Below are 71,551 nucleotides of genomic sequence, written 5' to 3'. Positions count from 1 at the left end.
GAATTTGTTATAATGGTTTTTTAAAGTTTGAGGGTTTTCTAGTTGGCAGTGCAGGGGACAAATACAATTAAAAATACTGAATATTCACTTTCCCACTACTTAGAATTCCTCACTGGTGACATTTTGGTCTCTCCTTTTGGATATTTCTCATATATTTTACTTGGTTACTGTAACACAGCACATACTGTTAATGGCCTGCCTTTTTTCCCCATGGAAAGACTTTCCCCATCTCTTTCCATATTTTCATAAAGCATAATTCAAACCTGGCTCCGTAGTTAGGCTATCATGTAAATGCACAGAACAGGTTTCTGAACCATTTCCAAACGCAGGATGATCTCATTTTTTTCCAATTTTACCCCATTCTACATAATGCTCTGCTGACACCTTTACCCATCAATCTGCCCTTATTTCTACCAGTTCGGGACAAATTTCTAAACAGAAGAGAACTGCAGGGGAGAATAAAAAGAGTATTTTAGGGCTCTTGATTCGACAACTTTTTTTTTTTTGTAGAAAACAGCCGCACCGATGTACACTCCCACCGCCAGGGAGGGGGAGCCTGTCTGCAAGAGTGTCAGCACCCAAAACTCGGTCACAAACTCGAGAGCGGACAGTCTCATCTCAGTGCTATGAAAACATTCACGTCTTGGGTATTAAAGTGTGTCGAATGTTTTATCACACTTGTTATTTGTAATTCCTCTTCATAAAAAGTTGAGTTCATTTCTCTGCCTTATCTACTGAGATTTTATTTTTCTTATTAATCTGAACCTTTATTAAAAAAATTCTTTGCCTTTATGACTGAATTTTTGTCATCTTAAATAATTTCATTTTTACTAGTCTTTCATATTCGAACTCTGTATCTTTGTAATTCTTTAGAAAGATCATTTCCACCCATTAAAACTTGATACCTTAAAACTAAGCATGAATATTTAAGTAATTATAAATGTGTCATAAGGTCACACTGAATACAGTTACTTAGTAAAGAGCTTCTTTAAAACTGGTTTATCAATAGGTCATAAATCCAATCTTATAAAAACTCAGAACTATTACGTGTGAATACCACCGACAGGCGGTAATCATGCTTACCTGGGAGAGGCAGGCAGTGATTCCAAAAAAAATCTGACATGACTCTGGAGAAAAACCATTTACTCTGTTTGATAGTTATTAAGATTCCAATTAAATGAGATTAGTGCACCTGCATTTCCCTAAGACATCCTATCTGCCCGTTTGAACATGACCCACCCCTGCCCTCCCACTGGATCCATGTAGGAAAAAGACAGGCTGACCGAAGAGTGAGACAGGCAGACTGGAGAAAGGAGCAGCTGACAGCACAGAAAGAACAGAGAGGTCGTGTGAAGCACACTTTCAGACCCAGCATCTCCACTGACTTCATCAATGAAGTGGGCACAGCACTCTCACAGGGAAAACCTCTGAGACCTAGCTCGCTGCACACACACACACACACACACACTTACATACACACACGGCACAGCCGTTAGTTTAAAAGCAGGTGAAAAGCCTCAGGTGTATTTCAGAAGCAAACATTAAGGGAACTTCTGTGGTATGGCAGAGAATCTTCCACAGAAGAACCCAAGTTCTAGTCTTATCACCACCACCAACTCTATGAACTTGGGCAAGACCAACTCTGAGCTTCAGTTTTCCCTTTGTGAAAACAAGAGTCAGAAAACATAATTACCAACACCCCCCCAGCTCTAAAGCTCTGATCTGTAAAATTCACTCAGAAGAGCTTACTGTGTGCCGGACACAGGGCCTATGGCTGCAGCAAGCGGACACGGCCTCTGGGTGCCTGCACTCTACAGTCTACTCAAAGCAAACGTGACTTTTTGAAGAATTTGGAGTGTCTACAGTTCAAAATGAGTTAAAGTATGACTTTGCTCTTCCTACAGGATACCCACGGATACGTGAATTGAGAGAAACAGACCGGACTGAAAATCCCGCTGCCTTCTGGAAGCCTCTCGCACAGCCCTGCGGAGAAACCTGAGAGAGAGCCGAGCCTGCATGACTGCGCTGTGCTCTACAGCCCCCAACGTCACGCCCTCAGCCCCACCCTCCACCACCGGTTTCCATCCTCCTACCTGCCCCTTAAGGATTTCCTCCGTCCAAAGACTTGGGGCCACCTGAACAAAGGCAAGTCCGGCGCTGTCCGCCCGTGAGCGGGCTGCTCTGGGACAGGCAACTAAGGACTCCGGGGCAACGGCAGCTTCTTAAGGGATCTTGTGGGAGAATAAATGACCTAGCGCAGGAAGACCCAACCTCTCGTCCTCAAAACCACCCCTCTCTCTCCCCGGCTTCTCCCCCTGTGCTTATAAAGACTACAACAACTCCCAAGAAACCAAAAGAACGAAAACTAAAACAAAACAGGAACGGATTTCCTTTAACTCTTTAGATTATGAGGAATCTTGGAACTTCTGAGTTGGAGAGGCTGAAGTTCTGCACATCCTCCAAGAACTGCTTACAAAGGGATGTCTTCTGTTTATTTGAGGCCACCTATCAATATTTAATATAAAAAGATTCCCTCCATCTGCATCAGTTCAGTAAGTAAAAATGCATTCACAGGAACTGCCTGGCACAGCTGCAAAACAAAACAGGGGAAGGACATCATCCCTGCCGGAGTCTGCAATGTTACCATCATGGTGGGACCGGGTACCCCTAAGAGAAGGGATCCCCACAAGCAGGCTACACGTGAAGTGACTGTCCAGTGAAGCTCCACACTGCCAGCTGGAAACAGAAGCCGGGAGGCTCAGGACACTGAGCAGCAGCCGGACATCTCCCAAAGGTGGGGGGGACTGTGCTCTGGAGCCACGCTCAAAACCGAGGCGAGGGACACCGGCGGCACGGGACACCGGCACGGGACGGAGCTCCGCGACGGCAGCGACGAGATCTTCGTGACCCCTCTGGTTTTAGTACCCAGCCCACAGCAGGTGTCAACACCTGTGTTAAATACACCTTCTACCCAACCTATCAACAACAACAGTGCACGAAACTAAAGACGGTCTGCTGTTCTCTTCCCCGTCTACTCCTCAGATAACTCATCATTTGGCTCAGGTACACTTACAATTTCAGAAATAGTCCACCTAACTGGACATCACAAAAATGGTCTGTTCCAGAGACAAGAAAACTGAGGTCCAGAGAAGCAGACTGCCCAAGATCATAAAGCCCAGGCCCAGAACTGAGCTCGTGCCCCAGGTTCCAGCCCAGAGATGCTGCCCCACAGCTGCTGCCCCTCGCACCAGGGGTGATGACAAGGAGCAGGTGCGTGAAGTCTGACGCAGAATGGAAAACAGGAGAGACAGAGAATGCACACACATGAACTGCCCTAACTAACGAATCCACTGGTTACCGCGTCAGCCTTAAACCCAGATTCCCTCCTCCCTTCCCCAAAAAGGATACGGCAGAAGAGCTCCACACTGAACGGACAAAATCACCCAAGATGGCTGAAAAAGAAAATAAGAACTCAAATCAAAAAATATTTTCAAACTTTATAATCAAAATGACATTATTTCATCAGCATTGCTCCTAGAAATTATAATCTGTTTTAATGGGTTACAAAGCACCCAGATCATGAGTACTCAAGTAGTAAAAAAAAAAAAATACCACAGTTATTAATACTCAAGGTGAAAAGCTGAATTATAGAATGAAGCACTACCAGATATTTTTAAAAATTATTACATACAGAAATTTAAATTCTAGGTGTACACACTTACTACTGCTTAAGCGTCTAGGCCAGCTGGAGACTATCCTAAGGACAGGGACCTAACAGCCATCCCCACTCCCTCCCCATCTCAGGTACATCAGCAGCTCCCTGGTTCCTGTCTTCAATCTTGAAATCCAACCAAGTGTAAATTCATGAGTGTTTTCAGTAAACCCCAACAGACAGAACATTTGCAAACCATGAAAAGTATCTCTGGTAATTTTTTACAAGTTCCAAAATTCAGATTCATTATAAAATCGTAGCTTAATTATTACCTTTTGGAGTAATTTATATTTTTAAAAAATTATCTTAAATTTCTACATTTAATTTTTAAAGTTACATTCAACTACATATTACCCCATTTAGCCAACTGAAAAGTCCAGAAACTTTAACCCACTGAAAGGTACATACATACTTATTATTCATGCATCAATTTATTCATCAAGTATTTATCGAGAATCTACTTTGTGCCAGAGATGGTGCAAGGACTGCAAATAGACGCATGAAGGGGAGAAATGTGGTCTCTGCTCTCTTACCCCTCATGCTGCAGCCTTGTGACCCTCACCAATCTTCCGGTCTTGTCAGCCAGCCTTAAAATGACTCTAGAAAACCAAACCCCCTCATCATTTTCCAGGTGACACCAACAATGTTTCAGCCTCAGTTTATAACAATGCGTCTTCTGTGGACAGGATGTAGGAATACTGGGTATTTAAAAAAAACTGCAAGACTAGCCGTACTTGGGATCATCATTTCACCACAATCGGGCGACTTTGCCGAGCGCGCTAACTTGCTGCACGAAGTGCCCTGCGCTGCAAGACGGCACTTCACACTTCTATCCATGCCTTCCAGCCAACGCGCCTTCACATTTCTTTGATAACCCTGGGCAAACTTCGGTTAAATCAAGGGGGCTGGCCAGCATCACGAACTGCTACTGGCCCTGACTCTTCCACAATCAACATCATCCCGTGGGCCGAGCTTTATTCTCCACAGTGACACCTGGAGCCCTGCGGAGATCCTTGGCTGCATGGCTTAGCGCCAGGCTGCTTTCCAGAAACCAGCATTTATACTTATCCCTTCCTCTAGAGTGCAGGACGATTTTTGGAGCCTGGGGCAATGCACTGTGACAGCATTCGGGCAGGTGAAAGTGCGACTTTTCTCGAGACACTGGGAGAGGTGCCTCTGAGCAGGAGTGTGACCACGGAAGGAAGCTGACACTCTGGAAAGGTACCCCTTCCAACTATCATGCAGCACACACCCTGGGAAGTGTCCCTTTGCGAACCTGGGGGTGAGGGCAAGCATAGGTATCCCTGTTTAAGGATTTAGGGCTAGTCATAATATCCACGCAGAGTAGACCCACCCTCAGACCCTCATTCAGAGGGGTGTAGAAAAAATAATGCCAAGTCAGTAGGACACACCAATAACAATAAAGCAGAAATGGAGAACTAGAAAAGCATAGTAACAAGGAATTATTTATCCCAAAGGCCAATAACAATATATAAAAATAAGCCCACTGTAAGTCAGCATAATTAACATTTCCAACGATGCCCTAAGGCCACCAAGAAAAATATTTCCATTAAAAAAATTATTCTGTAAGTTTTGGTGCCTAAAGATGCAAGTTTCAAACATCTATACAATCCAAATACATAAATGATAAACTGTCACCATGCATTCAGATGACTTATTTTTAAAATGCAGTTGTCAAATTTAGTAAGCTAAAGGCCAAGGGATCTGCGCTTATGGAACCAGGCCTCTGCCTCCATCAGCTGAGCTCAGACTAAAAACTTGAGGGCAGGGGCGCCTGGGTGGCACAGCGGTTAAGCGCCTGCCTTCGGGTCAGGGCGTGATCCCGGTGTTACGGGATCGAGCCCCACATCAGGCTCCTTCGCTATAAGCCTGCTTCTTCCTCTCCCACTCCCCCTGCTTGTGTTCCCTCTCTCGCTGGCTGTCTCTATCTCTGTCAAATAAATAAATAAAATCTTTAAAAAAATAAAAAAAAAATAAAAACTTGAGGGCCTAGCAGCATCATCTTGGGGTGCACACAAACTGCTGGGTCAGCTCTGACAAATTCCATCATCCTGTCATGTGGCACTGTAGTCCCTGGACAGGACAGGCACTGCCACAAATCACAAGCAGCCTGGAGCTGTGAAGTAGATGAAAGATGAGTGCGCCTGGGGCCTCGTTTCAAGCTAACACAGCCAAAGGGGAAGAGCAGGACGGGGGGTCTATTAAGCTAGATTGGCAAAATGGTGATAATTATAGAAGCTACATAATGGGTATTTTATGCAGCCTTATTACAGCCTGACTTTTCCAGAAATACAACATGTAAGATGAAGACGACTGTTTTTTTAGCTCACAACTCTAGCAAGGACTGATCACCATTCTGAAATGTTACCGCCCAGTGGCGACCGTGCCCGTGAGCTTAGGGGACCAGTCCACATCTGCGGCACTCACTTTACATCGGACCAGTCCCAGAGGCTCACCTCCCTACCCCATCCTCCATGGACTGGTGCCCAAGGATTTACACACTGAAATACACATTACTGGGTTTTTTTTTCCTCTTTTACATTTCACTTTGGGCAATTTATACATAAGTATATGTGTACATATAGGTTTTAAATTACGTAATGTTCTCTTACATATAAATAAAGGAATAGTAAAGGCGGTATTACAAAGTGCTTGCTGAGAAATGGGATTTGAGCATCATGAGATTTAAGAACCACTGCTCTAAATGGTCTGGCAACAATGACCTTAGTCCCCAACATTTGTTACTAAGGCTGCCCTTTTCAGGTTCACTCTGCAACCTGCATAATCTAGGGGAAGTCACTGTCTTGAGACAAGGGGTCCCAGGCAGCTGAGGGGGGCAGAGATACTGTCCCCACAGCCAAGGAAGAATGGAAGCAAACCAGAGACAAAAGCAGGGTCCCAGGGAGGTAAGTGCGTGAGCCCACAGTCCAGCGCCTGTCACAAGCCTCTCTCTCTCACCAGTGGGGTCAGGTGAAGCGAGCAGGGACCTGTTCATGGTCGGGCTTCATGAGGGAGCTGGCCGTGCCGAAACAAGAGGTCCAGGGTAGCAATATGGCCACCGCATGGCATCGCTGCAAATTAAAGTCACTCTGACTGACATGGCCTTCTCTGCAGAGTCTGGTTTTTGAGAACCTTCCCATGAGACAGATCTGCTTTCAGGTTTATTTTCAAAAACCAGGTTCCTAAGCCTGCAAGGCAATTTCAGACCTGGGTACTGATGAGGTACAGATTTCCCAGCGGCCAGCCAGCTTCTCGGCACCCCAAACTTACCGGCAATCTTTCCTAACTCCTAGCCTCTCTTGTTATTAAACCATAGTAATTTTCGTACTGATTTTCAGGCAAAGTATTTGATAGCACGCGCGCGCGCACGCACACACACACACAAAAGCAGTAGTGGAATGAACTATTTTAAAACAAACATATAACACCTATGATTAGAAAAAAATTGAAGGACCAAAACTAGAAAATTACATTTCAAAACATGCATTTAACATCAGTCAACTCAACTACGAGCAATGAGGGAACAGCCCAGTGTGCAGATCAACAAACTGTGAACAGGTCACCCACCAGCTGAGGCCCCCACTTTCTAGAACAAACCACCCAGCGTCAGCTGGTACCAATAATGGCCACCGGGTGGACAGTGGGACAGTCACCATGACCACTGTCGGAGAGCAGTTAAACAGCACAGCAAATGGGGGACAGGACTCCCTCCAACATGTCTAGCTGGAAATTAAGACCCCACTTGCCACAGTGGGGATGGAAAGTAGACCCTCCAGGAGTCACGTCCTGACAGGACTCCGCCTGCCCGGGGTGAGCATACTTCCTAAGGAGTCCCCAGCGCCCATCGCTGTACGTGGACACACCCATTTCCAGGACACGTCCCTGGCTCTCTACAGGGCCAGACGGGGAGGGGCAGAGAGGAACCAGGCCATGCCACAGCAGGTGCCTGAGTGACCGATCAGTACCTGCAATGTACAGAAACCTGGCCACAGCATGACTTACCGCAACAGGCCTCGCGCTGTGGTAGGCTGGTGACGTGTCAGAAGAGCTCTGTTCACCTAGCAGCTTCCCATACAAAACAGTACTTGGGCAAACACTGAGTTACAGTAAGACTTTACACTGATTTCAAGACACATGATCAAGTGTATAAAATTAATGAGACTTACTACTGACCTTAACTACAGGTAAATCAAAGACTTCCCGAGCTTCTCCAACCTCAGGATTGTCCCCGTCCTCTGAAATTATGTGTGAGGCTAGAGCGTTGTAGGACACTTCCTTGGCTTTCCCAGCTTTGAGAAGCTGGATAACCTTCAAAAAACCACACAAATTAAAATGAAAAACACTGCATTTCATTCTTGATTTACACAAAGTGTTGTGAACAATAAAATTTCTAATAAAAACACACCATGTTCGCAACACAGATTTAATAACCTTTTACTCTGACTCATATGCCATCAAACATTTGAGGACAGTAGGAAGCAGATCCTGATCCACTGACCGAGAAAGCATGGAGGCTGTGAGCCAGGTTCCAGGCAATGTCTCTGCCTGGAAAACAGAAGGTCTGACAGACGACACTCCAGTGCTGAGACGGGGGCCCAGGCTCAAACTTCAAGGCTTAGAGACAGGTAGTTTCACCACAAATGGGAAAGTTTCTAAAAGAGGAGCTAGATGAGCAGAATCTTGATGAACTTATGGAGTTAGACAAAAATACATGCACTGTTGAGGGGAGAGCAGCATTCGACACTGGACAGGTGACAGGGTCAGACTGTCACGTGCTATGCAAAAGTGTTTGTATTTTAATCTCATACAGAAGTGTCTTCTGGAGCGATGCAAGGGTTTTAAGCAGGGAAATGGCATGACCAGATTTTGCCAAAAGATTATGGTCAGTGCAAGAAGAACGGACTAAGCTTGAGACAACTGCAGCAGTCCCGGGGAAAGCAGCAAATAACTGACCCAAGGACTGTCACTAGGGACAGGAAGAAGAAAGAAGTGAGAACGCACAGGACTCAGTGCCTGGGAGGGGCAGGAGTGCAAGAGAGAGTGCTGGGGCCACAACAGTAGCATGCACGGAGGAGCAGGTTACAAGTGCAGAGGTGGGGAAGCAAGAAAAGTACTTTGGTTTGGGGCACATCCTCCCAATGCCAGGTGGAAAGTCTAGGAAAAGACATCAATGGTATCTGGAAGACGTGGGCCCCAACCAGATGGGGAGTCAATGGTGGCCGAAGTTCTGAGAGTGAGGCCCCCAGGTGCACAGTGGTAAGTGAATCGGAGGCTACTCACCTGCCAGACTTCAGGGACAGGTGGAGGTGAGCGCAGAGCCCGAAGAGCCCAGGGATGCACCACATATGAAGGTGACCTGACACCCACGTAGCTCAATTTACCCACAAGTTGGGTAAATTTTTTCAGAATGTTTTATTGACCAACGAGAGATGGCAACTGGAGCCAATGCTAAGTATTTAATAAGTGAAAAAACAGTGGTTGTAGCCAGGTCACCTCCACTTTCCTCCCTTCACCTCCAAGCACCTTTAGTTTCCACATCCACTCAACCTGACCCACAGAATATGGCGCCCTCCTCCTATCTATCCTCCAGCCTGCATTTCCAACCCTACTGCCTGTTTTAGGAGTCTTGAGACTTCAATCTCTCCCCTTCCACCCACGAACAATGACGTTCCCACTGATCCTCACACGCGTGCACACAGGCACACGTGCTCACACACCCAGGCCCCTTCTCCGCCTCCTCTTGCTGAAAAATCGCTTGGAACAACAGACCAACCTATCTTCACTTTCTCACCTCCTGCTCAATCTTCACCCACCGTCGCCTGCCTTTTCTACTTTACTTCATGGACCGAAAGATGCCCACCATGGGCTTCTTTCCAGTCTCCATACGACTGAATCTGTCTTACTAGATTTAGCTCACGTCACTCTGCACCAGGTGTACTGGTCATCCTGGTGTACCCCAAATATATCAACGCCTCCATTCCTCAGCACACGCGTTCCACCTCACCCTCTTACCTTCTGCGTACAGCTCAAGAAGTTCAGTGCTGCCTCTTCCTATGCACCCCAGCAGAAAAGTCTGTCCTTGCTGCACCTACCACCCTACACTGTAATGTCTTCAGGTATGCTCCCCAACCCTCAGCAATGATGGGACCTCAGGGAGGGGTATCAGGTTCCATTCATCTTCAGATTACATCTGCCATCTAGGCCACCGCCTAAACAGGTACTAGATGTTCAATATACGTGAACTTTCTGAATCCGTATTTGTAAGATTCAGGGAATCAATGTTCTGGCTCTAAATCGTTTAGAAAATATACTGTTTCACATCAAAGTGGTTTGCCAAGGACATTTTTAAGCACTTAGATTTGACTCATAGTTGAGCAAATATGGTTCCAATTCAGCTTGTTCCAGGTTTTAAGTAACATTTGGTTCAAGTCCCTCATAAGAGCCAAAGTCCTAAAATGAAATAAAGAGAGTAGGAAGGAGGTGGGGGAGAAGGATGGAGAGTGAAAGACAGGAAAATTATCAATACTGGAAAAAGCTGCCTGTTAACAGGCGCTCGTCATGATCACTCTGGGCTCAACACCTGTGTATCTTTAGATTCAAGGCTCAGTCTCTTCACCCTGTAATTACAGTAAAAAAGGATCCACCTTGGGGGTCATGCAAGGGACTTAGTTTAGTTTACTAAGATATCAAGAGATCAGCCTCTAGAAGGCCAAGACCAATCAGCCTTCCACAATTCCTTCCATGCCAAACAATATTACTGGTGGAACACCTGTCTCCACTCTGGAGGACTGAGGTCTAATCACCTGGCTCTGCATTCCCTCCCCTCCACGCTTAGCACTCACAGCAAATGAGACACCCCAGGTAACTTGAACTGCACAAACTTTAATAAAGGGAATCCTGTGAGGATTCACCTGAAAAAGATATTCAACTAAGATTCGCTTCCACAGTGGAAGAGTAACACTCTGACGTTTAAACAGAAGTATAAACTTAGGGGAAAAACAAGATCCTTTGGCATGAACCTGTTAAATGTTTACAGTGATGGTGCTACCCGGGTATCTTCCACATTTACTGTTTAATCCCCCCAGTTAGGAAAATCAAAGAATGGGAATTCGCGGATGGCAAACAGCGCCTTGCACACGACTGAGGCTGCACAACCCCGACGTGTGAGCTCCGGTGGCTGTCCACAGCAGGGGCAGTTCTCTAAGCCCTCAGCAGCCTGGACCTGGGGTTCCTAGTTGAGCTTCATCCGCTTCGCCCTGTCCACTCTCGGAACCCAAACCCACGGGGTGGGCGGCAAGAAGGATGCTCCCAGTCCGAATTTGCCCCAGAAAGGGGCAAAGTGGCAGTTGGCTGAAGTGGCAGGCTTGGGGGACTTACCACATGAGGCAGAACGCCGGACCCTCACCAGGCGGAGGTCGGTGACAATCCGTGCTAGGCCCGAGGCATGGTCCCCCACCCCCACGCTCTCTCCTCCTCTCTGGTCAGAAAGTAGCCCCGTCTCCACGTCTTCCCCTCCCTGAGCTCACCCTCCAGGTGCCGTCCCCGCTGATGGTCCCAGTAGAGCACGACCCAGATTCACGCTCCCCCTAATCGTGGGTCCTGAAGACTTCCCCGCTCCAGCCGCCCGGCCACGGGTTTCCCCGACCACCCCCACGTGCCCTCCCTCTCCTCTGCTCCCCGCCGGTCGCAAGTCCCGCAGAACCCCCACCCCCAGGTCCCCTGCCTCCCCTCCAGAAGATCCCGCAGACCACCCCCCAGGTCCCCACTCCAGGTCCCCTCCCCTAGGTCCTCTGCCTCTGGTGCCACGGGACCCGCATCCCCCGCCCCCCGTCCCCTCCGGCCCCAGGCCTGCTCGGCGCCAGGTGGCCCAGCGTCCGCGCAGCCAGGGCGGCGGGCCCAGCGGGGCCCGGCCGGAGGTGCCCCGACGTTTTGCGCCCGGGCGCGCGCCCGCGGCGGGAGCGGGGACGGGCCGGGGACGCGGAGAGCGGCGGACGGGGGCGGCGCGGTACCTGCGGGTCGATGTCGCCCACCGCGTAGTACTTGACCTCTCGGAACATCTCCTCGGGAACTTTGGGCGCCGGCTCCGACATGGTCGCGGCGGCCAGAAGGCTCCGCGGCGGCTCGCGCCCCGCCCCGCGGGGCCCGCTCCCCAACGGCGCGGCCGGGGCCCGGTCCTGCGAGTCGGGCCCGCTCCCCCGCCCTCTGCGCCCCCGCCCGCTCCGAGCGGCCCAAGCGCGGGAGCCGCGCGCGCCCTGCGGGACGCACCATCCCGCCGGCCGCTGAGGGGGAGCGCCGAGGAGCTGGCTGGTAGCCGGCACCGCCCCGCGCTTCCGCCGCGGCCCGCGGCCCCGAGGGCAGGGGCACCGCGCAGCCCGCTCCGCAGACCCGGAGCCCGTGGCCGCCGCTTCCTCGCGAGGGGGGCCCCGGGGACGCTGAGAAACGCGCCCCCCCCTTGTTGCGGCCCGAGTGGGCCGGTCCCGGGAAAGAAGGGAACGCGGGGGCCCCTCCCGTCAACTCTGGCGGCCGCTCGCGGCGCAGGCGCGCGGCGGAGGGGGCGGGGTTTGCAGCCGGCCGGCTGAGGCGATGGCGGCGCGCGCCGGCCTCCAGCTGTGGAGGGGCTCACGCCGCCGGCGGCTGCCCAACGGAACCCGAGGTAACGCCTCAGCGCCCGCAGCCGAGAGAGGCCGGGTCCCGGGCGCCGGGTCTTAGCTGAGGGGCGGACGCTGAACTGCGTCCGGGACCGAGAGCGCCACGGGCTGGCCGAGGGCTCCAGGCCTCGCCCTTGGGCTTCTCCCCGTCGCACCCGCACCTCACTCCTGCCAACGGAGGCCTTACTCCCCTCCCCCTATAGTCCCAGGCGGCGGCCCGCCGTGACGTACACTCTCTGACGTCACCCTGGCGGCGCCTCTCTGACGTGTCCTCGCCCTGACGTCACCTGGCGGCGCCGCGGAGCCCCGGGCGCCAGTGGACGCCGGCACGGTGGGCGGGGGAGTGCGGCCGGGAACTGGAGATGGAGGACACCGGGGCCGAGGTGGCCGCCCGCCGCTGCTATCAGCTGCGGAGTGAAAGGCGTTCTCAAGTCAGTGTTAGTGCTCTTGGTCCTTTAAAGACCCGGGAACATCCGGAGTTCCCTTCTGAGGCCTGCCTGAGCTGGCCTCTGACCCCAGGTGCGGTGACAGGCGCTCGGGCCCGGGAGGACGGCGTGGCGGGACTGGGAGAACAGGGCGGCCGGGGAGGATGGGGTGGGAGGACGGAGAAGACTGGGAGGCTGGGGAGGACGAGGAGGACGGGGTGGCGGGACTGGGTGGCCAGGGAGGACGGTGCGGGACGGGGGAGGATGGGGAGGACGAGGGGGTGGCGGAACTGGGTGGCCGGGGAGAACGAGGCAGCCATGGAGGAGGGGGGAGTGTGGTGTGCGTGCGGGCTCGTCGCTTCCGTGTGTGCTTAGCAGCCAGCACATTCCTGTGATGAAAAATAAAGACACGAGTGCTTTTCTGAATAAGAATCGCTCTCCTTCCTCTGAGTACCGGACAATGTATCTGATGTTGATCGCTACAGCATTTTATGTTCGATGTTAGGAAAATGTCGGTGTAATAAATCCCTTTTAAAGACCGAACCAAAATTAGCTTGCCCTGTTACTGTGTGACAGAACTTGTTTAGCTCTTATCTTCTCTGGTTAAACACTACATAATTTTAAAAGACAGAAACCATACCACACAGGTATTCTGTTCTGTAGGCTAGAAAAGAAGAACTCGTAGCGTTTGACAGAACAAACTTATCCTGCTGGGACTTAACATGATTCAATAAGGCCGACTAGGGAACTAACGTGTGTAGTTTAAATCTGCGCTATGTAAAGTACCAGCCTGTCATCCCCGGGGAGCTGCGCAGGCCAGCGGTGGTGCACACGTGCACCCTGCAGCAGCGCCAGGAAGGCTGACGTCCGCACAAGAGGAAACACTCAGTACACTGAAGACGCTGCTTTGCCAGGGACGAAAACTAAAAACCTTTAGACAAGTTCTAATTTCCTGTGGGTGGTGGATGCTCTGAGGAAGTCTACAAGACTGACATCCTGAAGTCATGAAGAATAACCCATCTCCCAAAGGACTAGAGATGACAGTTCCATTTTTTAAAATTAGCACTAAGACCCATAAAAATGATTTTCACAAAATGTTCATTTCTATAATATGTCCATATGCAAAGTTATGGAAGAAAAATACCACGTTCAGACTGCTCTATTTTTTTCCACAAATAGATATTTCTCGATTTTTGTAGCACTTTAGAAGATGTCCCAGTTTAGGGGTAATAACAGTATCTGTTCATTAAACAGAAGCTTTGTATTTCTTTAACTTTGATGCATGTACTATCCTCAGGACACTGAGCATTAATATTTTTCACTTCCCCCAACTAAGTTCAAAGCATGGTCATTTTGTTGATAATCTTCAGAGAATAAACAGACTGCTTGATGCTAATTTGGTAAATAAGGTCATCCATTTCTCATTTTCTGTTTTGCAAGTTAGGTAACCCGGGGCTACAAAAAAGTGAAGTGTAAAATTGAAAAAGCAAAAGTAGAGTTGGGAATACTTAAATTGTACCTACTGGTGGGAACTTGAGGCATTATTTAGAAAAGTATTTCCAAGTGGCTTTTTAAAATACATCTCTGTATATTGTATACAACACTGTCAGTCTTGTTCTCATATTTTGTTCCATTCAACTGGTCACACGCCCCTTAAAGTTAGATATTAGCAATGTTTAGTAAACCTTTCATTTGGATTTATAGACTACAACATTTAACCTTTCTCATGAAAGGGGATACTTAAGTTAGACACACAAGCCAGAGTTTTATCTCAAGAGAACCAGGGAACCTAAAGGGTGTTGTTTATGGGAAAGGTTCATTCAACTGACACTGAGCACAGTTGCCTCCAATAATCATCTAGCTATTCAATGTAAAAAAACTAGTAAACGGGCACCTGGGTGGCTCAGTCAGTTAAGCATCTGCCTTGGGCTCAAGTCATGATCCTGGAGTTCCAGGATGGAGTCCCGCATTGGGCTCCCTGCTCAGTGGGGAGTCTGCTTCTCCCTCTGACCCTCCCTCCTCTCGTGCTTCCTCTCTCAAATAAATAAAATCTTAAAAAAAAAAAAAAAACACAAGGAAAATAGTAAATTACCCCAAATCCCTTCCCCAGAAGCAGCACTTGAACTCCTTCCAGACATTGTCCCATATAAATACATTTTCTCCTGAAAAAAATTACACCACATATACTGCTCTGTTGCCACTTAAAAAAGAATTGTCCTTCCTGTGGCGCCTGGGTGGCTCAGTCGTTAAGCGTCTGCCTTTGGTTCAGGGCGTGATCCCGGCGTTCTGGGATCGAGCCTCACGTCAGGCTCCTCCACTGGGAGCCTGCTTCTTCCTCTCCCACTCCCCCTGCTTGTGTTCCCTCTCTCGCTGGCTGTCTCTGTCAAATAAATAAATAAAATCTTAAAAAAGAATTGTCCGTCCTTGTCAAATGTGCATTATTTAATGCATATGCCATATAGTTTTTTAATGTACCTGAATTTAATATACCTCTTGCACACTTGTTTCCTACATGTAACAATTACAGTGCTGCAATGAAGCAGTCATCATAAAGTACACAGTGGTTCTGTACTCTGTCACACTGACAAAGATTTTAACACCCCGACTAACTTCCTGAGCTGTTCCCTTCTCTTTAGATCTATTTCCATCTCCAAGATACTATGAGTCAATCTCACTTTTTTAATAGGAAGGATACTTTGAGGATGAGAAACCCAAGACCCAGAGATGTTAAGTAACTCACCCATGATCACAGTTAGTAGGGCTAAATCCATCTTTTTGGATTTACTTTAATTCATTCTTTAGAAGAATTAAAAGGAACAAGTTTAATCTCACATAGAAAAATGGTTATCTCTAAAAATAATATTTATGGTATGGAAAATTTAGCTTTGTATCAGTTAAAAATAGTCCACTCATACATATTTTTGTGGTTAATGTCTAGTCCTCCTTTGGAATTGGCTGAAGAAGAGATGATCGTTACATTTAAGTTCAAAACTTCCCGATTTTAATGTCTTGTGTCAGTTTTAATTTTCTGATTTAATTAGTTTCCTAATTAGAAGGGGTTAAATTAATTAACCTCATTATTTACTATATATTTAATGATTTCTTCTCTATTGGGAGTTACTTAATTTTCAATAATTGGAAAGCTTATGACAGGAGGGAATATTGCCAAGTCTTACACTTTCTGCTTGACGACCAGTGGCAGGAACAGGACAAGCTGAAGGGGATTTTAGGTGAGGTATCAGGTACGTGCAAAGGCCCTTTCCCCCTTGTTTTGAAACATGGTACATGTAAAAACAGGTTGGGATTCCATAATTTCTATCAAATTAGAACTCAATGGATATATCCTTTATTTAAGGTTAAAAGATATCCTAGGACATAGGATTTTATAAGAAATAACCCTACCACATGACCTTAGTTATAGACAATAAACTAATCATGAAGCTTTGAATAATGTTAGATAATTATAATGGAAAGGAGGCTTTCTGAAGTTTTCACCCCTATAAATGTGACACACCAAAATATTCAGATTTTCCTCAGCCTTGTTAACGGACTACATCAATGGCATTTGGGACAACACAGTAAAACCATGGCCTGCTATCCATGCCCTGTGGAAACCAAACAGGCCTGTTCTTTTGTGTTTATATGTGTATAGGTTTAAGCAATTTGTGGATAACTAGGTTTTAAAGAAGTGATATATAAAAAATTTCAATAGTTACTTTTTAAAGAGCAAAACTGAGGCTGTATGTTTCCTTTCGCCACTTCCCAATACATCCTCATGTAGATGGATCAGTCCTCTGCTGCGCAGAGACTAACAGAGACAGCACACAGCTGCTCACCTACCCAGGCCTCTTCATCGCCACCTGTCCATGGCACCGCACTACCTGCGGAGGCCCAGGGCTGCCGCAGGTTACATGAGGGAAGCTTGGGTGGTGGTACAGGTTTAAACACAAACCTAACCTATTTGGTAAAATGAAGTGTCTGGTTATAGGAAATGCACTTCCGTTAAACAAGCATTTGTTGAGCATGCAGGAGCATGGCGAATAGGCCTTGCTTAGCCGTCAAGATGCACCCTCACAATGACTGAGAGTCATTTTTTTTTTGAAAGAGGGGGAGGGGCAGAACAGAGGGAGAGGGACAAGCAGACTGGGCTAAGCCAAGAGCCTGACGCGGGGCTCGATCCCACGACTCCAAGATCACGACCTGAGCTGAAATCAAGAGTCAGATGCCCAACCAACAGCCACCCAGGTGCCCCTGACTGAGAGCTGTTCTCTAAGCAGCATTTTAAATGTCAGCATGAGTAGCATAGGGTCCTGGGGTTCAAAGCAAGGAGATGCCATGGGGACAAGGATGATTAGGGATAATAGGAAGAGGAGGAAGACACCCATTCCTGTTGGGAGCAGCAGCCTTAGCAGAGGCCCGGCCCAGAACCACCACGGCAAGACAGCAACTCTGACCCGAGGAGGCGGCTGTGGGCAGGGCTCTGGAAGACCCCAACCGAGAAGTGGATTGAAGACCTTCAGGGAGGAGCTGTGTAGAAAGTAACAGTGATCGTCCGGGTTCTCATAGATCAGACTCTGCCATGGATCAGGGCTAAAACTGTGACAGTAGAAGGTGGTCTTCTGTTGGGTCCCATTTGGAAAATATCCGCCCTGTTCAGTGTGGAGCAGGCGTAGTACCACTGTGAGAAGTGCTAGCTGCACAGTGCTCCCTGCTCTGGCCCCACACTTCCTGGAGCTTCTCACTGCCTGTGGAGCAAAGTTCAATCCTGTTAGCCTGCCATCAGTGAGCTCCATGACCTCCTATTACTCTGACATACGCCCCATCCTTATTCTCCAGAACTGAGCACCCCCGGCTTATCTCTGCTACTCCCCTTCATTCACGCTCTCTTACTGCCAAGCTGGGCTATTAGACGTTCGTGAAGCACGGCCAGAACTCCATGGCTTTCTACAGACTGTCGAACTCTCCATCTGGAATGACCCTCTCCACTTAACACACCTATGCAGATCTTACCTCTTCTTCCTATGGCCAAGATCAAACACCCATTTCTTGAAACATCTCTCATGCCTGGAGATAGAATTTTTGGGGTCCCTTCTATTTATGATTACAAATAAATTATGTTAGCGGAGGCTCTTCAGCAGGGATCCAGGGTGGCTAAGCCAATCAAATATGAGAGAGCTTATCTCAACCCAATGTAATGGCTGGTGTGATGCGTCTGTGAATCATTTTCAGGGCAAGTAGAACAGAGCTTGCCTTCATCCCAATACTTAATATTTAAAATACCAAAAAGACTTTATTTTGAAATACTTCTTCATCTCACACCCCATCCCCACCGACCCCCACATAAGCTCTCCACAACTAGCTAAAACAAGTCTTATTTCCGTTAACATGTGTTTCCCCCACTGTTTAAAGTGGTGCCTGATGTTTCCCCCACTGTTTAAAGAGTAGACGGATGCATTTTGAATGAATTAATATCATTGCTAAGGATTCTTCACCCTGGTCTTGAGGCACCGTGAAGGAGTCATCATTGTGCAAATTTGAAACTCCGCTCTTCTCATGAAGTTGCCATGTTATTGGCTACTGGGTTTTATTTTACAGATGGGGAAACGTTCAGAGAGGTTAGGTCTTGGGTCAGCCGAGTTTTTGTGTGAAAGGCCAGGTAGACAAGATTTCAGGCATCATGGTCCATAGAGTCTGTTTTGATTTCTTACCTTGGCTGTTGCAGCAAAAGCAGCCATAGGCAATATGCTTGCCCGTGTTCCAATAGAACTTGACTTGCAAAAACAGGCAGTGGGCCAGATTTAGCCTTTGGGTCTAGGTTTGCCGACTTGGGGTGGGGGATGGGGGCCGAGGGTTACAGATTTGAAAGTGGAAGAAACAAAGACTGACACCCAACAGGTGTGAGCTAAGCCACCGGCCTCCTGGCCCCGGTCGGCACACTTTCTGCTTCACTCTGATATCTCTGCGCTCTCGGGAGGTCTGTCTGAATGCTTGACCATCAGGAAAACAGGGGGATTAGGGCTAATTAATTAGTCCAGACTTTGAAATCCAGAGAGAAAAGGGCCTCATATTAAGTGCAAATCATCGTCCTAAGTAATATATTTGTGGCACTTTCATTAAATTTTCTCTCAAATCTTGAAAAATATGTATCTCCTGGCTGCCAACATTTTCATCTTAGCATAATTATGAAGCCTCCCCAAATAATCATTTTTCAGTTTGTGATACTCAGTGGGGCACAGTGCCAGCTGCTGAGACCTGACCGAGCTGTTTGAGACTTATTAGCACAGCACAGGTGAAAATGAGTAAAGTCGTAGTGAAATTTGTTCATAGTATATTGAATATAAAAGCCTATTGTGTAGTGATGTTCATGGAAAAACAGAAAAGCACTAAAATCTAAAAGAAGTTAAAATAATTCAGTGTCTCTCAAGGTAAATATAGGAATTTTAGGGGCCCTTTCACAAGATATTAATGAAAACCATTTCCATTACCAGAAAAAAAGCCAGACATTTCAACATGTAACAATGTTTTCATGAATAACATGCTCAAAAGAGAAAATGGTGGCAAAATTAGGTATGTGGCTCCTTTAAATGAGTTAAAGTACCTTTTTCTTTCCTTTTTTTTTCATTTCCTAACATGAACAAGTATTTTGGACCTTAAGCTTAGAACAAATCTAGGGACTATGAATCTGAAAAAAAAAACAAACACTCTTTGTTTATGGACATTCTATTCCTAGTCAATTCTAAAGACACATTTTCTAAGAGATTCAAAACCAATTACATCAAAGTTCTATTACTGTCCTCTGTTTTCTGAGTAGGATTTACAAGTAACTCTTGACTCAGTTTAAATCAGTTCATCTTCTGAGGCGCCTGGGTGGCTCAGTCGGTTAAGTTTCCGATTCTTGATTTCAGCTCAGGTCATGATCTCAGGGTTGTGAGATCGACTCCCAAGTTGGGAGTCTGCTTCTCTCTCTCCCTTTGCCCTCCACCCCCGCTCATTTTCTCTCTCCCTCTCTCTCTCTCTGTCTCTCTCTAAAATAAATAACTCTAAAAAAAACCAGTTCATCTTCTTCCCTCAAGTACACGCTGCTCCTTCAGAGACAGAGACCGCAGGAAGTGTCTTACCAGCTGGGAGTATGGAGGCTATAGGATGAATCAGAAGGAAAGTCACAGGAAGGAAACAGCTGGTGTGCTTCGATTGGGTGCTATTCCGACTCTCTGCTATTTCCTTTGAAACGTAAGAAAACTCACTGGGGTCAGTGTTGAGGGTCTCGGTATTCATCTTGTGCCTGCGCTGCTCACATACTCAGAAGAGTCTGCTCCACACCCATAGAGAGAAAAGAAAGTAAGCTTATGAAAAACAGAGAGCAACCTTGATGAACCCGTTGCCCAGGCAACCAGTTTCAATGATTAATTGATTGAAGAGTGTTCTGGATAATCGTAACATGTTCTAAGTGGGAGAATTTACTTAGTCTATTTGCCTATGTGTGGGAGCTCCAAGAACATTCACAGAAGTATCAAAACTAGTGTTGAGTTCCATGTTCCAGTGCTACAGAAAATATTCAGTGTATTGGAGGATAGGCATCATAACATCATAAACACTGAATTTCTACATTTTAAGCTTTGTGATTCGTGTATTTCATTCCATTTACCTACTGCCCATTAGAATCAGAGAAAGAAGTTTCATTTATACCTTCTTTAGCGGTGATATTTACAAAAAGATTCATCAGAGATTAGCACACCTGAAACTCAACCCATCGATGTTTGCCAGTTTGCCACAGTGCATTCTTCCAGGCAGTCCCTTCTTGAAACCCATCCTAGGAATAGTTGCTTATATCCTGAATCAGATATTTTCAGGTATAAAAGTATTAATTCCAGTCTTCTTGGTGCTGAATGAAGATCCAAAAACACAAATAAAAATGAGAGGCTTTGCTGGGACTTGAGCGGGACCACATCAAGATTTCCCTTTCCTCCCTCCTCTGTACTTTCTTCTCGGTTTTTTTCCTTGGTGTTCACTGATCCTCTCTTCTGTCTTGCTTGATGTAGTGTCATTCCTCCTCTCCATTTCTTTAGTGCTCAGATGGGAGGCTCGGAGAATTTGGAGTTGGTAAGGTAAAACATGCCAGAGGAAGGTTAAAATCAGGGGAAACTTTCACCTTGTATCTTGTAATAATAATTTTGTTCATAATAATTAAATATTTGTTCAGATGTTCATTCTTATTGGCAAAAAAGAAAAAAAAAGCTTACTTACTCACACTGCCACTTCATGTCCTTGATGGGCCTCTGTTACCTTGCATCAAGTTCTCAGACCTGTTTTCCTCTTATTCCATCCCCATAACAATTTGGGGCTACCTACTGCTGCCTTCCAGCTGACTTGTCTATCCCTGTTCTTACAACTTAGGACTCCACGTCTACCTGGAGTGCAGGGGACTCTTAGTTCTCCTGTGCCCCGTGATTAGAGCCAGTGGGGAGCTGTGACAAGCCAAGACTAGCCCAGGTGCTTGCAAAGGGCAAAGGAATCACAGAATGGATAGCGGGAGAAGGTAGTTGTAAAGTCCAGCTGTGGTCACATGACCATGTGCAAAACAACAGCCTCACCCAGACTGTTCCATCAGCTCCGCCACTGTGTAAGGTCCAGTCACTATAATAAATTCCTTGTCTATCTCGTGGTTGCTCCGCTTCTCTGAGTACACCCTGATTCAGGGTAGATGATATACAAATTCATGTGCATACGCAACTTCCTGTCCTCTTCCCAGGTTAGAACAAAGAAACTGTCCTTCTGACTCTAAAGCTTTAGATCTTGTCCCACGTGTTTACATCCTGAGTCGCCTCGCAATTATTCTTTCTCTCCCTCTCAATCTCTCTTTATTGGGTCTTCCAAAAGGCTTTTATTTTTTTAAAGATTTATTTATTTGAGAGAGAGAGTGAGTGAGAGAGAGCGCACGTGCACAAGTCAGGGGAGGGGCAGAGGGAGAGGAAGAGAATCTTTAAGCAGACTCCATGCTGAGCTTGCAGCCCAATGCTGGGCTCGATCCTATGACCCTGAAACCATGACCTGAGCTGAAACCAAGAGTCCGCCGCTTAACCGACTGAACCACCCAGGTGCCCCCAAAAAGCTTTTAAATAAGATCGTGCTGGTGGTTCAGTTGGTTAAGTGGCCGACTCTTGGTTTCAACTCAGGTCATGATCTCAGGGTCATAGGATTGAGGCCCAGGTTGCGCTCCTTGCTCAGCAGGGAGTCTGCTTCTCCCTCTCCCTCTGCCTGCCACTCCCCCTGCTTGTGCTCTCTCTCTCTCTGACACATAAATAAAGTCTTTTAAAAAATGAAATAAATAAGTCCATGCTTTTACACATGACCACTTTATGAAGTCCAACCTCTCTCTTACCCCGGATCCCTGAGCCACTGCAAGAGCAGTTCATAGTGGAATTGGCATGTGAGTTAGAAAAGATTGTAGGCCATGGAGATTTCAAACACTGCTGCAGGAGAATCTAGCCATAAAATACAAGACCAGAGGCGCAAGTGTGAAAATGGACAGGCACGAAGTCCGCTCTCAGGGGGCAAGGGAAAGTAGTGGGAGAGGTCCTGCTAGCATGCAAGCAGTCCCCAAGCACTGGGATAAATAAAAGACAACCATTTCTTCCATACTTGTACCCTTCTCTCAAGATTCAAAGTCAATGGAGGGAGCAACGAATCTGTCAACCCCGCGTTGATTCCTCTCCTCCCTTTACACCGTGGCGGAACAGAGGCTTGGAGTCTTTCAGTACCTCCGATATTTTCAGTACCTCTCGATTTCTTGTTCCTCTAACATCTGTCCGCGGCGGCGGATGGCAATTACCCTCTATAACTGAAGTTTTGTCTTAGGAAAAGTATTTGTGGCAGCAATAACAGCAAACAAATTAGTGTATTTTTTCTACTTCCTCTACTTATACAGATAAGCAAAACATACTTGTGAATCCTTCTGTCCCTTTTTATTTAAAAAATGTAATTGTACAGCTAGTTTGCACTTACTATGTCGTGGCATGCCTCCAAGTTAATATGGATGCTTCTAACTTTAAAAAAAAAGTTGCATAGTTCATTTCACGGTTCTACCATGATTAATTGAACCTTAACCTGAATGCCCACTTAAAGAGATACCTCTGGGTTTTTGCCACCACAAACCACACAGCAATAAACAGCTTTGAACTACAGTTAAGAACTGGTGCTTTCGTTTCTGTAAAATTGAATTTCAACTCTTGGAGAAGGATTCCTGGATCACAGAATATACACATTGTTAATTTTAATGGATCCTCCTTTTCTATTGGGGATTATTTCTTCCCCAAATTATATTTCCCTCAGCAATTTTCATTACTATCAGCAACGTGTAGGATAGCTCCTTTCCCTACACTCTCACCAACTTTGGATGACACGCTATTTTTCTGCCCATCAAATTAGAAAAATGAAAAAGACTTCAAAAAGTAAACTACGGCATTTCCCTGTCTGCAAGTAAGATTGAGCACTTTTTCATGTCTTAATTTGCTTTTAGCACAGCCGTAACACTCATTTTTAATTCATGTTCTATATCAGGAAAGCTTTGCAAGTTCAACCCTCGCAGGATGCTTGGGTGGCAAGTGTGTATGTGTCTGTGTGTATAAGAGGGTGAACTATACATGCACAAATTCTTACATATACAGACATATGCACACGTATCTGTGTATGGAAGACATGTAGCAAGGTGTTGACATTGGTGAGCCTAGGTTATGATACATGTATTCTCATTATTCTTTCAACTTTTCCGGAAGCGTGAACATTTTTCAAAATCAATTGTGGGAGAAAGGTGGCCTCTCCAGGTGCGAGCACGGTATATCTCACGTCTCATGGGTTTTCCAAGACTCAGACACGGTGGGCCTCAAAAAATGCTGCTTCCAGAAAGATCTGCCTTTCTTTTACCTCAGAAAGGCTCTGTAGCTATTCGGACGCTGTCATTGTAGCAACGACCTGGAGATGAATGCAGCTGGCTGGGGTAAGTTTAGAGTCGGACAAACAGCTGTGGGCAGCAGGAATGAATGCTGGGAACCACCACAGGCTCTGATCTAATTGATTGATTGGCTTAAAAACTCCTGCAGCACGTAAAGCTTAATCGGCACAGAGAGGGCTGGGGGGGGGGGCGGTCCCAAGACGATGATAACACGAGCAAGTGCGCCTACTCAGAGTTCCAACACGACCGGGGTTCTTGGTTCTTAAACACGGCACCCTGATTATCTCCTGAGCGCAGACGGCGGGGGGAAGCATGTTCCCGAAGCATCGCGGCCACACTTCTGCCTTCAGCTCCTGGGAAGGCCCGTTTGGCTGATCTGCAGGATGGATGCCGTGCCTGTGAACACCGAACGGTAATGCTCCCCGAGAAGTGAGACTGCGCTGCCGTCCCCCAAAATGCAGAGCTCATTCTGCCGGCACCACTTTGTGGACCTTAGGGGTCAAGGTTTTGAGAGTTCTAGAGCTGAGGAGGGCTACAGTATAGAGCAAAAGAGCAAGATTTGTGATACTGCGTTAAATTATTTAACAGCAGGGAAAATCACGTGACAGAGCTGCAATCCTTGTAAAGTTCCCCACTTAACTGTCACTCCTCAACCCACTTTGTCCTCTGCTTTCTCTGCTGTACAGACCAGAAGGCTAAATATGAAATTTCCTAGCTTCTTTTGTAGCAAGCATTAGCCGTGTAATACAATGCTTGTCGACCCAATGTGAGTGAAGGCTCCTGTGGAGGCGTTCTGGGGGAAAATCTGCTTTCCCGGCTCACTGGTTCAGGTGCGCAGGGCGCAGGCCGAGCTGGGCAGAACGCCACACTCCTTCGCTAACCTTCTCTTTCTTCTGGGAAAAGGACGAGGTGCTTGGATGTGCAGCAGGCAGTGTGAAAGCAGGAGGTGGTAAGCCAGCCTGCAGGGGACGGTGGGGTGCAAAGACAGAGCTGCGTCCTCGGTGATCCTGCTGTCACTGCTCTAGCCCGAGGCTGCCACGCAGTCATTCCAGTAGGAAGCACTGCTCATGAGGCATTCAGCTACCTCTAGCTAACCACGTTCTTGGTTCCCTGCGATCCTTTTAAAAAGATTACAAAGTAATACCTAGAGCAGCAGATGGTCGACATCGGCATATGGCATTATGATTTTAAAATTTTATTATCATCCACCAAAGTAGGGCAAAATTTAATATTGCTAAGAGGAGTGAAAACTGTGACATTCTCAATATTTTTAAATAAATGGTTTCATAATAATCATGAGTTCTCCATTCTGCTGAAGGTAGTTGTTGCTGGAGGAGGTAATTCATCTCAAAGAGACTGTTTTAGACTGGAAGGTACTGAGCTGCTCTTACCGTTGAATTTCTTATTAAAGCATAATGCATATACAAAGCATAACGCACAGCAACACGCACAAGTCCTACGTTTACAGCTGGAAGAATGTCACAAGTGGGCTCACCGTGTAACCAGCAAGAACTGGAACACGACCCCCTTCTCGTCACTGCTCCCTGACCATAGCCAACTATCGTGATTTCTGATGCCCTAGAGCCGTTTTCCTGTGGGTAGAACTGGATAAATGGAATTCCACATTAAGCAGAATTCTGCGTCTGTCATCCTTTGCTCGAAATTCTGAGAGGGGCATCGTAGTTGTGATATGTGTGATGCAGTCTGCTCGCGCATAGCGTTGTGTAGTATTCCATGGTGAAGGGCCAGCTTACTCAGGGAACTTCCCACAGATAAGGTGATAAAGGGGGGACGTTGGTTCAATAGGATGTTGTGGGGGACTCGGTATCAGAGGCTCAAAACTTCTGTGAGTCCTCGGAGAGTAGCGCTGCCAGAGACCCTGTGGGCAGGAAGGACACATTCACATGCGTGGTGGTAGAACGGCTGCCCTCCACAGATGGCTGGCTCCAATGCGGGCCCGTCTGGGACACTATGCAAGTGGCTGGTCGATCCCCTCAGGGGGGTGGTCCCGATGTGGGGGCCCCGCGTTGGTCTCTGCTATTGGCAGGTTGGATACTAGGCAGTGAGAGTAACTGAATGAGGCCTGATGGGAGGCAGTCTGTACTGTTCTGCCACGGCTTCTCCACGCAGCTGTTGGCCTGCACCAGGTCGGCCAGTGACAGAGGCTGGCTGTCCCCAGCTGGCTGGGCCATTCTGCCGTGAGGATTTCATCCTGTGTGGTTGCCCTCTGGAGGTGTTCCAAGTAATTGAAAAAGAGAGAGCGATGTTCCCACTTTGCGTGTACTCCCTTTGGCCCCTCCACATGTTGCTTTCACAGACCACCTTCTTCCCAATCTTCCGCCTTCCTGACCTTTAGACCCCGCTAACGAGTCTTCATATATTCTTACTTTGGGTCATTTCTTTCTGCACAAAACGGGTGATCAGGTGCACCGCCCAGAGCTCTGTTGATCGACAGGTACTGTCTTTCAAGGCCACCCCAGAGCGCGGCCACAAGCGCCAGCGGTCTTTCCTCCGGCTTGGGCCAACACCAAGCTGACCCATCTGTGTGAGCCACTCTCAGCCTTTCTCGCAGCCCGTCAGCCAGTCATGCAGCCACAGCTGTGAGCTGAGGGGCAGGTGCTCACACAGTGACGACAGAGGACAGGGCGGTCTGGGCTACCTGCTTGGGGAGCTTACTTGGGTCTCCAGCTCTGCTCTGGAGCATTTCCATTTTATGCTGTTTTGCTGCTGGGCCCACCCAATCTTGCGGGCGGGTCTGCAAGAACCGGGTCTTGGTTCTATCTTGTTCTACTGCCACTTAATGTCTCCTTCTCAGATGCTCTGTCTCCGCTGAAGCCCTCGTGCACCCCAAGCTGCTTTTCCAATGGCGAAGGCTTTCTGTGCAGATGGCAGGACTTCGCATCAGAGCCCCAGGAACTTTTACCGTGACTCCCTTATTGGTGTTCACTGCAAAATCTACATGGAGTCTTTTCCCATCCCAGGTACATGCAGTACCATAAGGTTTGCCAAGTCTCACAGCCCAAGCAGAAGGGCTCCTTTCCCTGCCCCCAGGACCTCTGGTAGATCCCCCTCCTGCTCTTGGCCCCAGCCAGAGGTCGCAGCCTCCTCATGTCAGCGGGGATAGGAATCAGAGCAGTGTTCTCAAGTGTGCAACACACTGCCTACGGCATCCAAAATGCCTACCACGCATTATACTTCCTTTTTAGCGGAGGCCTATCCCAGATGCAGTGCTTTTTCTTTTACTTTGGAAGGACTGTCCTGCCGTGTCCCAGACAACTGGACCCCTCCTATCTTCACTGACCGAGCAGCTGCCTGGATCCTCGGAGGGTTTATTCCCTCCCCTTTGCAGCACACATACTTTACCAAGGACTAGCAAACTGCCATCCAGTTCTATCGATGTTCTGTGTTATCACAGTGGACCAGTGTGACATTCTGATGAAGGCTGACAACTGCACTTCCCAATGTTGGTCTCAGGGCTCCGTTACAATTCTTCAGAATGACTGAGTCTCCCAAAGAGACTTTGTTTACATGAGCTATCTCTATGTATACTTACTGGAATATACATTTAAATGGACAAATTTAAGACCTATTTGTGTATTAATCTGTTAGCGATAAAATAATAAGTCCATTACATGTTTACATAAATAGCATGTCTTTAGGAAAAATGACTATATTTTTTCAGAAAAAATTTTTGAGTGGCATTGTTTAACATTTTTGCAAATCTTTTCAAGACAGCTGGAATCTCATATCTGTTTCTGCACTCCATCTGTTGTGATACGTTATTTTGGTGTAAGTTTATGAAGAAAATTTAGCCTCACAGAAATATATAGTTGAAAAGTGGAAGACTGTATTAATAGTCTTTTTAGATAATTGTGGCTATTTTTCTATGATGGTATATCAAAACTCAATATGTGGTAGTTTCCTAAAGGTTTGTTGTGATGTGGAATCTGAAATCCTTATCCTGCTCTTTCTGTACCCCGTTAGTGTCCATTGGTCTATTTTGCCTTTTGAAATGGATCTTTTATCCCTTTGTGATTTTTGTAGCATCATGCACTGGTCACTGATGCAACTTCCAGATGTTGACACATTTCATCACCTAACGTCAAAGACTCACGTTTGTTAATATCACCACCAATCGCATCAGAAAGGCCTTTAAATATTGGGAAGCTGTCAAGTTCACTGTGGTGGATATGAGTTTTCCAAAACTCTAATTTTCCCTTGAAAGCTCACCTTTTCTTATGGGCAACAAACACTATCCATTGTTTTGCCTGAAGTGAAGGCTCACTTCATTCATTTTGAGAAAATATCTGCCAAATACCCAAGACGCCATAATGATAGTTTATTATCTGTCAGTAGTTCTCTCAAGTAAAAATGGTGTTTCACTTAAAAAAAAAAGCTATTAGTTCAACTCTAGCAATCACATGTGTGCTGTTCCTTAAGACAACCATCGTCTTTCAGTGCGTGCTGGAAACGCAGTACGCATACCTTCGGTTTGTTACACCGACATTTTTTTTTTTTGAGATTTTATTTATTTGACACAGAGAGAGACAGCCAACAAGAGAGGGAACACAGCAGGGGGAGTGGGAGAGGAAGAAGCAGGCTCCCAACCGAGGAGCCTGATGTGGGGCTTGATCCCGGAACGCCGGGATCACGCCCTGAGCCGAAGGCAGACGCTTAACGACTGAGCCACCCAGGCACCCCTGTTACACTGACTTTTAAAAAGATGTGTATTCAAAGGTCAGGATTTAATATAATTAATAATATATAATTTAATATATTGATGTAATAGAATTCTATTACTATAATTAATGTAATTTAATATAATTAATGCTTCCTTAGGAACTTCTTCAGTGAAACTGGCCATTTTTTCTTTGGTTTTCTTCCTGTGGGCGCACGGAGCAAGGAATCCCAGTGATGACGCTGCAATCTGACTCCATTGCTCCGATCCGTGCTCAGCTGCCCACAGGCTAACTCACCATCGCTTTCACACCCTCAGTGAAAATGTCAACCCAGTGAAAAAAGCAAACGGTATCTTAATATTATTGTGAAAATAGTTTTGACCTTGAAGACCCGCTGAAAGGGGCTGAGGGGCTCCTTGGGGTTTACAGACCACGCTTTGAAAACCACTAGTCTAGATGATCCAGGGTCCTCCAGACTGTTTTATGACACAGAGAGGGGGAGTTAAGGTAGCTTTGGAGCAAGAAGGTCAATGTCTGCCATTGGCTGTTTCAAGTGAGTTCCAAGTGCTTTGATTGTCCTGTCTGATGGGAATGGGAAATAGCTCAGGGGCCAGCTCAGCGTCTGCATGCCAGTCCTGGAAGCCACGTTAATCCACTCCAGCAGATAGGCCAGGTCAGCTGGATCTGCAACGGGCTGTGCAACTGTGCTAATCATACTTGATTAAGTTTGGTAGATCACTGTCATCGGCCAGGATCCAGATGATGTTGTAAGGATTAAGTAGTGAATAGTGTGCGGATAAGACAAGCAGGTGATAATCTCTGCCATTTCCCTTCAGCTGTGTTGTTATTTGCTATCTTGGAGACTTCCTCTTGGCCTTCCCTATTATAACAGTTTTTACCCCACAGGGTCAACCAACCAATGTGGGGTTCTGCCAACTACCATAAATGCATTCTAATCCTATACTTGGGAACTGGAGAAATAACCACCGGGGAAGGCCCACTGACCCAGCACATCCACTCTGATCTGGACCTTGACCATTTATTGGCTGGCCTCCCATCGTTCCTGCTCCGACAAGACCATAGTAGCACTTTGGATTCCTAAATATCAGTGTTAATTCAGACTGTGTCCAACAGTCCTCAAAAGGTCTGGTTATTTCCTATCCTCCATGCACAGTTAGCTGTGCATGATAGCTCCCAGTTCTTTGGGGGGAAGGACTGAGGCTATTTCTCCCGAGTGTACCTGGTTCTGCATTGTAGGGTCATTTATCATAGATACCTGCCTTCTCCTTCAGCCCATGGGTCCTGGGCCTGAGAAGTGGTTCAGGGGTGATCACTGGGCAGGTCATTGTGGCTCTCTTCTTAGCGCTATCTACCATCAGCCTCCTCATCGTCCATGCTTGGTTTGTTTTGGGTGCATACCTTACCCAGTACTCTTGCTGACTAGCCATCTATCTAGGCTCGACGGTCACTGTGCTCCGTTCACAATCTCCATAGCTCACTGAATGCACCCTCCTGCCAGCCACTCTGACCTTGTCATTTGTTGCAGTAATTATGGGAGGAGCACGATGTTATCTGAGAGGTGCAACTTCTATAACCATGTCCTGATCTTATTTTATAAGATTTCAGTAACAATTTAGCATCTATTTATTCCTGGATTCACCTTCTTCAGAATAATTATGCTTTTTTAAAAAGTTATCTTAATTTTTATATTACAGTGTTTCCACTCAGAGAGCTTTAATTGTGCCTATATTAAACATGAAAAACAGTAGTTTACTTGGGAGATCTTTTTTTTTTCTGATTTTGTTCTTTCAGCAAATATTTATGAAGCCTAATACATTTTAGGCTCTGTTGGGTGCGATAGAAAAACAACAATAAAGAAAAGTTGTCTGACTTGAGGAATTAATTACTCAGCCTCATGAATTGCCTATGACTGGAACAGTCAACCAGTTAATGTAGTTCATTCAGGAAGACATGGGATTAGGGGCCAGTAGTTTGTGCTTGAGCCAAAAGAGTGTAGCAGGTGGTCTATTACCCTGGGGTTGCTCTGAATGATGACCTGTCATCCTTGCTACACATTCTCCCTGACCACGTCTATGTGTGTTGTCCTATGCTGATGGACCCAGAGAATGACCCAGAGTTAGTGGTCTCCAAATGAGGTACATGGATGCAGGTGTGGGTAAGGCAGTCAGTGGGGGTTTAGGCTGAAAATAACTTCTACTTGTAACCTTTACCCTTTGAAAAAGGGGAAAAAACACACTCTATCATATAAAATCTAGACTGTGACTAGCACATTTCTTCTCCTGGTCATAGGATGTGTATGGAACTTGAGATACCCTGAATGAAACGTAGGATCTCCCCCAGCACCTCATTCTTTCAGCTGTCAGTATATCGTGACTTGTGGTTGTTTTCTACTCTTCAGTAGATTAGATGAAGAAAAAAGTAGACTTTGTATGTATAAACAGGGGTAAGCAATTGTGTTAAAATTGTGGGGACCACTGTCTCTTAAGCTGTAAACTAGATGCATGCTAGTCACTCCATCCATGATCCATTTCCATTTTCTTCTTGACAAAGCAGCAGCCTGGATTTTGGTGGCCATTATTAAGCATGTGGAGAAGGTGAGCCTTTAGGTCATGCAGAATGGCTCCTCTGGTTATTTTTATCTTCTATCGCCTTTGGAAAAATTGGTTGGGAATAACACTGAGTTCTATGAATTGTTTTGGTCTTTCCCTTACCACTAAGTGGTCTCTTAGGGCAGCTATGGACTGAATTGTACCCCCCCCATTCCTATGTTGAAACCCTAATTCCCAATGTGACTGGTGACTGTATGTGGAGATAGTCTTTAGAAGGTTAAATCCAGTCATGAGGGTGGGTCCCTAATCCAACAGGATTATGGCCTTAGAAGAGAAAGATATCTCTCTCTCTCTCTCTCCCTCTCTCTCTCTCTCTCTCTCTCCAACTGTCTGCAAACCAGGAAGAGAGTCCTCATCAGAACCTGTCCATGCTGACACTCTGATCTCAGACTTCCAGACTCCAGAGCTGTGAACTGCTCAATTTCTGTTGTGTAAGCCACAGTCTGTGGTATTTTGTTATATCAGCCCAAGCTGATGAAGACAAAGCTTGTAGTTAACTGTTGTGAAATCTTGATTATTAGTGCAGTAAAACAGACTGATCAAGAGCAAAGATTGGGCCACACTCAGGCTCAAATCTCATGTGATTTTGGGTAAGTTTCTTTATCTCCAAGACTCCATTTCCTCAATTATAAAGTAGGGATAATAGGGCCACCTGGGTGTCTCAGTCAGTTAGGCATGACTCTTGATTCCTGCTTAGGTCAAGATCTCAGGTCATTGGATCAAGACTCACGTCAGGCTCTGTGCTAGTCGTCGAATCTGCTCAAGATTCTCTCTCTCCCCCTGTCCCTCCCCTCCTTCCCATGCTCTCTCTTTCCCTCTCTCAAAAAACAAAAGAAAATAAAAAGAAAATAAATGAATAAAATAACATAAAAATAACAATTCCTTAAAATTTGTTTGAGGTATGATCATACAAGGATATGTATTTGATACCTGGTTTATAATATAGACTTTATATAATAACAATAATGCTTTAATGATTTATTGATCTCTTGGGGCGCCTGGGTGGCTCAGTCATTAAGCATCTGCCTTCGACTCAGGGAGTGGTCCCAGGGTCCTGGGATCGAGCCCCACATTGGGCTCCCTGCTCCCCTGGGAGCCTGTTTCTTCCTCTCCCACTCCCCCTGCTTGTGTTCCCTCTCTCACTGGCTGTCTCTCTTTCTGTCAAATAAATAAAGAAAATCTTTTAAAAAATGATTTATTGATCTCATAAAATTGTGATGGTTTAGGTGGGTAGGAAAAATGTTATCCCTCCGATCTTTGCAGTGGGACAGAATAAAGTTATATTCTGCATTCTCCCATTTTTCTCACCTTTAAACTTGTAATTAAGAATCTTTGTATTGGTCTATGTGTCTGTTTTTGTGCCAGTACCATGCTGGCTTTGTGATCACAGCTTTGTAGTATAGCTTGAAATCCGGCAACGTGATGCCCCCAGCTTTGTTTTTCCTTTTCAACAATTCCTTGGCGATTTGGGCTCTTTTCTGGTTCCACACAAATTTTAGGGCTGTTTGTTCCAGTTCTTTGAAAAATGTCATTGGTATTTTCATCAGGATAGCATTGAAAGTATAGATTGCTCTGGGTAGCACGGACATTTTAACTTTGTTAATTCTTCCGATCCATGAGCATGGAATATTTTTCCATCTTTTTGTGTCTTCTTCAATGTCTTTCAAGAGTGATTTGTAGTTTCTAAAATATAGATCCTTTACGTCTCTGGTTAAGTTAATTCCAAGATAATGTATGATTTTGGTGCTATTGTAAATGGAATAGATTCCCTAATTGCTCTTTCTTCAGTCTCATTGTTCGTGTATAGAAATGCAACTGATTTCTGAGCATTAATTTTGTATCCCACCACATTACTGAATTGCTCTATAACTTCTAGTAGTTTGGGGGTGGATTCTTTTGGGTTTTCCATATAGAGTATCATGTCATCTGCAAAGAGAGACAGTTTGACTTCTTCTTTGCCTATTTGGATACCTTTGATCCCTTTTTGTTGTCTGATTGCTGTTGCAAGGACTTCTAGTACTATGTTGAATAATAGTGGCGAGAGTGGGCATCCTTGTCGTGTTCCACTTCTCAAACTCAATACACAAGAAACAAATAAACAAATCATAAAATGGGCAGAAGATATGAATAGACACTTTTCCAATGAAGACATACAAATGGCTAACAGACACATGAAAAAATGTTCAAAATCATTAGCCATCAGGGAAATTCAAATCAAAACCACACTGAGATACCACCTTACCCCAGTTAGAATGGCAAAAATAGACAAGGCAAGAAACAACAATTGTTGGAGAGGATGTGGAGAAAGGGGATCCCTCATATATTGTTGGTGGGAATGCAAGTTGGTACAGCCACTCTGGAAAACAGTGTGGCAGTCCTTTAAAAAGTTAAAAATTGAGCTACCCTATGATCCAGCAATTGCACTACTGGGTATTTACCCCAAAGATATAGACATAGTGAAGAGAAGGGCCATATGCACCCCAGTGTTCATAGCAGCATTGTCCACAATAGCTAAATCGTGGAAGGAGCTGAGATGCCCTTCAACAGATGACTGGATTAAGAAGATGTGGTCCATATACACAATGGAATATTACTCAGCTATCAAAAAGAACGATTTCTCAACATTTGGTGCAACATGGATGGCACTGGAGGAGATAATGCTAAGTGAAATAAGTCAAGCAGAGAAAGACAACTATCATATGGTTTCTCTCATCTATGGAACATAAGAACTAGGAAGATCGGTAGGAGAAGAAAGGGATAAAGAAAGGGGGAGTAATCAGAAGGGGGAATGAAGCATGAGAGACTATGGACTCTGAGAAACAAACTCCTTCAGAGGGGAGGGGGTGGGGGAATGGGATAGACTGGTGATGGGTAGTGAGGAGGGCATGTATTGCATGGTGCACTAGGTGTTATATGCAACTAATGAATCATGGAACTTTACACCAAAAACCAGGGATGTACTGTATGGTGACTAACATAACATAATAAAAAAATATTATTATAAAAAAAGTATCTTTGTTTGCAGTTAAGCTCCTACTTGGATCAAATAGATGTATACCTTCCCATTATAAAAAATGTATGATCAGCATTTTTCTGTATGCCAATCATATGACTTAATCACAGGTTGTAGGGAACTTCAAAAGACAACAGAATTTGCATCTAGTTGCTGCTAGAATGGACACAAACTACACTTTGTAAAGATGTGTTTCAGTAGATGTCTTGTAATTTGTCATCATGTCTATAAAATCCCCACACAGTATATTCATCTTGGTTGCATCTTTTGTATGTATCTTTCATTGGATGGTGTATTTATTTGGGAGAGCTACCATAACAAAATACCACCCACTGAGTGGCTTAAGCAACAGCAATTTCCTCCCCCCCCCCTCCAGTTCTGAAGGCCAGAAGTCCAAGATCAAGGTGTCATCAAGTTTGGGTTCTCCTGAGGCCTCTCTCTTTGGTTCACAGATGGCCACCTTTTTGCTGTGTTCCCTCATGGTTTCCTTCTGTGCACACATTTCTGGTGTCCCTTTGTGTGTTCAAATTCCCTTTTGCTGTGAGGACACCAGTCTGACTCATCCTAAGTATTTCAGTTCAAGTTCATCTTTTTAAAGATCTTATTTCCAAATGCAGTCACATTTTGAGGTACTGGGGGTTAACACTTCAATGTGAGAACTTTGAGGGAGAAGGGGTCATGATTCAGCCGGCAGGTGGTAAACCACGAAATTCTCCTCAAAACTGGCATTTCAGAGATGCTTTATGGCAGATGGGAGTTCTATACCTGTTTACCTTTTTTTTTTAAGCTAAAATTATGGCCGTGCTGTAAGATTATAAAACTGAAATGTTCTGATTTCCCTTTGTGTTTCTGTAAGAGATAAACCAGAATTTCTTTAAAAAAAAAAACAAAAAACTTTGGTTCTCCTGGAAATACCCCATTGGATTTCTTCTTTGTGAGAGCATTTGACTGCATTCTTACCTATGTGACACTCCAATTTTTGCACAATATCCTCAGTTATCCCTGGCTTGGCCCCTTATTTGATAGCTTCTCGTTGAGCTATCAGTGCAGCCTACTAGCTGTAGCACACAGGGCCAGTGGGGAATATCCTTGCAATCCATGATGCCTTTTAAGATTTGTGTAAGGAGATCCCATCACCAAGGCCTGCTGCCTACTGGGTATGCAGCTCACCCAGTATTCCAGGCCATGGGCCCCTGGAACTGAATGCAGAATTGTTCAGAGCATTTGTTTCAAAGATGAAGATCCATAGTTGACTTCTCATTCCAGTTGGTTCTATGGCTTCAAGAAGGTAACGTGTTCTGACTGAGCTCAAGTTTTCCCCTCGAGTAGAGCCACACACGGTAGCACTGCACGTAGGCAGCCACCATTGGCTGTGTTGAAGGACTATTTGGTGAAGCAGCTCTGTGGATAAGCTTGTATTTAATGAAGAATATTCTCATCAACATTTCCTAATAGCATTCTCTCCTCTGGGTCCCAGCGGAGGAGTTTCTCTCTTCCCAGTGCATTCTCCTGATGCTTATTGTACTCTGTTAGAAACGGAATCTTGTGACAAAACATATTTTTCATTTTCAAATAGCTGAAAAGCTTTTGACCAAACTTGTGGCCAACAACTTGTGAATGTATAGGACTTCATAATACCAATTATATGACTTTAAAAATGCTTAATGCCGTCTGATATTCCTTTCTGTCACATCATTTTTCTTATTTTAGTTTATTTTATCTTGCTATATCATGTCTCCCTTTGTGAAGTGCCTTCCATCACAACTTCTGAGTAGGAATTTTTATCTTTTCCCAATCACTATGGATGTGTATATGGTCATGTGTGTAAGTGCAGGGAAAGAGTTAAATACTCCCTCTTTCTTTCTAGTGAGATGGGGTTTTTATAACAACTTGTATCCCGTATTGCCCTTCAAAAGAAGCAAATCCAATGGGGACCACTGAAAAGACTGCAGCTTCTCTATGATTCTGAGGACGTAGTTTAAACGTGGTGGTTCCAATACCTCAGCCATCTCTAGGAACAATGGTAAATGCTCTCTTGCCTTTTCTCCTTAAAGGAAAACTACCCCTTAGGGGAAGCACCAGGTGTTGTGTAGGAAGGACGCAATCATGTACTGACATCTTCAAGGGGAAGAAAAGCCAGCGATACCATCTTAGACCCTTAACTCGGAAAACGCATGCTAAATGTAAGCCCCTGCGGAAAGCTGAGAACGCACTCAAGGTATCCAGACCACCCCTGGAAGGATGCGGGTAGGGGGTGGCTCGAGGAATGTTTCCAGGAGAGTTCATTGGTAAACTTGATCCACTCAGGAAGCGCATTTCAGGAAGCAGGCTAGTACCGGGGACAGCACCAAGACCCGCGCCCAGGTGGGGAGAGGCGGCAGCACCATGGACAGCACCAACGCGCGCGCTTGGGGCTTGGGGCGGAGAGGCGGGGAGAGGCGACCTTATCAGCTGATGCCTTACGTAGGCTGGATCCCTACTTTGAGAAGGCAGATCTGGATGGGCGCGCCAGCGTTTGCGCTCCAAAGCCGCGGCCCCAGACGGGGTGGGGCTGGGGCTGGGGGGATAGCAGAAGGCAGATCCCAGAAAACAGGTCCCTGCTTGGCTTCCGCGGCACGGAGTTGAGGCTGCAGCCGGCTGCCTGGAGAGAGGGGCGGGTAGGGAGGCGACGCGCAGCGAGAGTACTGCTCTGACGCACCAGCACCCCCTCCGGCACCCACACGCTCCAGGGTCGCCCAGCTGCCCCTGACTTGGGAGATGCTCAGCTCTGGGAGACCAGACCGCTCTCTCTGCCTAGGCGAAAAGCCTGGGCATGTGACAGCTTAGGAGGGCCCTGGCTGCCAGACGCAGCCCAGCACCCTCCTCTCTGCCACACCATCTCCCACGTATGCTCGCTGGCAGGAGGTTGGGGCCAGGTTCATAGACAAACCCCAGAAACCCCGCCACCAGCCAGAGGTTGCAAACATCCAGAGTGGCTCTGGGCACAGTGGCAACCGTCTGTCTTCCTGAACGCCCCTTCTGCGCACACCCTGGGCCGGTCTCCTGACCCAACGATGGATTTGCCTGTGAACGTAACCTACTTTTCCCTCTCCACCCCCGCCCCTTTGGAGACCAACCGCAGCAGCCTTGACGCCGAAGACCCGCGCCCCAGCCCGCCCCTCCTCTCTGTCTTCGGTGTGCTTGTTCTGACCTTGCTGGGCTTTCTGGTGGCTGCGACGTTCTCCTGGAACCTCCTGGTGCTGGCGACCATTCTCCGTGTGCGCACCTTCCACCGGGTTCCGCACAACTTAGTGGCGTCCATGGCCATCTCGGATGTGCTCGTGGCCGCTCTGGTCATGCCACTGAGCCTGGTGCATGAGCTGTCCGGCCGCCGCTGGCAGCTGGGCCGACGACTGTGCCAGCTGTGGATCGCGTGCGACGTGCTCTGCTGCACGGCCAGCATCTGGAATGTGACGGCCATCGCGCTGGATCGCTACTGGTCCATCACCCGCCATCTGGAATACACGCTCCGCGCCCGCAAGCGCGTCTCCAATGTTATGATAGTGCTCACGTGGGCGCTCTCCGCGGTGATCTCCCTGGCGCCGCTGCTCTTCGGCTGGGGGGAGACCTACTCTGAGGGCAGCGAGGAGTGCCAGGTGAGCCGCGAGCCCTCCTACACCGTGTTCTCCACCGTGGGCGCCTTCTACCTGCCGCTCTGCGTGGTGCTCTTCGTGTACTGGAAGGTCTACAAGGCCGCCAAGTTCCGCGTGGGCTCCAGGAAGACCAACAGCGTCTCACCCTTATCGGAGGCTGTGGAGGTGGGTGTTATAGAAATCCTTGTAAATACTTTACTTGCATTTGTTCAGGCTTTATCTCCAGCACACTGACTCCAAGGTTTATAGAAAGTGAACTTTTTAGTTTTCTTTTGGGGGGAGGGGAGGGGAGGAGGGGGAAAGGATAGACTGGGGGAAAGCATCAGAGACGGACTTTGCGTCAATGCTCAGCATCACAGAGCTGATAACGGCCTTTACCATCTCTGATGGATTATTTCCATACCTCCACAGGGTCTCATTTGGCTCCAAAATTCTGTGACTCTGTAACACCCTTTAGAAGGTCAGAAGAAGTCAGTGTCTGGGGCTACACTGGATCAACTTGCAGCTTGCTGCACGTAGAGTGGGGTGTTCAAGGAGGGAAGGGGCAGATGGTAACTGACTTGGCAGAGAGATTGCTCAGTATCAGGCAAAGCAGATAAATGTTTTAGCCCAGTCTATTTTTTTCTTTGCAAATTAAAGCAACTAATTTTGCAAAAACATAGTATCCCCTGAATTACCACCTGCTGTTCTGCACCCTCCTCCTCCAGGATGCCAGATTATCAAGATGTTTCCCTATTTCAGAGCCTGCTTTTGTTACACACTTCCACCGCCTGTGCTGCTGCTTTCTGGGTCTATCTCCAGCCCCATCAGGCTCTTGTACGCAGCGGAGGATCTCTTGTTTGCCTTCCCAAACAGGTTACGGAAGGAAATTAAAATCTAAGTCAGATAATCCCCCAGCTCTTTACAAACAGCATTTTCTGTAGGACAATCGCTTCGCAACAATGAAGTCTCTTTTCTTGTCCTCTCTCCACCACGCTTTCCTGGTTTGTTGTTAACTCTTAATAATCCAACCCTGTGACTCCAGATTCAGGAAATATATGACAAATGAATCCACTGGATATGGAGATCACTCTCCCCCGACTAACTCTCATTGCCAAGGTGATCCTTTGAGCCTAATTCATATGTTTAAGTTAGATCAGAAATCTACACAGCCCCATTTTCTGTTATTGGTTCTGGGACAACATTAATTCCTTTAAGCATATTAAATACATACTATACACAGACTTGGTGCAAGGAGTAAAGTGATAAAGTCATCATCTTTCCCACGAAGAGCTCCCTCTAGCGAGGGAGATAGACACATACTGAGAGTGCTGTAATATGATTGTGTTTTCAAGATCAGTAGCTAATTCCAATAAGCAAGCTCAGAGGAACCAGAGGTATAGGTAAGGGAGGAGAGAGTGCATCATTCTAGAAGAAGGAAAAGGGGGTCAGAGGCTACCTGTCCTTCTATCTAGAACAATGATCTCAGCCAAGGGTGATGTGTCCCCTCCAGAGACCATTAGGAATGTCTGGAGACATTATTATCAAGATTTGGGGGAGAGCACTAATGGCATCTAGCATGTAGAGACCAGGGATGCTGTTAAACATTGTGCAGTGCACTGGACAGCCCCCCCCCCAACAAAAAATTATTTTGAGCAAAATGCCAATAGTGCCTGATTTGGGAAACCAATGATCTGTTAGATTTCTGGACTGAGCAAGGAATGCTGATGGCTAAGAGCACTCGCAGCCCCAAACTGCCTGGAGCTGCCACACATGTGAGAATCCCCCCAACTTTGGGCCAGGAACAAGAGCACCGGCCACCCACAAAGGTCCTCCTTACATGGACCCTCTTCTGCCAGGATGCTTATCCAGGTAAATGGTTTATGATCAATACCAGACACAGCTTGGAAAGGAAAAGCAGTCACAGTTTTGTCTTGTGGAACTTACTGCAAAGTGATGCGGCCTTTCACTGCTCTGCTCTGGAGGCAGCATTAGCAAAGCATTTGGACGCTGTTATGCTTTACGCATTTTTTTTGCACTGTTTCATTTTCTCTGTCCTCTCACTCTCTCTGCCATATAACTTCAGAAAATGGGTCCCTTGGCTTTGCAAGACATCCAAATGACCCGGGGCTCCACTGTTACTGTGACGGGTGAATTACAAACCAGGTCTCCTGATTTTTCCCTGGCAGGAGGTGCCGAAGTTTCCAAATACAGTTTTACCACCAACTAGCTGTGTTACCTAGGGAAACACAACACCTCTTCCCTGCTTCTTTGTCTGCTGAGTTCTCTTCGAAAATGTACTGAGAGCCTAACCTCTGTCAGACACTGAGATGGGGACTGGCAACACCAGAGATGGGCCTTGCCCTTGACAAAGGATGATGAAACCACTACTAAAGATCTGGCATAAAAAGATCATGCTGAATTTATTGCTTACTAGTCTGTGGCAGAGCTGTGCTAGCCAGGCACAATCGCTCTGAGCAGAGAACAATGCTAATCTTACATGGCATTTTTGGGAATCATGGAGTTCAGACACTGGGGGACTTTGAGAGGGGTAGGTGGGTTGACTTCATCTGTATGAGTCTTTTTTTTTCTTCTCTATCTTTTAATTAAGTTAAATTAATTAATTAACATATACTATAGTATTAGTTTCAGAGGTAGAGTTTAGTGATTCCTCGGTTGCATGTTAACACCCAGTGCTCATCACATCAAGTGTCCTCTTTAATGCCCATCGCCCAGATACCCTGTCTTGCCCCACCTCCCCTCCAGCAACCCTCAGTTTGTTTCCTAGAGTTAACAGTCTCTTATGGTTTGTTGCCCTCTCTGATTTCACCTTATCTTTCCCTCCCTTCCCCTATGATCCTCTGTATTGTTTCTGAAATTCCACATATGAGTGAAATCATATGATAATTGTCTTTCTCTGATTGACTTATTTCGCTTAGCATAATACCCTCCAGTTCCATCCATGTCATTGCAAATGGTAAGATTTCATTTTCCGGTGGCTGAGTAATATTCCATTGTTTATGTATACTACTCTTCTTTATCCATTCATCTGTTGATGAACATCTAGGCTCTTTCCAAAGTTTGGCTATTGTGGACATTGCTGCTATAAACATTGGGGTACCAGTGCCCCTTTGAATCACCAAGTTTGTGTCCTTTGGGTAAATACCTAATTGCAAGTGCTGGGTCATAGGGTTGCTCTATTTTTAACTTTTTGAGGAATCTCCACACTGTTTTCCAGAGTGGCTGCACCAGCTTGCATTCCCACCAGCAGTGTAAGAAGGTTCCCCTTTCTCTGCATCCTCACAAACATCTGTTGTTTCATGACTTGTTAATTTTAGCCATTCTGACTGGTGTGAGGTGGTATCGCATTGTGGTTTTGATTTGTATTTCCCTAATGCCAAGTGATGTGGAGCATTTTTTCATGTGTCTGTCGGCCATTTGTGTGTCTTCTTCGGAGGAATGTCTGTTCATGTCTTCTGCCTATTTCTTGGCTGGATTTTTTGGTTTGGGGTGTTGAGTTCTTTATAGATTTTGGACGCTAACCCTTTATCTGATAAACTATTTGCAGAAATCTTCTCCCATTCCGTAGGTTGTCTTTTAGTTTTGTCAACTGTTTCCTTTGCTGTGCAAAGCTTTTTATCTTGATGAAGTCCTAATAGTTCATTTTTGCTTTTGTTTCTCTTGCCTTTGGAGACATGTCTAGCAAGAAGTTGCTATGGCTGAGGTCAAAGAGGTGCTGCCTGTGTTCTCCTCTAAGATTTTGATGGATTCCTGTCTCACGTGTGGGTCTTTTATCCATTTTGAGTTTATTTCTGTGTATGGTGTAAGAAAATGGTCCAGTTTCATTATTCTGCATGTGGCTGTCCAATTTTCCCAACACCACTTGTTGAAGAGACTGTCTTTTTTCCTTTGGATATTCTTTCCTGCTTTGTCGAAGATTAGTTGACCACAGGGTTGAGGGTCCATCTCTGGGTTCTCTATTCTGTTCCATTGATCTATGTGTCTGTTTTTATGCCAGTACCATACTGTCTTGATGATTACAGCTTTGTAACATAGTTTGAAGTACAGAATTATGATGGATGCCACCAGCTTTGGTTTTCTTTTACAACATTCCTTTTTCTATTCAGGTTCTTCCGGTTCCATACAAATTTTAGGAGTATTTGTTCCAGCTCTGGGAAAAATGTTAATGGTATTTTGATAGGGATTGCATTGAATGTATAGATTGCTCTGGGTAGCATGGTTATTTTATTTTATTTATTTAGCTCACAGATAATATTATTATTATTATTATTATGTTATGTTAGTCACCATGCACTACACCATTAGTTTTTGATGCAGTGTTCCATGATTCATTGTTTGCGTGTATCACCCAGTGCTCCATGCAATATGTGCCCTCCTTCATACCCATCACTGGGCTAGTCCATCCCCCCCCCCCGCCGCCCCCCCACGCCTCTGTGGCCGGGCACTTTTAAGTAGTCTTTCATGGTTCATCCCCCCCTCTGGTTTCCTTCCCTTCATTATTCACTTCCTTCTCCTAATGTCCTCCCTGCTATTCTTCATGTTCCACAAATAAGTGAAACCGTATGATAATTGTCTTTCTCTGCTTGACTAATTTCACTTAATATAATCTCCTCCAGTTCTATCCATGTTGATGCAAATGTTGGGTAATCATCCTTTCTGATGTTGTCCCTATATTCAATGGAATTTTACTCAGCCATCGGAATGGATAGCATAGACATTTTAACAATATTCGTTTTTCTAATCCATGAGCACGGAATGTTTTTCCATTTCTTTGTGTCTTCCTCAATTTCTTTCATAAGTGTTGTATAGTTTTCAGAGTACAGATCCTTTCCCTCTTTGGTTAGATTTATTCCTAGGTATCTTACAGTTTTTGGTGCAATTATAAATGGGATTGACTCCTTAATTTCTCTTTCTTCTATCCCATTGTTCGTGTATAGAAATGCAACTGATTTCTGTGCATTGATTTTACATCCTGCGACTTTGCTGAATTCCTGTATGAGTTGTAGCAATTTTGGGGGGGGAGTCTTTTTGAGTTTTCAACATAGAGTATCATGTCATCTGTGAAGAGTGAAAGTTTGACTTCTTCTTTGCTGATTTGGATTCCTTTTATTTCTTTTTGTTGTCTGATTGCTGAGGCTAGGACTTCTAGTACTATGCTGAACAACAGTGGTGAGAGTGGACATCCCTGTCGTGTTCCTGACCTTGGGGGAAAAGCTCTCAGTTTTTCCCCATTGGGAATGATATTCTCTGTGGGTTTTTCATATATGGCTTTTATGATATTGAGGTATGTTCCCTCTATTCCTACACTGCAGAGTTTTAATCAAGAAGGAATGCTGTATTTTGTCAAATGCTTTTTTTGTATCTATGGAGAGGATCATATGGTTCTTATCCTTTCTTTTATTAATGTGGTGTATCACATTGCTTGATTTGCAGATGTTGAACCACCCCTATAGCCTAGGATTAAATCCCACTTGGTCATGGTGAATAATACTTTTAATGTGCTGTTGGATCTTATTAGCTAGTATCTTGGTGAGAATTTTTGCATCCATGTTCATCAGGGATATTGGTCTGTAATTCTCCTTTTTGGTGGGGTTTTTGTCTGGTTTTGGGATCAAGGTAATGCTAGCCTCATAGGATGAGTTTGGAAGTTTCCTGCCATTTCTATTTTTTTGGAACAGTTTCAGAAGAATAGGTATTAATTCTTCTTTAAATGTTTGGTAGAAATCCCCTGGGAAGCCATCTAGCCCTGGACGCTTGTTTGTTGGGAGATTTTTGATTATTAATTCAATTTCTTTGCTGGTTATGGGTCTGTTCAGGTTTTCTATTTCTTCCTGTTTCAGTTTTGGTAGTTTATATGTTTCTAGGAATTTATCCATTTCTTTCATCTTGCCTAATATGTCAGCATATAATTGTTCATAATATTCTCTTATAATTATTTGCATTTCTTCGATGTTGGTTGTGATTTCTCCTCTTTCATTCATGATTTTACTTATTTGGGTCCTTTCTCTTTTCTTTTTGATAAGTCTGGCTAGGGGTTAAAAGAAGGGCTTCTGCATCAAGGAAATTCAAATCAAAACCACACTGAGATACAACCTTACGCCAGTTAGAATGGCAAAAATAGACAAGGCAAGAAACAACAATTGTTGGAGAGGATGTGGAGAAAGGGGATCCCTCCTACATTGTTGGTGGGAATGCAAGTTGGTACAGCCACTCTGGAAAACAGTGTGGAGGTCCCTTAAAAAGTTAAAAATTGAGCTACCCTATGATCCAGCAATTGCACTACTGGGTGTTTACCCCAAAGATACAGACGTAGTAAAGAGAAGAGCCATATGCACACCAATGTTCATAGCAGCAATGTCCACAATAGCTAAATCGTGGAAGGAGCTGAGATGCCCTTCAACAGATGACTGGATTAAGAAGTTGTGGTCCATATATACAATGGAATATTACTCAGCTATCAGAAAGAATGAGTTCTTAACATTTGCTACAACATGGACGGCACTGGAGGAGATAATGCTAAGTGAAATAAGTCAAGCAGAGAAAGACAACTATCATATGATTTCTCTCATCTATGGAACATAAGAACTAGAATGATCAGTAGGGGAAGAAAGGGATAAAGAAAGGGGGGGTTATCAGAAGGGGGAATGAAACATGAGAGACTATGGACTCTGAGAAACAAACTGAGGGCTACAGAGGGGAGGGGGGTGGGGAAATGGGATAGGCCGGTGATGGGTAGTGAGGAGGGCACATATTGCATGGTGCACTGGGTGTTATACACAACTAATGAATCATCGAGCCTTACATCGGAAACCGGAGATGTACTGTATGGTGACTAACATAATATAATAAAAAATCATTATAAAAAAAAAAAGGGCTTCTGAGGGGTGCCTGGGTGTCTCAGTCAGTTAAGCATAGGATTCTTGGTTTCGACTTGGGTCATGATTTCCTGGTTGTGGGATCGAGCCCCACGTTTTGCTCTGCACTCATGCAGAGTCTGCTTCAGATTCTTTCTCCCTCCCTCTCTGCCCCTCTCTGCTCATGCTCTCTCTCAAATAAATAAATAAAATTTTAAAAAAAGAAGGGCTTCTGAAATTGCTTTATATAATGTATGTTTTCACAGCTGGTTTATATAGCTCCTCTCTTTTCTAAACTTCTACTTTTAAGGATCTGTTTTTCTCCATCTGAGGGGACTTCAATTAACTTCATTCACTGGTACAGATTTGTAGCCCAGGACAAAAAAAAATTTGTTCAATACTCTCATGAAGTTTTAAATCCTGTAACAATTTTTTTTTTATTTTCTCTCTGAAGTTTAGGAAAATTCTAAATTATAACCCTTAACTTAACTCTAGGCCAGGGTTTTAACTGAAAATATATAGGTTTGACTCCTTCTCTGGCAATTTTACTGTGTGACTTTGCTTTTTCTGAGAAAACCCTAAAGAAAGGACAGTGCATTTAGGAGGCCAGGTGAAGCTGAATAGAAATATGCAAGACCTAGGTATGCAAGGCAGATGGTTTGGGAATGTTACAAAATCTTTGAGACTATTTTAGAGTTAGAATTTTGTTTAAGACCTTAACATACCAATTAAAGAAGATGTTAACTGTTGGGTATTTTTCTCCTAATTTTTCTACTGCTCTTAAATGGCTTAATTTATTGATTTTTTTTACTTGATCAGAAGTTCCTTATGAAGATTTTTTAAAGAGGCATTTGCCAAGAAAAGCACAAGAGTTAGGATTATAGGGAAATTTAAAATAGGAAGTCAAAGTTCCTAAAGGAGAAGTTCAAGACCTTGGCTTAGACAAACCATGACACGCAAGAAAGATCCACCATGGTTGGCGAATAGTCTGTGCCTATGAATAGTGTCTCAGGATCCCTGATCAGAGGCTAGCAAGGGGCCATACAATCACCAACCCAACACTCACTGAGCTGGAATACCAGCTAAACAAAGTGACATTCTTTCACAAATTGAGAAGACAGGGAGTGCCCTCAAATCTTGTAAAGGACCCAAGCAAAGTTTGATTAATTGCTTTTCCACAAATTGGTCTTAGGTCTAACAGTCCTCAAAACATTAGCACTTGGGTCTGGCTTGGAATGGATCAGTAGCTTATCAAGCCAGTACCTTACAGTTCAATCCTTTTTACATTCAGCTGAAAGAAAGGCTCTCCAGGGAAAAAATAATTTTAAAATGACCCAATGAAACCAAGACTTTGCACATATAGACATATAACAGCAAAAGCAAAGCAAGTAGCAGCAGAACAAGTACATGAATGGCATAAAAAAATATTTGCTAAATGGTACAAGGGATCTGATGGACTTACCCAAAGATCCTTGTCAATTACCAAATGGTATGTATCTCAATCAAAGGTCTAGTTACTTGACACAAAAACCTAAGCCTAAAGACCTCAAATGAAGACACTTTGGGTTACAAGTCCTAGGATAACAATACAGAGAGCAAGCAGAGCCCAGCGGGGCTGGCAGGGGCTGTTGAACGGGCACCCCTGGCTGCAGACCCTGAGTGCAACTGGACTTTGAGGCCCAGGGAATACACCTGTGGTCCAAGCATCCTGTGGAGGGTCTTCAAAATGATCCCAGTGGATGCTCTAGAACTGTCTAAGGATGATACAAGCACCACATAGTCCTGAAATAGAAATACAAGCCAAACCTACTGCTTGCTACAATTAGAAAAAGCTGGATTTGTCAGGTACTGTCTCTAAGCAGAGCTGAATGCCAGCCATCTCTGGGGACTGGGACAGCATGGAGCTCAGGAACTGCAGGGCAGTGAATGGATATCACCTTAAAGTGGGGTTACTCAGTGAGACTGCTGTCGATGGATTGGCACTCAGAGGAGTGTTTATTGGGGCGAGTCCTACCCTAATTGGCTGACTTTCAGAAGCGAGGGCAGCCATGGATTGGTTGGTTCGCATGTGTGTATTCACAGAACTGTATTGTCCCTGATCAACTGAAGATATTTAAACAAGTAGCAAGTTTTCTTCTTACCATAGCTACAGAACAATCAGTCTTTTCCGAAGTTAGCTGGGAAGTTTGAGGAATGTTTCACTCTTCTCCTTGTGGAGCCCTCCCTAACATGTAAGAGCATTTTTAGCTGGAGCATCCTGGTTCAGCTGCCCATCTTCTATTCTGACAGTGGTATGGTCTAACCTGCAAATCACCCAAAACCACACTTCTAAGGTAAGAGTCTTCATCCCTGAGCTTCGGTACCCACTACTGATGGTAATTTATTGATTATCTGTGATACTAATAGGAAAGTGAAGCCAACTGGTTAAAGGAAATTAAAGAAACGTATTAGATTTATGATTAACCAGTGAAATGTTATTTAGCACATAACCATTTTGGAAAAATGAGAAGTCTAACACATAAGTACATGTCCCCCGAAGATTGCATTTATTTGGAGAGATGGGGCTAACTGTTCACTTAGAAAAATTTTATATGTGACGTGATGGGCATTGAGGGGGGACATGTGCTGTGACGAACACTGGGTGCTATATGCAACTGATGAATTGTTGAACACTAAAAAAAATTAAATAAACAAATGATACGGTGTTATAAAGATGATTAGGAAAAGTCTGATTTGGCTTGAATGCTCACTTTCTTTTACCCTACTACTTCTTTTCCCGTGAATCTACTAATGAGCATGTTGAGTAATTGATAGAGTAATTAATAGAAATCAATTCTCCAGACTCAGTTAGGTGCTTTGTTACAATCATTGATTAGCAGAGAGCAAAGATTTAAGGAGTCCCTGAGTCAGAAAGCCACAGGGTGAGCAACCAAAGACATTAGACACCTAGACACCTAAAACCTCCCCAACAACAAAGACCCTCCTCCTAGTGGAACTTCTGCTGTCCCAGAAGAACCATTGTAAACCAGTGACCCTCTTTCTTCTGTCAGGTGAGTTGGTGTTGAGTGCTGCACCAAGAGAAATGTCAATGCCGATCAGCATTTCACATCAAGGTCCTAAAAAATGTGCTTTTTTGAGACACATCGAGTTCTCGGACTCACCTATGAACAATTCCTGACTCCAAACCACAAAAATAAAGTATTTAGAAAAAAATTACTTTAAATTTAAAGTAGAACCCTACGGGGTTCTCATGGAACATGACAAGAATTGTAAAACATGACACTTGAATCTTTGTTGGAAGGGCCTGTGGAAGAGGGCTTCCACCCTGCTGTGCTAACAGCTCAGTGAGAAAGGAGCATGAATCTACCACCTGTGAGGGAACATTTAGCTGAAACACCCTACTGACAGGGGAGAAATCATCCTGAAGACAAACTTAGAAATAAAATACCTGGATCATCTTTAAGAACACACTTCGTTCAACATTAGAACCACAGCAAAGTGGAAAATCCTTGCAGATCCAATGGATGTACATTCTATTTGGGAATAGCTCATCCTCTGTAAGAGCCTCGGTGAACTGTGCTGGAAGAACGCAAGGTTTTGTAGTACAAGTGCTGAATACTCATACAGGCGGGCGCTTCACATTCCTTCACGGGGACTGTGACTGCAGTGATGGGCTTCCATACAACTGTCTTATAATACTTCGGCCCCCCTTTCCTAAGACTAATTTTTATGGAAATATTCAAATCCTACGCTTACATGTAGGTCATACACCTGGATAAGCAACCACGGTGATCCACCTGTCAGATGAATGTTGAGCTACATTCTGATATGGCAGCCCCTTTGGATATGGGGCTGGATCGGAGTGTACAGGCGGGCAAGACCTCAAGAGAGGCAGATACTCTGAGTGCCAATCATTAGGAAAGAAGATGGCTCCCCAGAATGGAAACCTTGAAACTTTTCTCCATTATGCAGCAGAAAACTCCTACAAATAGAATGTGTCGCTTTGGGGGTGGGTATATCTCAGCCTTACAGAAGGTTGGCTTTACGTTGGTAGTTTCATTGTGGGGCTCATTGTGTCTTGCAACTGAAAGTTTAGTATATAAAGGACTAAACGTGGGCTTCTGGAGCCAGTCTGCAAAGGCTAATGACCACAGGGAAGAAAGACATGGAGTCAGGATGGGAGGGGCTGGCTGGTTCCCAAGAGTGTGCCATCTCTCAAAAGTCAGAATATCTGGTTGCATGTTGCCGTATTTATTTCTGCTTTGACAAAACCCTTATATCAGCTGTGCTATAGAGAATTAAGGGGTGGGCACAAGGGAGTCACAACCCTGAGTGGCTAGTGTTACCACCAAAATAGTGCTGAGAGGGAGGAGAATTTCTTGGGGATGGGGGCACGGTTTAACAGTCAGGACCAAAATTCTCCTTCAATTGCCATCTTTGGAAAATGAGGGGAAATGGCTTCCCTAATGCCATTTTAGGATTGAGTTTTATTAAGAAGTTGGTGGGTTTCCCTGTTTTATGCTGAAAAATGAAACTGAATATTGTGTTTGCATTTCTGTAAATGAATTCCCTGCAAAGCACTACCAGATACATACTAATAATATGAGCAAGCTTGGTGCTCCTGGGTGGCTCAGGGGTTAAGCATCTGCCTTCGGCTCAAGGCGTGATCCCAGGGTCCTGGGATCAAGCCCTGCATTGGGCTCCCTGCTCCGCTGGGAGCCTGCTTCTCCCTCTCCCACTCCCCCTGCTTGGGTTCCCTCTCTCACTGGCTATCTCTCTCTCTCTCTCTCTGTCAAATAAATAAATAAAATCTTTAAAAAAATAATATAAAATAATAAAAAATAGTATCGTTTCTTCTCAGGTGAGACTGGGATATAGAAAGAGAGGTTTTCACTTCTCATTTTATGTATGTTCTTAAGGGTTGCAGTATTGGGGACTATTTGTTCCAATATCGATGCTCTTCTTTTTGATTCTACAATACTTGGTGTTTCATTGTTCAGGTAAATAACAGGTTATCATACAAATTTAATAATTCATATATCAACTAATATTACTTTAACCATACTGTTCCTATTTACACCTCAGTTATCCTATATGACAGATAAGTCGATGTCTTTTGACTCCAATTTATAGATGTAGCCATGAACTGTTTAAGTGGTTTAGGTTAACGAGAATGACCTTCAGACTTGGTCCTTTGTCTAAAAGATTGTGTGCTGCCTGAGAGAAAGCTGTGTAATTCTCCTTTTCAAATGCACTAGGGTCACAGAATGCTAGGGTTTGGAAGAATGATATCTAATATCCATGCAGTCTCCAATGAATGATTGATCGGCCCAGAAATTGTCCCAAATTCTGACTGGACCAGTTAACTTGCTAGTTTAGTAAATCTACCTCTTGTAATTTCTCCATATTTAGGCTGTCTTTTCATCAGATACTCCTTATTTCAATTCCCCAAAGATGGAAGTAAAAGGACTAGAATGGAGGGAAGAGGCCCTTTCCCAGAAATCCCACATCTCTGGAGAGGGGACTGGAATGTGGAGAGCCTGATTCTGTGGAAGCCTGCCCAAAGGAGACCTGAGAGCACCTAACTGGGGGAATCTAAGAGTTTGGAGTCTGCTTTCCACGAAAAGTTGGGGGAGGGGAAGGACACAGATTAAGCCCTGAAGGAGATAAGTGTCCTGGCGAGTGAACTGTCCCAAATGATCATCGGAAACTGACACCAGAAGAAATTCTAGAAAATTCCTGTAACAGGATTCACATGAACACAGAAAGTTATTAAAATTTCGGAAAATCAGGCTTTAATTGTTCAAGGGTTTGATTACTCATGGACCTTTGTCACTAAATTACATGTACCGCACGGCCGGTTTGTTTTCCTTGTTGACGAGACAGCGATAGGGAATTCATCTTCATCCCAGTCATTATGGACGCTCCCACTTTCCTTCCATTTCTAAGAGGTAAGCCAGCACCCAGCTCTGTCACCACGTTTTCACAGCTGAGGGTGGGCTCCACAAGCTGCCGGTTCCCCACCCCCGGCAGTCAAGGTCTTTCTCTTCAAGTCAATGTGTAGGATCCACATCAGGGTCTGGATTCAGCTTTCACGTGCCTGACGGGCATGAGCAGCTGCTCTTCATGAAGCTTCTGCTTATCTTTTCCAGGGGAAGACCTCTGCTCAGCAGCCCCAGATGGCGTTCACTGTCCGCCAGACCACCGTTACCTTCCAGACGGAAGGGGACACGTGGAGGGAGCAGAAGGAGCAGAGAGCTGCCCTGATGGTGGGCATCCTCATTGGGGTGTTCGCGCTCTGCTGGATCCCCTTCTTCACCACGGAGCTCATCAGCCCGCTCTGCTCCTGTGACATCCCCGCCGTCTGGAAGAGCATCTTCCTTTGGCTCGGCTACTCCAACTCCTTCTTTAACCCCCTCATCTATACAGCTTTCAACAAGAACTACAACAGCGCCTTCAAGAATTTCTTTTCTAGGCAACACTGAGCCTGAAGCCTGGGGACAAGGAGGAGCTATCCCCTAACTCGGTGACACTTCCAACCCCATCTGCTTCCCCATCCCTACCTGGCACCACACGGAAGACACGAGTCCTCAAGGCTCCCCAGGGTCATCTTCGGAACTAGCCCTCACTTCTAAACTCCGGGGTAGGAACGTGGGCCTTCACAGGCTGTTTGGGTGACCTTATTGATCTAACTTACCCGTTACTGCTCACTCTGCACCTAACAGCCACAGACTTTGCCTACAAAGTACCCTTTCCCTTCCCAAATCCACTCCAGCGTGGTCATCGTCCTTGCCCCAGAGAAGGCAAACAAGGCAGACGAGAGGGAGGAAGTCAAGCAACATAGGTTGAGAATGGATAGAAAATGATGAGGAAGAAGTCAGAATGGGGACATCCGAGGGGTAGGAAACTATAATTCCCAGTTTTCTGGAACAGTCCTTTTTTTGAAATTCCGTTCTACAGTCCTGGTAAGTATACCCTAGTACTTATTGTGTATGTCCCAGTGTTTGGCTACAAAATATTGTCTCTAAGCCTATTAAAGAACATAGCCACAGCTGCAAGACCAGTGAATATTGGTTTAAGGCTTTGTTTGTGGTGCGGACACACACACACACACACACACAACTATGGAGGAAGTGAATGTTCCACTTGGCTGGTTTATTCTAAAATTCAACCCATCAACTTGGAACAGGAGCTAAAAATCAAATCCTTCCTTCCGTTCTGAAGCTATTATGCACAACGTACAATCCCCTGGTTTTGTACGATCCGTCAAACTTGCTTATTTTCTATGGGTTTTATTTGTATGGAATTTATTCAGATGTTGCAGGACAAAGATCTCTATCTTTGGATCACGGGATTGGAGGAAAACTGTTGTCGTGACGTGGGTGGCTTACTCAGTACAGTTTTACAACCGAGGACTGTGAAGGCGCACTCGCCAAACACACACACTTTAAAGGGACGGTTGGTCAATTTGCTGTCTTTTTATTGGTGTGTGAATCCCTGCTATGGGCCAACACTACAACTATGAGAAAGGCAGAAATATGGTAAAATGTGGCCTCGGTCCCTTACAAAGTGACACCTTTATATAAATGAGTCAAGGCAATTAAGCGATGGTACAGCATTTATATGCTCATAGAAAACACAGGCCATTCGATGAAACTTTAAAAAGCTCTCGGACAATAAAACTGGCTGTGGTCCACTATGTCCATGATTCTTTGAATGCATGAATTTTAAAATTATGTGTTATAATAATATTTGAATTATTATAATAAATATATGTATTCTTTCTTATATAATAAATTATGTCCATTAAGATTTCAAAAATAGGACATTTATGTTAATTTGTGGTCTTATTTGGAAGTTTAGTCTTGCGTGTACTGCAGAGAGTCTTTGCTCAAAGAATGTGAGCGGATGAGAAAATGTTGCACAGCTCTCGTGAGGGCATGACTGACGATGCCAGGTGCAGACCTCGTGTCTATGCATTGAAGCAAATTCATGGAAGAATTTACTTGGAAACATTCTTAGATTTTTTCTCCCTTCTGCATATATCACTTGAGGTGCCCAATCCACAAGCATTTTAAAGTACAGATTGTTCACTGGCTTGAGTTACCTTCCCCGCTATTACTTGGAACCAGAGAGGCTACCATGGCCTTCTAGATTCTAGTGTTACAGTAACAAAGTGCTTCCAAAATGTCACTAGTACCCATAGCAGAGGGAGCTACCCTCGGACACGGAGAACCTGGAGATGGGCCATCGGAACCAAGGGTAAGATTGTTCAAGTCTATTTTCTCTGAAAGTCCACATGAAATTCTTTACTCCATAATTTCAGTGTTTGTCTTCCCGTTTTTTTTTTTAAAGTTTTATTTCTTTCGAACTTTTCAGTCAAGTGAGGCTTTCGGAAGACGTGGCACATTTGTCCGGTGGCTTCAGTAACTCCTGGACTCCCCCAGGATTCTAGACACCTTGTTAGAGAAATACGTTGTTATCATGTGCATTCCAATCTCCTCCTGAAGTTATTAATATTTTTGTGAGACGCGTGAGTCCCGTGACCGTTAGGATTCAATATGTATTTAACCCCTCCCAGACGTCACTTAAAACGTATATGGTAAGAAACACTCTATATATACCACCCAGAGCAAGAAACACTCCTCATAAGAAGGACGAAGTGGCAACAAATCTGTTATTTTGCTTCCATTTCAAGAGCGAAAGTTGTGGATGACTAGGTAGAAAATACTACAAAATGCAAATGGTGGTCGAGCTCAGGTGTCTGCGGAGCAATTCGTCACCCGCGACTCTGCCGCGCCCCCAGTCTGCCGTCCAGGGCTGAGCAGCAGTCCCCATGCTCAGTTCTGTCTGTTTGCTCCTTCCCGAGCAGCCCCTGCATGATGGGGGCCAGGTCAGCTCCCCGCTGAGGGTGCCACAGCCCCGGAGGACCACGTCTGTCGTGGGGGCCCCGTGTCTGGCCGCCATGGGGTCACCCAGCCACACACCAGTGCTCTGATCTGCCTCGCCCTGTGCACTCAGGGCAGCGCACTCTTCCTGACTCCCAGCATGTGTGCACAGACATCGTCTCTGGCCATCCTGGTGTCTCTGTTATCAGGAATGAAGAGAGTCCAGTCCCCTGACCCAGATGGTCACACTCTGTGGGTGGTGGGTGGTGGCATTTCACACGACAGTCTCTCCAGGCTCCACCGTTCAACTTCTCTGGGGGTGTTGTGGGCTGAGTTGTGTCCCCCCAGAATCTGTATGTGAAGTCCTGACTCCTCCGGCCCTCAGGGTGTGACTGGATGTGGGGGCGATTAAGGTAAAGTGAGGTCGGGAGGGTGGGTCCCAATCCAGTGTGCCTGGTGTCCCTATAAGAAGAGGGGATGAGGACACAGGCACGCGGAGGGACAGCCGCATCAGGACATGGGGAGAAGATGGCCTTCCACACGCCAGGGAGCGGCCTCAGGAGGGACCAACCCACCGGCAGCATGACCTCGGACACCTAGCCTCTAAAACCAAGACAATGAATTTCGTGTGTTTAAACGGCCCAATCCGCAGTACTTTGCTACGTACCCCAGACACAGCGCAGACACACCAACCCAGCACAGGGTTAGGGTTCGGATTAGGGTTAGGGTCAGGGTTATCCTGACGGGCAGGGATTTCAGACGGAGCCTACAAGTGACCTTCGCAGCCTGCAAAGGTCAGGGTTTCCACGTCAGCGGAAGGAGAAGGTTCACAAGGCCAGATGCCCCAGGGCCTCCTGTTTGGCATCAGACAGGCTACCCGTCCCCTCTGCCCTGACCCGGCACCCTAAGTGGGGCAGAGGCCCCGGCCCGGATTGGAGAAGGTGGGCTGGAGAGCGTGGGCCGGGGTGGGGGGGGGACCGCCTCTCATTGGCCTTCCTCATCTTCCTGCCCCCCCGAGGCTCGTGGGGTCCCGCGGGCGCAGAGCTGCACCTGCAGCGGGGTCCTGGGGAAGGCAGGACGTGTGACAGACAGACAGCATTCACAGTACCGCTGCTCTAGCACCCGCAGGACCCGCACCGCTAGTCAATGCGTCCTTCGCTATTTCCCACAACCGGGCTGCCTTTCCGCGTCACCAGACAGCGTTTTAGAATCTTTCTGAGCATATACAGTTTGTCTGAGGAGCTTAATTTTTCTCTGCATTTTAGAAGCCCTCTAATGTTCAAATAAGGTCGAGGATGGATAGGAGGTAGGGTCATAACTCCCGCCGTGCCCTGTGCTGTTTCACGCGCACCTGCAGAGAGGGGCCTGGCGGGAGCTCAGAGCCACCGTGAGGACAGAACGGGCTGCCCGGCTCTTCTGCCCATTCAGCTCTGGTTTGAAGGGAAGCAGACGGGTGAATACGAAGGACAAGGGGGACAATGGTTCTTAGCGCCACGGAAAATATGGTAGAAAACAAGAGTTTGGGGATGTGTCTGTGTGTGGGTGCGTGTGTGCTCACGCTCGCACGCGTGTGTGATTTACAGAGAATGCATAAGGCTACAAAACTGAACAGCCCGCGGAAGGGCCGTGGGCTCCGGGAGCTTCAACCAGCCCGCAGCGGCTCACGCGGTAGCCCGCGGCTGGCACAGGAGCCCGGCCCTGCAGCCCGGGGCACTGACTCTGGCCGCTGATCCCCAGCGCTCTCTGCCTGTCCGGCGGTTTGGATTCTCCCCGCGTGGCTCCAGCACCGCACTCTACCCACCGGGGCCTAGAGCTCATCGTGCTGGCTGGCAGGTAGCCCGTCTTGTTCTTGCTGTCCTCCACGGTCGTGGTTTTCCCGATATTGTTAACACTGTTTTCCAGCTGAAGCCTGCTATCCACATGTCGAGCTCCCGATAAAACGTTGTTGCTTTTTTTTTATTGAAGGTGCGTGAAATCAATGCCTACGTGCCTAAACTGACTTATGGAAGATTGTCATCTTTCTGACGCTGAGTCATCCTATCTGAGAGCAAGGGACGGCCGTCCTCATTCGGTGTTCACACATTCATTCATCGTCCTATACTCTGCGGAGTCAGGGCCCTCACGCCCTCCCTGAGGGGCCTATTTCCCTCTGGAGGCACCTGCTTTCCTGGGCTTGTCACCTCTCCTCCAGCTGCAAAGCCAGCAACGTTCATCCCTCTGACCCTCTTCCGTTGCCAAACGTCCCTCTGACTCACGTTGCCTCCCTCCTCCACTTTTAGGGATCCCTTGATTACATCGGGCCCAAACATAATCCAGGAGGACCCCTACCTGCCGACCAGCAGCCACTTAGCGGAGCAGCCAAGGGGTACGGACGTCTGTGGGGAGACTGCAGGTGCACACGTGGATCGTACACTGTAGCTCGAGGGGGGCTCAGGTGGGCGTGGCCGTGGACAAGACACAAGCCCCCTCAAATTTTGGACTTCTTACCGTACTCACATTTTGACACATTTACCAAGGGTAGTTCTGCGTCAGGCCCAGCAAACCTGCCCAGGACGGGCGGCTGACTCCCGGGCCACTTCCAAGAAACACTTCAAGTTCCAAATCCATCTCGGTCAGTTGTCCAAGCAGTTGGAACGTGGGACCGAACGTGTGGCTTCCTGGGCAGACAGGCCGGACTGAACTCATTTAGAAATTAGCGGGGTACTTCCTGATGAGGAGACGCTGGCTGCCCCGTTTCCCAGCAGCTGTATGGGAGGGCTCCTTGCCCAAGTCACCCCAAATATGCCACTGTGTCAGCAGCTGAGCAAATCGGCCTTCCCTTGGGTCCTGACTTCTCTGCCTGGATGGGGCCCCGGATGCCGGGCCTGCGGTTTTTCATCAGGGAGCCCAGAGCCAAGGAATGTAGGGACTGTAGTCTTTGGGGCTGGTCGTGAGGATCTTGGCTCTGGCTCCACAAGGAAGATGAAACAGGTCTCTGCTCAGGGGCAACTTCCTGAGGTTGGCCTGGGAACGGGAGCCAGGGCCCGACTTGCTTGTACAAGCAGAAAGACGGAGGTCACGCTGTGTCCCTTCGAAGTCAACGATCGTGCTTGGCGGGGAGCTGAAGGGAAGACTATATTTAAGAGAAAGCTGTATCTGACCCACGGTCTGATGCCAGCTTTCTCTTGAAGTCCAGGCAGGTACACCGTGGGAAGATGCTCGAGCGAGTGCCCCCGCCCCGGGCAGCGCTTATCCCCGGGACTGGTTTGGCGTGGCCCTTCTGTGCGGAAGACCAACAGCCCAGGCGCTCAGCTTGCCAACTGAGCAACAGGGCCCTGGCATCAAGCGCGCACACTCCCCAGAGGACTCTTACTGGCAGAAACTAGGAGCCACTGGGGACAGGTGGCCTCCTCCTCCCCCCCTTCCTGGATAGCGCCACACGGGGAAGCCTGCTGGCTTAGTTGTTGCCTTGCAGACACCGATCTGTTCTCAGCTCTCTGAGGCCAAAATCCCCATGGGGACTTGTCTGAGACGGTAACACTCTGAAAGTTGCAGGTCTCCTCTCTCCACTTCCAAAATGAAGTCGCTTTCTGACATGAATGCCTTGGAAGGGAACAGCTAGCCTGAACGGGTGTCTCTCTGGAGTGACCTGACTACTTTAGAAAGTAATGAACGTATTTCACTCACCACCTCCCATCCTCGCGGTGCCTCTGTGCTTTCACTGCAGCGTTAAATTTGCAATGAAATCATTATTTCCTTCCTTGGTCCTCGGAAGACTCTGAGGCAGCTTATTAGAAAACCAGACAATAATGTCATTGTAATAAAAGCTGGAGGCGCTTTGGAAGCCTTGTCAGAATGTCTAGGAGGAATGATCGCTTTTCCGAAAGTGTTAACAGTGGTCACCATCACAGCTATTTTCCTTTACAAATTCTGGGGAGCCTGGTAACTGGTCACCACGCCGCAAAGTACAGAGGGGATAAAGTTGGAGGCATAAAAGTGGACCCGTGAGCAGCCCCAGCCCTTGGACCGCGTGGCCGCGGAGAGCACGGCTTTGCCGATGTTGCCCGTGCCCGCACCGCTGTGAAGGACTCCCAGGGACTCACACCGGCTGCAAGGGACTACTCCTGCCTATGCCCCCAACTGCGGGAAGCCCGCTGTTAGTCCTGGCCTGGGTCACAGGAGTGAATCCCCTGCTCCCTGGGGGCTCTGGGAGCCAAGTTTCTCCATTTCTCTCCAGCCCTCTTGCAGATCCTAGGTCAACAATCAACACGATGACAAGTCATGTCTGCCCCACACACTGGACCTTGGATCAGTTTCTCAAAAAATGGAAGGCATACTTGCTGGCCGAGGTCCGATGAGAGATCGTGACGTGGTTGTCAGATCTGTTGCGTGAATGGCGGTCCCGTGCGGAGGTTGCCGACTGACAGGATCTGAACCATGGAATCTTTGTTTTAACGATCGTGGGTTCATTCTTTTTGAACTAGTCACATCTACGCATGGATTTTTAAGAACAAGATAAACTGACTTATAAAGAAGTAAAAAAAAAAACACTTAATCTCTGATGTTCCAACAACAAATTGAAAGCTAGTCTCTGTCGTGATCATTGGAGCTGATTTCAAGGAAGGACAAACTCCGATTCCACCCAAGTGTGCCCCTTCGTCCGTCCCATCTGTACCCACATCCTCTAGCTGGTGTGAACTTTGTGTCCCACCCAGCACCCAGAGTCACACGTTGCAGGCCTGCCCCCCATGGCAGAGCGTTCGGAGACAGGGCCGGCCCCTGGGAGGTGATTAGGACTAGGGGAGGTGGTGAGGGGGGCCCCCACGGTGCAGCTAGCGTCCCCGTAACAAAAGACACCTGAGGCGTCGCTCTCTCTCCACGCACACCCTGGGAGGTCATGTGAGCACACAGTGGGAGGGCAAGCCCCTGCACCCACAGCTGAAGTGGCTGGAACCTTGCTCTTGGGCTTCCAGCCTCCAGAACAGTGAGAAAAGTCGTGTCTGTCGTAAAAGCTCCGAGCCTGTGCTATTTGTCATTGCGGCCTGAGCCCTCTCATACGCCTGGTAGTACTCACTCAAAATTGAAATGCTGGTGTAATTGATATACTTTTTCGAAGAAGACGTTCATGTGCCTTCTTCTCATGCGTTTCCAGGCAAACAGATTGCTCTCTGGTCACCGCAGGTGTCCATCCGCCAGGACTGGATGTTAGGAGTGTCAGGAGAGGGGAGGCATTGATCCACTCAGCTTTGAACAGCAGCTTTGAGAAGGAAATTCTTCTACATTCTTTTAACTCCCCTTTTTGGGTATTAGAATTAGAAACAGAATCAATAGAGTGTGTGTGTGTGTGTGTGTGTGTGTGCGTGCACGTGCGCGCGTGAGCAGATGGAGGGAGAGAGAGATTTTTTTAAAAAAAGATTTTATTTATTTGACAGAGACAGCCAGCGAGAGAGGGAACACAGCAGGGGAGTGGGAGAGGAAGAAGCAGGCTCCCAGAGGAGGAGCCTGATGTGGGGCTCGATCCCAGAACGCTGGGATTACGCCCTGAGCTGAAGGCAGACGCTTAACGACTGCGCCACCCAGGCGCCCCGGAGAGAGAGATTTTGAGGAATTGGTTCATGTGATGGTAGAGGCCGGCAAATTCGAAATCTCTAGAGCAGGCCTGCAGGCTGGAAATCCAGGCAAGAGTGGCTGTTGTAGCTGGACCTCGAGGACATCTGCTGGCAGGAGTCCTCATTCCGTGGAGGGCATCAGTCTTTTATAAAGGCCATCCACTGATTAGACGAGGCCCACCTGCATCATGGAGATGAGTCTGATTTGCTCAAAGTCTGATACACACATCAACTGCATTTTTAAATACCTTCGCATCTAGAGTAATGTTTGACTGAGTATCTGGGTACCACGGCCCAGTTGTCAGCAGCCGAGCTAGGACAGGTGGTGGCCCCCAGCAGAGAAGGCCTACATTCCTGATTTCTTTTCCACAAGGGCCTCAGTGCTGTAGGCAGTACCAGGAACACAGTAAGCTCTCACGTATTTTTTGAATGAAAATATGAAGGCTAAGCCCGGCCTTCCTCCCAGGGAATTGAGAAGAATGGACCCGGGGTGGAGCGATGAGGTCAGGCACTGTGGTCCCTGTCTTCCAGCCCCGTGGAATGCTCTAGGTGTATCCGGCTAACGTGGGAGAGACTGAGCAGTGGTGGCACTCTGTCTTTGCTCTGCAGCTTTACAGACTGGCTCAGAGTGACAGCACGACCTGGGTGGGTGCCCAGGGGACCCCCTGCTGTGCTATGTTTCGAGGTGACATACAGGTGTTCGGAAGGGCCACAGGTGGGGACCGGAAACTGACACATAAATGACTCAGTGGCAGGCCCCAGTACACAGTCTGGAGAGGAAAGAGGAGCCAGTCCCAACTCAGAGTCAGGGGTCCAGGAGGAAAGCCAGACTGGCCCCTCCACAGCACACAGATGTGGGGGATCCAGGGGACACGTCCCAGATTAGGACCCCGGCGTCCACTGGGCGTGCCTTCTCCAGGAGGAGAAGGGGAGGCGGTGGGCACTCACCTAAGGAGCCCGCGTCATCGAAAAGATGACTGAATGTAGCCTTGGTGGAGACAGACATTAGTGGACTCGTGCTAGAAAAGACGCTGGAGGACATGCCACCTTCCTCCGAGGCTCGCCACACCTCCTTCCTCCCTGGTTCTCTTTCTGAGCAAGAGCTCCAGATCATGGGATGAACCCAGGACACTGGGCTTGCTGCCCGCAAACCTCCGTTTCCCTGGACCTTTTTTTTTTTTTTTTAAGATTTTATTTATTTATGTGACAGAGAGACTCCCTGGACCTTTTGAGCGAACAGCCTTAGAACAAAATTGAGTTTTGACTGGTCTTTCTCAACACAAATCATGTGTTTGCAAATGTTTTCAGTAAAAAGTCGGATAGTAAATATTTTATGTAGGCTTTGCAGATCATACGGTTGCTGTCGTAACTATTAACTCGGCCACGATGGCATGGGCCACAGACGATACAAAAACCAGCACACTGGCTGGGTCCTGATGAAACTATTCAGGGTTTCATATCATTCACACATGTAGTGTGAAAGTATTGTATTGTGAAGTACTCTTCTTTTGACTTTTTTCCCATTCTCTTAAAAATGTAAAAACCGGGGCGCCTGGGTGGCACAGCGGTTAAGCGTCTGCCTTCGGCTCAGGGCGTGATCCCGGCGTTCTGGGATCGAGCCCCACGTCAGGCTCTTCTGCTGGGTGCCTGCTTCTTCCTCTCCCACTCCCCCTGCTTGTGTTCCCTCTCTCGCTGGCTGTCTCTCTCTCTGTCAAATAAATAAATAAAATCTTAAAAAATAAAAATGTAAAAACCATCCTTCACTAGCATGTCACACAAAAGTAAGTGGCCGATTGGGCACCGAGACAAATTATTGGAACCCTGACCTAATCTTTAAAATCTTTAAACTTCCTGCTTCCCGACGAACAGTCATCTTGAATTGTTCTTGGTGGCAAACTTTTAATCCCGGCTTGCATTCTTTAACTTTCTGGAAACGTTACTCGATGATTCCTTCCTATGTGCGTGGCCGTTGACGTCTGACGCAAGCCTCACGTCCTTCGCTCTGTGAGTGACCTGACCTTCCCTCCAGGAGGACGATGGGGTTTAGTGGGCTCCATTCCAGGGTGGACATGTCCCTTTTTTCCAGAGTGGGACCTTTCAGTGTGTGGATTCGGTTCGTCTTTTATTCCAGGAAGATGTCCCTGAATTAAATTCTAAATAGTCTGTTCCATCGTTTTATTTTTCTAGTGGCTCCATTTGTTTGCGTGTTGAAATGTCTTTGATAGTTTCACGAATCTCTCTGATCGTTTGTGTTTTCTCTTTCCCCTTGGCATTTCTTACTCCCTTTACGTTCCTCCTTGTGCTTCTGGTTATACCTCCTATCCACTGTTCATGGTCAAGATATAAGTGTCATTTCTGGGGCGCCTGGGTGGCACAGCAGTTAAGCGTCTGCCTTCGGCTCAGGGCGTGATCCCGGCGTTATGGGATCGAGCCCCACATCAGGCTCCTCCGCTATGAGCCTGCTTCTTCCTCTCCCACTCCCCCTGCTTGTGTTCCCTCTCTCGCTGGCTGTCTCTATCTCTGTCAAATAAATAAATAAAATCTTAAAAAAAAAAAAGATATAAGTGTCATTTCTAAGCCGACTTTGTCTTTTTCTTCTATTTCTTTCCTGAGTTTGAGGAGTCCCCACTGCATTCCTTCATTGTTCTCTGATTCTCCTGAGTTTCTGAGTTTGAGTTTTGACTCACGGCAATCTCCTTTTCTTGTTTAATAATATGTAATTTAAGTTAGATTGTCATGGTTTTCATCTGCCTTCATTAAACATCTTACATGAGAGAAATCTCTGAGTAGAAAACCGAACTCACGGGGCGCCTGGTGCAGTCGGTAAGCGTCTGCCTTCGGCTCAGGGCGTGATCCCGGCGTTCTGGGATCAAGCCCCACATCAGGCTCCTCCGCTATGAGCCTGCTTCTTCCTCTCCCACTCCCCCTGCTTGTGTTCCCTCTCTCGCTGGCTGTCTCTATCTCTGTCGAATAAATAAATAAAATCTTTAAAAAAAAAAAAAAGAAAGAAAAAAGAAAACCGAACTCAGAATGCAAGTAGGCGGCTCAAAGAGTTACATATCACTAACGGTTATAGTAAATATAGTACGAAAACAACATTCAGTCTTTTAATTAAGAGAAGAATCAGCAAGTCTAAGAAATTATAACAGAATGGCCAAAATGAACCACACCCAGTGCTGGAATGGTCACGAGCACCCTCATTCCCAGTTGGTGGGAGGGAAAATTGCCCAATATTTTTGAAGTTCATTCTTCTCTATTTAACAGAATCCTTGACTGTGTGCATAACGGGAAAGCATCTACTTGCTCTTCCCGCCCCACATTAGGGATGGGCCCCCAGGAGATCAGAAAAGAAGGTTTCCTTTCAGAAAAAACATTTTTGAGAAGGTGACAGTTGTGTTATGTGATGTGGAGAACAAAGGCAAAAGAAAAAATGATATCTCCTTACACTTGCAGCCCACTGACAAGTCCTCGGGACGGGCAGAGTGACCGTCCTCCAGGAACTCAATAGCCTCGAAGTTAATACTTTGCTGGAGGCAAAAGGCAGCCTTAGCTTGACATTAGCCTGACCTCCAGGGTCCTGTAAAAATCCTTTTGGAAATTTCCTTTATCTCTGCCTCCCCGCCAAGGTACATGTTAGCAATCATTCCCCAAGCACATGGCCCACCGGTACACATCTGAAGGGTCTCATGACTACGGTTTTACTGGACAGTAGTAAGTAGCCCTTTCCTAACAGCAGCTAGCCCCTCGAGGTCCTGGAAACCTTGCCTCCAAATTCCTTAGAGACTTATGCTCTCCCTGACCCCCTCCCAACTTGAAAGTGTATAATGGGCCACTCCTCGCCACCCCGGTGCAGCTCTTTCAGCGCATGGCTCCTGTCCCCGTGCTTTAATAAAACCATGCTTTTCGTACTGAAGACGTCTTAAGAATTCTTTCTTGGCTGTTCATTCCTAAATCCCAACATTTTCAACTCATTACATACTTTAATCTTAGCCGGCCTGGAATTATTGCAGTTATTTTCTGGGATCCTTGTTTGTTTGTTTTTAATATTGCTGGGGGTGGAGAACGGATTTCACTCTGGGGTGGAGGTGGGATCTTTTCTTTGGAAAGAGTCTTTGGCTGTGCGACCAAAATCCTGTCCTGAAGGGAGGGTAATGCCTAGGAGCGTAAACTAGTCCATGTCATAATGCAGGATCGTTTCTAAGATGCTGAGATTGAGACCCTCCCTGGGCTAGTTAGCTTCTCAGGCTGAGGGCTGGGGGAGGAGGGACGGGGTGGGGCAGACGCACTGCAGGAGCCTCCGGTGTTATGAAGATAAGATCGAACCCCTGAAATACGCAAACAAGCCAGGATTGGCAGGATTTGTCTCTATCTGCAGTCCTGAGTCTGAAGGTCAAGGCCAGCAGACTACGAAGCAGTGAAATGATCTAGTTTTTAAGCGAATTACTTTAGAGGAAAGTGGAACCTTCAAGAAAACATTGGTGATGGGGCGCCTGGATGGCTTAGTCATTAAGCATCTGCCTTCAGCTCAGGTCATGATTCCAGGGTCCTGGGATTGAGTCCCGCATTGGGCTCCCCCAGCAGGAAGCCTGCTTCTCCCTCTCCCTCTGCCCCTGCTTCTGTTCCCTCTCTTGCTGTCTCTCTGTGTCAAATAAATACATAAAATCTTTTTAAAAAACCCAAAACTTTGTTTAAAAAAAAAAGGAAAGGAAATACTGGTGAGCCCAGCCTGGAGTTGGTGTGGCCGGAGAAGTCGCGGGAGGCCAGCAGGTGGACAGACTGTCAGTGGATAGAGAGGCTGCCTGTGGGAAGAAGGGGGAGTGGGATGGCGGGAGTGCCAGCACTGCCCACATTCGGAGGCTTTGCTTTGGCGCCTACGACCCTCTTGCTGGAAGCTCTGACTCTCTTTGTTGTAAGTCCTTGAGAAAGCAATCGGGATGTCCACCAACTTTAGGAAAGTTCCATGTTTATTTTACCAGAACATCAAAACCCAAAGTTTGCAGGCTAAGCTCCAAAGCTCTCAGCTCATCATTAAAAAAATGTCATTGCCGAGGCTCTGCGTCCCCTGCAGGGTGATTCTGGGATTCCCCCTTGTTCCCTTCAGCAGGGGAGCTGCGGGCGCTGGCCTGGGTGTGCTCATCCTGTGGTCCACTGTCACTGCCTCTGTCCCTGTGTCTTAACAATGGAGAGAAAGCATAAACTCTAGGTCGGTGATCACAGACTTCATCACCTCGGACACATGCTCCCACCAGGGCAGACGGAAGGAGAGAGGAATGTCAGTCTTGAGATGCGGCAATACAAGGCCACTTCTCACAGCATTTTCATAATAATAGAAAATAGTAGAAGCAACATTAATACTGATCAAGGAATTTGATAAAATGTCACAGAATAATCCTCACAACGAAAGGCTGTGAAGCCATCATATTTCGTATGTGTATAAATTATAGGAAATGAGGAGGACAATACATTTTTATGAAGTGACATTTATAAGAACTTATAGCCTAATAATATTTTAGGTACATATTTTTATATATAGGTTTGCATACCTTAGAAGGTTACAAAACAAGACATAAACAGAGCTTATCTCTGTGTGTTGGGATTACAGGTGCCTTTCCTTTCAACTTTTGAAATATTTTCTTACACTCTTGTGATGAATATAATTTATAACCAGAAACAAAGGTGTTTGTAATTTTGACAGTGCCGAGCTGGAGACGAGCTAGCTTGCACGAGGCAGAAAGCTTCCCTGTGTATTTAAAAGAGACCAACTTAGCAGCAATATTTGGCCCCGTGAAAACAAAAGAAGCCAAACATTCCTCTTAGAAGTTTGTCTGGAAAAGCAATGCTTTTTCTTCCTGATGATTCCCCCCCACACATGATTTATTACAGTAATAAAGGCTTGCTGTAAAACTTCCAACAAAGTGTGTTTTATTATCTTTCATGGGGAGTGATCTGCACAAGGCGTGTGTTTCCCCATCTGTCTGCTTCAGGTTCAGGAATTTCCAGGGCTGGTGGGAGGAGGGGCCCTTCTGCTGCGTCTCCTTCCCTGCGCAGCCCTGTTGATGGGTAGACGTTCCTACGTGTGATGAATTATTAATGGAAGAAGCCGCGAGACCATAAATATTCAAGGGGACACATCTGGTTTCCCTGATGCTTTATGGAGGGCAGAAAAAGTACGTTTTTACTGCATAGAACACCTTGTCAACCCCAAATCTCTTCTTGCCTGGGCCCAAGCTCTACAAGGGGAAAAAGAATCTTCTGACTCTCCACATAGAGTCCAGCTGAGACACGCGGGCGTGTGAGTACGCGTGCAGGGCTTTGCCTGGATAAACCCAGGTTAGCGACCAGCCCCCGCCGGGCTCCCTCAGTAGATCCGAGGCTGTTGGCGGGTTGGGGTGGGGAGGGACATCTCCCCAAGACACTTCTACTCAGCTGGAGAGTGGCCTTTAAGATACCAGTTGAAGCCTCTGATGAGGAGAGAGAAGGAAGGGGGTTTGCAGTTCGAGAACATCTGGGTGCAGGTGTTGGGGGAAGCTCGGGGGGTCCCACTCTGGTTTCGACAAGGTGCTTCCTCTGTTTTCCACCCCAGATCACGGGCACGTCTCTGCTTGAACGTGCGCCCGCAGCAGCAAGGTGTCGGAAGGAACCAGAGTGCAGGGGAGCAGGCGTGCTCCGGTCACCTTGGTGTCAGCCGAGCCCTCCCCACGGGACGCTGCACAGCACCTGTCCTCAGCATCCAGCCCTCCACCACGACCCTTACTCATGCAGTATTTCTTGAACCAGACTTTTTTAGGGTGTGTTTCATAAAACCCTAATCCCAAGGAATGTTTAATAGATACTGCGTGAACATCAGCGTTCTCCTGCATCCAAATCAGTTTAGGAGACAGAGTAAAACGGCTTTTCAAAGTCTCTGAGAAGAAGTATGGAAACCGCTACCCTATACTGAGAAGCTCTAGGAGTCCCTAGGAGAACGCCCCCCAGAGGACCCTTCTTATAAAGATCTCCGGCTTCTGGGGGGAAGGGGCGCTCTGCTGACATCTAGTGGGAAGGGTCCAGGACGCTGCCAACATCTCACAGGTGCAAAGGACCAAGCCCTCAACAAGGACTTATCAGGCCCAACAGGTCAGCGGTGCTGGTCTAGACACGTGGCGTCCCCTCCCCAGCCCTGCCCTCTCCTCGCCCTCCCTGCTCTCTGTGGAGCAGCCGGCTTGCAGGATGCACACGGGGGGAAGGGTGCAGGCACGCCAACTCTAAGGTGACCAGAACATGCTAGGCTGTGTGTCAGGCCCTGTCCAGTGTCCGTGTCCCCGCAGACCACCCAGGGCATGGCACCCCCGCCCCCTCGGATCTGGATCTCCCTCCACGCTCCCACGTGTCTTGGCAAGCCTCTGTCAGGACACTAATCACACGCGGCGAGAGCTTTCTAAAGGAGGCGGCCTCAGCTCCCTGCATCTCACATCCGATAACGGCTCATCTTCCAATATTTGAAAGAGGACATGTCTTGAAGGATTTAGAAAAGGCCTAGCACGGATACCACTTTACCTAACAAATGTTTAAACAGTTTTATTGCTTATGGAACACAGAGCTTCTAAATCAGTGCCCCTCACCTTCCAAAAACCCCCAACGCCCCTGCAGGAGAGTGACAGCAGTCAAGGAGGGAGGCGTTTCTGTCTGCTGAAGACACTGGAGAGGATGAAGTGGGATGGACGCCAGGTCCCCAGAGCGAGGACGGGGAAGGACACTCGGGCAAAGGTGGAGACGGACGCCCAGGAGCCAGCCCCTGGGTGGGAATGGCGCACTTTCTGGAAAAGGCTTAGGGGTTAGGAGAACAATTATTTAGCTCCAGTTGATTACAAACTATGTTTGGTCAAGACTTGCTTAAACACAGCAATATTCATGACAGCTGTTAGCCTGGTGGGGGCCCGCGCTGAGACTGATCTGCTGTGCCCGGGTGGAAACTGAGGCAGAAGCTGGATCCTGACCAAGTGGGAGCTGCTGGGAAGAGGAAGCAAGGCCTGGCGGGGCTGGGCCACGGACCGTGCCTGTGACGAATGAAGCTACTCTATTCCTCCGGTGGCTTGAATGGTCACTGAACACGACGGAAAGGCTCTGGGAGATAAGACAGAAGCTGGAGTTCACTGCGGCTGTTCCTTTGGCAATAAGAACTAATTTTTATTTATTTTTATTATTTTTAAAGATTTTATTTGTTTATTTGTCATGGAGTACAAGTAGGGGGAGTGGCAGAGGGAGAAGGAGAAGCAGGCTTCCCCGCTGAGCAGGGAGCCCGATGTGGGGCTCGATCCCAGACCCTGGGATCATGACCTGAGCTGAAGGCAGATGCTTAACCAACTGAACCACCTAGGCGCCCCAAAAACTAATTTTTAAAACCTCTTTTGTGTGGAATTGTTAGAATTTGGCCCCTTCTTTTGTTGAGAATAATGGCTAAGGTTAGCAAAGATGGCCTCATATATGGAAGACACGTTTCTAGAGGATGCTATTGGTAAGATTTCATACTTTAAGGTGACCAGACTATAAAAGCACAATCCTTAAATGTTGCAACAAATAACACATAAAGTAAGCACCTGTTAAATTTTTACTTGACTCGTTAGTGAGTGGACCCGCAGAGAGCCAAGAAGCTTGTTGGAAAGGGTTTGGGGAAGTGGGATTGCGAACAGAAATGCAAACACGGGATCCCTAAAAACCGGCTCCCGACCTCTGGGGCAAAGAGAACGTAAGCTTCAGGTGGTCCCACCTGCCCGAGCAGCCATCTACCAAAGACAGCAACAGAGGCTCTTTACGAACACACAGATGCTGGGGTCACGGGGGCTGGGGGCACTCGGGACAAAGGCCAGAGCGGTGTTCCCACCGCAATGTGAACAGGGCTAAGCCTGCTGGTTCACTGCGGTAACTCCGGTGCTTGGAACAGTGCCACGCACCTGCAGATGCTCGGTCAATATTTGTTGAATGAGTAAAGGGTAGCCAGACTTCTGTCCCACTCTGCAGCACCCCGCAGGAAGTTTATGGTACGACCGAGCATGCGGAGAATTAAAATGTATGAGAACACATAGCCTTTAGGCTCCAGCCATAAACTTGGATGTACTCGAAGTATCACTTTAATTACATTTCCAATCCTCTTTCAACTGCCCAGCTACATCTGCGATTCTGGAATCTCACCCAGCCCCATAGGCTGGGGATGCGCCTGCCCAGCTACATCTGCGATTCTAGAATCTCATCCAGCGCCATAGGCTGGGGATGCGCCTGCCCAGCTACATCTGCGATTCTAGAATCTCATCCAGCGCCATAGGCTGGGGATGAGCCTGCCCAGCTACATCTGTGATTCTAGTCTCACCCAGCCCCATAGGCGGGGGATGCGCCTGCCCAGCTACATCTGCGATTCTAGTCTCACCCAGCCCCATAGGCGGGGGATGCGCCTGCCCAGCTACATCTGCGATTCTAGTCTCACCCAGCCCCATAGGCGGGGGATGCGCCTGCCCAGCTACATCTGCGATTCTAGTCTCACCCAGCCCCATAGGCGGGGGATGCGCCTGCCCAGCTACATCTGCGATTCTAGTCTCACCCAGCCCCATAGGCGGGGGATGAGCCTGCCCAGCTACATCTGCGATTCTAGAATCTCACCCAGCGCCATAGGCTGGGGATGAGCCTGCCCAGCTACATCTGCGATTCTAGAATCTCACCCAGTGTCATAGGCTGGGGATGAGCCTGCCCAGCTACATCTGCGATTCTAGAATCACCCAGCACCATAGGCTGGGGATGAGCCTGCCCAGCCACATCTGCGATTCTAGACTCTCACCCAGCCCCATAGGCTGGCGATGCGCCTGCCCAGCCACATCCATGGTTCTAGAATCTCACCCAGTGTCATAGGCTGGGGATGAGCCTGCCCAGGGGGCCTCAGCCTGGGTCCATGTGGTGAACAGTGAGACATCATATCTTGACTCCGTGACCCCCTCCTGTGACATGCTTGGGACAGGAAGATCCACGTTCCTTTTCACCTACATCTGCAGGTCAGCCGTAGCTAGAAGTTCACGTTGCCTATTTTTTAAAAAATACTGATGCCTGGCCTCTCCTCTGAGTTCAGCTGCCTTTGGGTGTGATTTCCTTTTATTCAGGTAAAATTCCCGATGCATAAAATAACCACTGAAGGTGAACAACCGGCAACACCTACCGCAAGCACCACCCTCATCCGGCTCCGAAACAGCTCATCTCTCCCAAACAAAACTCTGTCCCCATTAAGTGGTTAATCCCCATTTGCCCTCCCCCCAACCCCTGGCCCCCAATCTGCTTCCACGGATTTACGTAACCTGCACATTTCATGTAAACAGAATTATGCGATATGGGAACACTGTGTCTAGATTTTCTCACATAGCATCATGTTTGCCAGGTTTACCCGTGTTGCAGCCTGCCCCTACTTCATTCCTGTTTAGGGTTGAATACTACAGTGTATGCGTCCACCATTGGTTGTTCATCCATTTGTCTGTGGATGGACGTCTGGGCTGTTTCTCTCTTTGAGCCATTCTGAAGAGTGTTGCTGTGGATGGTCGGTTACAAATATTTGTGTGAGTCCCTGTTTCCAATTCCTGAAGGATTATTCCCAGGAGTGGAATTGCTGGGTCAGATTGTAATCTCATGTTGAACTTTTTGAGAAACTGCCGCCCTGTTTCCACAAGGATAAACCATTTTACCTTCCCTCCAGCACCGGACAGAGGTTCCTATTTCTCTGCGTCCTCACCAATACTTATTTTCTGTTTTGCTTTTTTTTATCATTATTATTCCAGCCATCCTAGTATGGAGTGGGTGATGGGTGGCATCTTGTGGTTTGATTTGCATTTGCCCCCGACTCAGGACATGGAGCAGCCTTTTGTGTGCATATCGGCCATCTGTACATCTTCTTGTATGCCCTGTGCCCGTTTTTGAATTGGGTTGTCTTTTTTGTTGTTGAGTTGTAGGAATTCTTTATATGTTCTGTATATTCACAAATAGCTTCTCCCTTTCTGTAAATTCTTTTTCCTTTCTTGGTAGTTTCTTGATTGTACCCTTTGATACACAAAAGTGTATCCATTTTTATGCTCAATTTTTTATGACATTTGATCTATTTTTCTTTCATCACTTATACTTTTGATATCACATCTGAGAATACATCACCACATCCAAGGTCATGAAGATTCACCCTGTGTTTCCTTCTGACGGCTCCATAGTTTTAGATTCTACATTTAGTTTACTGACCTGTATCTGGTTAATTTACATGATATGAGGTATGGGTCCAGCTTATTTTTGCACGTGGACGTCACATCGTCGTGCAGCTTGGACGCTGGTTTTTACATAGCTCCTCCTGGGATGAAAGCCTCACTGGCCCGCTGCATCACCAGCCGTGCCTGCTGCCTGCTCGCTCCAGGAGTCTGACAGGTGCACTCTGCCCAGGCTGAGCCCTCTTCTCACAGTCTCTGCCCCCATCGTGGAAGACTTTCTCTAGATTAGGGGTGGGAAAGTTCTGGGCTCAGCTTCTACTCAAGACAACCTGTTCAAGCTCAATTTCTCTGGAGTATAGGCTTTTGGAAACTCACTAGGAAGACTTAGGGGCTCTCTCCACTTCCAGCCTAAACACATTATCCCCTTGAAGCAATGAGCATGGGTTTGGCTGAGGCTCCTGCTGGCTATGAGGCTATTAATTGCTGGACACCTCTTTGCTGGACCCTGAAGCCATGGCTCCTTACCTGGGCCACCTTCTCGCATCGGTTGCGATGTTCTCTGGGCACAGCATGTGGGTTTTACCACCCAGACGGGCTCCCTCCAATTACCTGCAAATGAGTTCCCCTTGCAGTTCATGCTCCTACCAGCAAAGAATTGATCTATAAGGAGGTTTTTGGTGCTAACATGGTATTTATAGTTCCTTTCCACGCTCTCATTTCAGCAGAACTTGCGAGGTAGGTAGGCAGGCATTGGTTCCATTTTGCCAAAAAGAAGTGGGATTCTGACAGCTAGTTCGATCTGGGCTTCAGCCTTTTGCTCTTCCTGCCTGGTGATGGGAATGCGCTGAGGAAGCTTCCGATCCTACAAAAGCAGCGCCTGGTACCTCTCGTTACCTCTGACCGTAACCTCTGTTTATGGAGCAATGACTCTATTCCCACGTGCAGGTAGAGACTCCAGTCCGAAGAGCCCCACATGTTTTGCGGCTGTGAGTTTCCATCACTGACCACCTTGTCCTCTAACCACGCATCACCCGCGTCTCAGACAACTCCACGTGAGCACTGGCCAGGCCAGTCTGCCCCGGCATTTGTGCTAACGCGGTGACTAGAGAGTTCTACACTCAGTCCCGAATTCTCAAGCCAGTGCCATGTTTAGCGAGGGGCTGCGTTTTTAATCATCCCGTCCTCCGTCTGCCTTCTCCTCGAGCTCACTTACCCTAGGAAGCCAGTTCTATTTTTGCGAAAGAATAAAGGGCTTCTCTCGCCGCTGGAGGGTAAATTGACAGTATCAGTTAGCCCTTTGGCTGTTCAGGACTCG

General features: G+C 46.9%; 2 protein-coding genes and 1 long non-coding RNA gene across 3 annotated transcripts in view; 1 reads left to right on the top strand and 2 right to left on the bottom strand.

The window, feature by feature from the left end:
- PAXIP1 (PAX interacting protein 1) overlaps positions 1-11,883 on the bottom strand; it is a 49,602-nt gene extending 37,719 nt beyond the window's left edge. The window contains exons 1-4 of the mRNA XM_040643763.1: positions 11,743-11,883; positions 7,907-8,041; positions 3,409-3,452; positions 1,084-1,147 (exon numbers count right to left, since the gene is read on the bottom strand). Coding sequence (XP_040499697.1) covers positions 1,084-1,147; positions 3,409-3,452; positions 7,907-8,041; positions 11,743-11,823 — 324 coding nt within the window. The 5' untranslated portion in view covers positions 11,824-11,883. The remainder of the gene's footprint in view (positions 1-1,083; positions 1,148-3,408; positions 3,453-7,906; positions 8,042-11,742) is intronic.
- Positions 11,884-19,514: 7,631 nt separating this feature from the next.
- LOC121105773 lies at positions 19,515-37,404 on the bottom strand. The gene is made up of 2 exons (XR_005838430.1): positions 37,267-37,404; positions 19,515-20,115 (listed from the first exon to the last, which is right to left on the bottom strand). It is a non-coding gene; the product is annotated as an uncharacterized LOC121105773 (long non-coding RNA).
- HTR5A (5-hydroxytryptamine receptor 5A) lies at positions 35,891-51,147 on the top strand. Its single transcript, XM_008688586.2, has 2 exons — positions 35,891-37,873; positions 50,715-51,147. The coding sequence occupies exons 1-2, from the start codon at positions 37,130-37,132 to the stop codon at positions 51,045-51,047; spliced, it is 1,077 nt and encodes a 358-aa protein (XP_008686808.1). The 5' UTR covers positions 35,891-37,129; the 3' UTR covers positions 51,048-51,147.
- Positions 51,148-71,551: the final 20,404 nt, after the last annotated feature.

The sequence above is a fragment of the Ursus maritimus genome, unplaced genomic scaffold (assembly GCF_017311325.1).
Source record: "Ursus maritimus isolate PB19 unplaced genomic scaffold, ASM1731132v1 scaffold_3, whole genome shotgun sequence".
Lineage (NCBI taxonomy): Eukaryota > Metazoa > Chordata > Mammalia > Carnivora > Ursidae > Ursus > Ursus maritimus.
Note: the sequence above shows the minus strand (reverse complement) of the source record. Positions and strands in the feature narration are given on the sequence as shown.

Coding starts and splice junctions, on each gene's coding strand:
- HTR5A (XM_008688586.2), top strand. CDS start 37,130: ATGGATTTGCCTGTGAACGTAACCTACTTTTCCCTCTCCACCCCCGCC. Junction 37,874..50,714: donor CCTTATCGGAGGCTGTGGAG/GTGGGTGTTATA, acceptor TATCTTTTCCAG/GGGAAGACCTCTGCTCAGCA.